General features: G+C 38.2%; 2 protein-coding genes across 6 annotated transcripts in view; both read right to left on the bottom strand.

The window, feature by feature from the left end:
* Positions 1-4,007: 4,007 nt before the first annotated feature.
* CDKL2 (cyclin dependent kinase like 2) lies at positions 4,008-40,617 on the bottom strand. Of its 4 annotated transcripts, none has more exons than XM_059922837.1 (14): positions 40,147-40,617; positions 37,608-37,806; positions 28,957-29,151; positions 25,717-25,895; positions 24,185-24,297; positions 22,857-22,996; positions 20,878-20,966; positions 18,908-19,043; positions 17,600-17,898; positions 16,906-16,999; positions 12,976-13,099; positions 12,640-12,746; positions 7,144-7,230; positions 4,008-6,143 (listed from the first exon to the last, which is right to left on the bottom strand). In XM_059922837.1, exons 2-13 carry the CDS (start codon positions 37,773-37,775, stop codon positions 7,165-7,167), a joined length of 1,710 nt encoding a protein of 569 aa, XP_059778820.1. In that variant the 5' UTR covers positions 37,776-37,806; positions 40,147-40,617; the 3' UTR covers positions 4,008-6,143; positions 7,144-7,164. The 4 variants fall into 4 exon arrangements, with proteins under 4 accessions (XP_059778820.1, XP_059778819.1, XP_059778822.1 ...); XM_059922836.1 differs by lacking the exon at positions 40,147-40,617 and adding an exon at positions 37,885-37,945; XM_059922839.1 differs by lacking the exons at positions 22,857-22,996; positions 40,147-40,617 and adding an exon at positions 37,885-37,951 and having other exon boundaries at positions 24,195-24,297.
* Positions 40,618-56,264: 15,647 nt separating this feature from the next.
* The window catches only part of G3BP2 (G3BP stress granule assembly factor 2), an 18,969-nt gene continuing 16,825 nt past the window's right edge, over positions 56,265-58,408 (bottom strand). For both annotated transcript variants that reach the window (XM_059922833.1, XM_059922834.1), the window contains 3 exons: positions 57,639-57,767; positions 56,959-57,077; positions 56,265-56,621 (listed from right to left, as the gene is read on the bottom strand). In XM_059922833.1, coding sequence (XP_059778816.1) covers positions 56,352-56,621; positions 56,959-57,077; positions 57,639-57,767 — 518 coding nt within the window. In that variant the 3' untranslated portion in view covers positions 56,265-56,351. The remainder of the gene's footprint in view (positions 56,622-56,958; positions 57,078-57,638; positions 57,768-58,408) is intronic.

Genomic DNA, 58,408 nt, shown 5'->3' with positions numbered 1-58,408 from the left:
AGAGAGGCTTATTAGGCATTGTGCTTCCTTATTCATAGTGGGAGATGCAAGTTGTACTAATTTGTCTTTTACTTCAGAGGGCATGTCCTAGCGTGCCCCTGGTCACTGGACCCTCCTCCCCCCAAATTTTACTCATGTGGTAGGCCCCTGAATTTCATCTCACCCTCTAGAGCATATGTACTTTATCAAGGCCTCAAATTTACTAATCACATCTTGCTCATCCCATTTGATTAACATAATCCATCAATATAGTGAACTAAGTGATTTTCTGTAGAATATCTACCTGGATTAGGTCTCTTTCAGTTATAACAGAAGCAGGAGAGTTATAACGTAGGCTGTTAACATCGCTTTTTACTAATTCCATGTGAATGTGAACAGTTTCTGATCTTGTTTTTTTATAGGGATGGGAAAGCATGCACCCAACCGATCACTGATCGCATACCATGTACCCAGAGCCATGTTAATTGACTCTAGCAAGATGTCACATCTGGCACACAGCCGTAGTCAGGGCCACTACTTGGCTGAATTTGCTTTAGTCTGCTGTCATCCTGCAGCATCTATCTAAATTTGCGGGAACCAGAGTGGTGAATTAAATGGAGATATGATGGGGGCCACTGCTCCTACATCCTGTAAGAGCTGTAAAGGTGGCACACCCCCCACACAAATCTGAAGCTGAGGGGTCTGAAAAAAAGGAATTAACATAGCAGGCCTGAGACTGCTGTCCGTAGAAAGACGTGATTGCAAGGTTGGCTCCTGGCTGGCATCTGGGAATTTGGATTTCAGAAGGGTTTCCACCATTCCCTAACTGATAAGAGGGGCTCTCTGTGCCTCAACAGTTTGTAGAAACAATGTGGTTTATGCCAAGCACCTGCTTTCCTTTTGGAAGTCTGGAATTGGGGATTATCTTAGGCAAAGAGTACCTACATGAGCAGCCCCCAGGAAAACTTGGACACTGAATCTTTCATGAGCTTCCCTGGTAGGCAGCATTTCCTATGTGTTGTCACAATTCCATGCTACAGGAATTAAGTACTGCACTAAGAGAGGACTCTTGGAAGCTTACACCTGATTACCTTCAGACTTGGATTCCTCAAACTTCATTTCACCATACTTCTAAGAACTGTCACATCTCCCTTTTGGAGATTTGCTCAGGAGAAACAATGGTACCCATGCTCCCACATCCCTCACCTTCCTCCCAGCTGTACTTCTGGTCATAGAATTATGCCTGATGCAAAGCAGCAGCTGGAAGAGATGGAGTTGGGAGAAGGAAATGTCGGACCAGTACAAGGAAACCTCAGAAGCAGAAGCCAGATACAATCTGTCACCTAAGAACCGCATGGGGGTCCATAGCACCAGGAACAGCAGTTCAAGAGGAAATGCTGAGAACGTAGCACATTCAACAATTTCACAAGTATTTTTCAAGTTTCAGGAACTGTATGTCAGAAAATGTAGGCACTGGAGAACCAATGAAGAAAAGACCAGTTCCTGCCCTCAAGGAAGTTAGAGACTAGTAAAACGTTCCAAAAGTCATAATCCAGGGACATTCATACCGCAACATCTTAAAGTATAAGTGCTTCAGTCTCAGTCTCATTCATTCACTATTTATCTTAGGCACATAAAGAAGTTTATAGACTAGCATATTTAACATCATAACCCATCGAGTGTGCAGCTTTCAAAGCCCCATACACTGTTGCGAGGGAAACACAGATGATTAGATGAAGGAATTCACAGCCTACAGGGACGCACATGTATGTAACACAAACACAGAGAAGTGGGCAACATGGCAGGACCGTGGCAATTAAAGTAGGTGACTATGAAATTAATGGAGCCTCCAAGTTCCAAACTGGAACTTAAGTGTGTCAGTGTGGGCACCTTAAAAGCTTCTGTCCCAGGGCCTGGATTCTGTTAGCACCTTCCTCAGATGTGAGAGTAGGAGACCCAACCACCTGGGGAGAACCAAACAGACCTGGGCTCAATTCTCAAGCCTGTCAGTTTATTACATATGGGACCTGGGCCAAGTTACTGAGCTTCTCTATTTACAAAGTGGGCAGTAATACCTTCCTCACCCTGTGGTAGTGAGAATTATATTTAACTGGTTGTAAAACATAGACGATACAATGAGCTTTCCATACATTATTTTTCTCCCTTTAAATGCCATGGCAGGAGCATGGGAAAAGGAGATAAGAACAGGAAGAAGGGCAAAACACAAGAAGGGAAAATGAACTTGATAGGGAGGTAGGGAATAATAGTAGTACAGGCAACAGTGGCCAATTGAGCTATTTGTGCCTTAAATAAACTTTCCCTCTCTGTGGCAGCTCAAAAGCAGGCAAGGAACATTGTCCCACTGAAAGGGAAAATTTTATTTAATCATATCCTCCCACGTCAACCCTGAAAAGTCATTTAATCTATCTTAGATATGTCTCCATTCATTAATTTATTCATTCGATTTCATAAAGCACTTTAGACACTGCTACTCATCATGTGGTTCAGAGACCAGTGTCCAAGTGAAGGAGCTGGCACCAGAAAGTAAATCAACTACATCACCAAGCCCACTATTTAGTCAACATTTTTTCACAGCAAGATTTCCTCCCTGAATGAAACAACGTGTTGATTTACATTGTAGAACGAGGAGCACCTGATCTCATTCTGGACTAGCTACTTTGAGTAGCACTGTCTCAGAGTACCCAGTCACTTACTAAATAGACAGTCTTTGAACTAACCTTAGCTGAGGAGTCCCCGACAGATTTGTGTCAGATAATAAATTTCCCAAATCCTTGTGGTAGAGCTTGTGCAGTTAAAAAATAACATCACATATGACTCAGAAAATCTGGCCTCATGCTTTTTAAAAGAGAAGTGTTTTATCAAACAAAGATAATGAAGCATACAGGCTGTGCAGAATGCTAATGAGCACCTCGTGGAGATGGGTGTCAGTTGCAGACTTGCCAGCAAAGCGTACTCAGCACAGAATTTAATTAGAAATGAAGGGTACTGGTGCCTATAAAAGAGGTAGACTTTATAATGGTACAAAGTGCTGCCAGGCTATACAGCTGAAGGGAATGACCTCTGAAATCCTGAGGATTTAAAAAAAAATGTTTTGGGGCTTCCCTGGTGGCGCAGTGGTTGAGAATCCGCCTGCTAATGCAGGGGACACGGGTTCAAGCCCTGGTCTGGGAAGATCCCACATGCCGAGGAGCAGCTGGGCCCGTGAGCCACAACTACTGAGCCTGCGCGTCTGGAGCCTGTGCTCCGCAACAAGAGAGGCCGCGTTAGTGAGAGGCCCGCACACCGCGATGAAGAGTGGCCCCTGCTTGCCGCAACTAGAGAAAGCCCTCGCACAGAAACGAAGACCCAACACAGCCATAAATAAATAAATAAATAAAATTTTTAAAAAAGCAATGTGAGAACATAATTTTTCATTCACATAGAGGAGTGTTAAGGACCCATTTCTAATTCTAAAACAACACAAAACAATAGAGAAAAATCCATTTAGTCCAATTCTCTAGGACTAGCCTTAAAACCTTACAAGCAGTGATGCTGGTGTTTCTAATTCCTGCCAGTGGTTCGGTTATATAGAGGAGCATTTAGAAAACAAGTGAAGCACATTTTTCCGTCTAGTCTGACTCATAATTTAGTACAGATCCAGCCTTATATTGTAGCACAACTAAAATAAAGGAACCAATAATGAGAGAGTCACATAAGAAAACACATCTTCTGTGTCCCCATTTCTATAGGAAGTCAGCTATTATAAACAAGCAAGGATTCTCAATCAGGAGAACCAGGTTCTAAGCGTAAGTCTGTCACAACTTTTACCAGGTCATCTTTACAAGACATGCTACTTTAGGACCAGGTTGCTTGTATCACTGGCTGTACAAGAAAATTAACTTGCCACCCCTATACACAAAATTTCAAAAAGAGAATTAACAGATTATTTCAAACTTATTTGTTAAAACTGTACAGTGTTGTATACATTATTCATGGTCTCTTAAATAAATTCAAGTAAAAACCATGTATGGAGCTCAGTAAGATATAATATTTATTAATTTTAAAACATACATACACACAGCAAGCCCACTTCCCCCCACCAGTACATACACATATTTTCTATTAGTAAGTGGCTTAATCATATCCTTGTAGGTGAGACAAAATAAAGTAATCTTAAACTGAAAAAAGGGATTATTTTGGTTCAGTGTCTATGGCCCCAATTTGCAAAATCTTCTTTTTCAAGTTCTGCCAAGGTTCTAACCAGATGTGATCCTCAAGTCTCAGGTTGGACTTATAGTGAAGAACTTTTAGTTCTTTAATTCTGAAGTTCACAAAATGTTTTAACAAACAAAAAATACCAAAAGCAAATGAGAAGGTAATTGATCTTGGACCCTCAGACACTGGGGTGATATTTTCACACTGATCTTTAAATAAAAATAACATTGAAATAAGCTAGAGAAACACTTGGCTTTTAAGTATTATCTGCTTTCCATGCTAGAGTCTGTTGACAATATTTTTCAGAGTAAAAACAAAATAACAATACTTTCATGTGAAGCCTACAAATACTTATACACTAGTTTCGTTCAGCATGTTAGCCACACCAATCTAGTCAAACACCTGGTCAGAGTGTAAAGATAGAGCTTCAAAACCAAGACCAAATTTCAGTTGAACCACCTATAGACTCTACATTGGAGCCCCTTATTTTGCCTCCTCTGGAATGTCCTACTCTTTTGAAAGCCCAAGTGTCTAAGGTCAGAATTTCAATATTAAGCTCCTTAGAGTAATAGAGAAAAGTGCTAGTTAAATGTTTGGGCTAAGTTCTAGCCAATGCCTTTTAGAAAAAACAACATATTGCTCATTGGTTAAGGCAAAAAAAAAAAGTCCACACAAGTTCTGGTCCCCTTAACAACCATCCTCTAAGATAATGAATGCAGAGCACGACTTACAACCCAGAAACCAAAACCTGCAGTCCAATTGGTTTCACTCTCCCATCTAAAAGTTGTGGACCAGTGCATTAGAAAAGACGCGTGGGCTGTAGGTAAATGATTTTGCACCTTGTGAAAAGCTTTGGGGAAGGCCTTGGAGGATCCAAGGAGACAGGAACGTCTCTAGGCTCTGTCTGATATCACCTTCAAACTATCAGTGGGACAAGAGTGAAGTCCTAACAGTGGATATTCCCTCCCCAAAACTTCTCCAGCTGGGGAGTTCCATAGAAACTGGCCCAGAAAAGAGTAATCAGCCCTAGTCAATTGGTAACCCAGCTTCCATCCCCAAATTTTGTATGTCTACCTCTTTTTTTTTAATGAGAAGCACAGTACGCAGCTCCAAGGTAAACGTACAAAATTCTCCTTCACCACTCTTGTTCCAATCACGTTCCTACACACAAGAACATTAGCACCAGAATCTTATAAAACAGAGGACTATCCAACGCCAGAGTCATACTAGGTCATTAGAAATAAAAGGTTTCTTTGCGACATTTGCTTTAGTGTGGTTCTTAGAAGATCAGCAGAGAGGCCAGATTCCCACAACAACACTGATCAAACATCAACAATAATCACCGAAACCAAAGATATACATCTATCCATAGAGAGCAGTTACATTTCTCCTTAAAGCCTAGAAACAAGCAAGATTTTTAAATGTGTTTTATAGTTAAGTTAGGGTAGAGGAAACATTTTCTCCTACTGATCCTAGGTTTTTTTCATTTTCTTCAACTGATCCTAGTTTTTATCACCTACCACCACCAAACCACTCCCAAATAAATGTACACATTTATACAAATAACACACAAGATTCGATGCATAAATAACATGACCTTTTAAATGCTTCTCTCTTTCTCCCTTTTTTTTTTCACTCACTTTAAATACACGATCTACTAATATTAAATACACATTCATGTAACAAGAACCCTGTCACTATTCTTTCATTGGATACATCTTGAAATAGCATCAGTGGACTTGAAAAGTGATGGGATAACAGTTGGGAAGGGACAGTTGTTCAATCTTCCTTTGAAACACATGGATGTCTTTGTCTTTTCTTCTGCTGCAAGGCCTTTCTCAGAAAATGTAGGCAGTTCAGAAGTCAAGGCTCAAAACCACAAATCTCTGCTTCTAGGATATCAGCACTTTTGTTGCACAAGGATGTCATCTCAAGTGCCAGGGCAGCATCTAAAAGCAAACGGGGATATATGCCACCAAATAGTTTACATATATTCTTTCTAGAAATTGATTTCTACCTCACTTGCTTTCTCATATTGTATATATTGACAGTATTGGTAGGTATTACATGGTCTAAGAAAACCTTAGATCATATGTATCAAAAACAAGATTTTAAAGACAGTCTTCAGGATAATTATCCACCAAAACTATCACGTGTAGCACAACATCTCCTTTTGTGTAAATAATGACTAATTTTGACAAAATAGATACAAGTTTTATAGAGCTTGCAGTTTATACAGTACGTATAGCAAAACATTGCAATGACTTCTACTAGGCCCTTGGAAGGGACCTGTAAAAATGAGAAACTAAAACTTAAGATTTGTGCACATCACAGTAAATTCACATTTGATGTCACAGACATTCAAAATGCTTTGTGGAGGTTAACAGGTTAATTCCAGCAACACAGTTATAAGAATGCAGGATTTTATTTTTGAATGACTTGTGTGAACTCACATAGCAAATTATCACCCCAAAAGGTCTGATTTTTTTCTCTTTTTTTTTTTGGTTTTAGTTTTTTAGTACTAAAAAGTTATACTTAAAAGGAAGGCAATCACTTGGTATGGTGCTGATCCCTCTTTATTAGGAAAAAGATTACCAAGCAATCATTTACTCTTTCTTGCTTTACAAACCCAAAGGGCAAATGACTGATACGGGAGATAAGTATATATCCTTCTGGAGCACTTGTCACCCTAAGTTCACATTACTGTATCCAATAAAATACAGGAGATTAGTTTAAAAGCAAGAGATGCAAGCACGATGAAAAGGGATTTCATCCCAGAGACAAAAGCTACTCCTGTTTTTTTAAGTAGTACAACTCTTTGTCTATCAAGAGTTCTCATAGAGTCAATCATTGGAGAATGTTTCAGCTGTAGAATTTGTTGCTTCAGCAAGCTACAAAATATTTCCCATGAAAGGTCACACAGCTTCAAGGGTAAGAAATCAGACCTACCCAGCTCAGAACCAAAATGAGTCAGTGCTGGTGTTCCACTTGAGGCAAATTGGCCTCTGAATCATCTGACAGGGGAGATCCTGATACCTACAAGTTAATAATTGAGCATTATAGAGTCTCAGTAATTGTAAAAGTCCTACTTCCTCAAAATCCCAATTCTTCTTGTTCAAATACCAGATGGATTAGAACTTGAGAACTATTCATAGCTCAAGTTGCTTACACAGAAGAAGATGAAGTAAGGGCTTCATCTTATTCTCTGACCTCTTTGTTGATACATATGTTAAAAGATACTTCTGATGTGCCAGGGCAATGTAAACCCACTACAACCCATGTCTACCTATCACCAAAATAAATGAATAAACAAAACAAAACCCTTTAGAAAAAATAGAAAAACAACTGAGGATTAAGGACAAAAGGCAAAACTTGGAGATGTATCCCTTCACAAGGGGGTAGGTTTCCAATTTTGTTTGTTTTTCACTTCTGTGACTTTGCCCAAAGGGCAAGCCCTAGTCTCAGAGTCATAAAGAAGTGCAAGAAGCTAAAAGTCTGAAAGGAATCCCATCTTTATAGTCAGAGAAACCAGAAAAAGGGGTCCCTGCAGGGCAAATAGTATGGGGGGGGGGGACTCCGGAGGGAAGAGAACTAGAGAAGGGGACCCTCTAATTCTATGTATAAACCCACAGAAGTCTCAGTCCAGTTCCTGAGGTATGCATGCATGGGATAGCTCCAAACAGCATAGCAATTCTCTAAATTCAATTTAGAGAAGTGAATGAGATTTGAATCACTTGTACAAGCCTCCAATTAAGCCCTGAACTACACAAGTGTAGGACAGATGCAAACTAGGATGACAAAGACTTAGAGAACTGAGATTTAAACCACCTTTCACAGAAGGTAAGGCAGAATTTACAGTGTAAACAAAACTTGGGTGACTGCTTACTAAATAAAAATTTCAACATTCTCCTGAAGATTATAACAAGACCCAGAGACTATACAATACAACGTTTACAATATCCGAGATGCAATTCAAAATTACGGGACATAAAAAGATCCTGGAAAGTGTGATTCATTCTCAAGGGAAAAGGCAGTCAAAAGGCAATAATAATAAAGGCAATCCTGAGGTGGCCCAGATGCTGGAAATTTATACATACTTGAAATGAATGAAGGGACAGGAATTCTTAGTAGAGAAATAGAATTTCTAAAAAGGAACTAAGTGGATATTTTAGAACAAACACACATACACAAAAAAATACATTACCTGAAATTTTAAAATTAATAGCAGAATGGAAATGACAAAGTAGTCAAAGAACTTGAGGACAGATAATAGAAATTACTCAGTCTGAAAAATAGAGAGAAAAAAGATTGAAGAAAGTGAACAGTCTCAGGAACCTGTGAGAAAATACCTACCAAAAGGTCTAACATATATGTCATTCATTAGAACTTCAGAAGTTAGAAGAGAAAGAAATTAGGCAGGAAAAAAATGTTTGAAGAAATAGTGACCAAAAACTTCCCAAATTTGGTAATAGAGATAAATTTACAGATTCAAGAAGCTTAGCAAACTCCAAAAGGATCCACTCAGAGAAAACTATGCCTAGACATATCATATTCAAACTAATGAACACAAAAGGTAAAGATTAGATCTTGAAAGCAGCTAGAGAAAAATGAAACATTACTTACAGGGTAACAATTCAAATACCTGAGAATTTCCCACCAGGAACTGTAGAGATCAGAAGACAGAGAAATAATACCTTTATAGTCCTGAGAGAAAAAGAAATTTTTTAAACCTACCAACTCAAATTCTATATCCAGTGAAAATATATTTCAGGAAAGAAGGCAAAATAATGTCATTCCCAAATGAAAGAAAGCTAAAAGAGTTTGTCACCATCAGACCTGCTCTGCAAGAAACACTAAAGGAGGTCCTTCAGACTGAAGGAAAATAATACCAGAAAATAAAGCTGTAATCTTTAAGAACGAAGAACAACAGAAACAGTAAGTAGCTAGGTAAACATAGAAAACTACTTTCTTCTCATAAAATACTTATGACTATTGAAAGCAAAAAGTATAACATAGTATAGTGAGGTTTTCAATGTATGTGAACAAAATACAAATGCAAACTGTAACATAAAGTTCAGGTGGGAGGAACGGAAATACATTTGCAAGGTTTCTACATTTTATAAGTGGTACAATATTTACTCTAAGTAGACTATGAAAGATTAGTTATGTATACTGTAATCCCTAGAGAAGTCACTAAAACATAATGCAAAGAGGTATCTCCAAAAAGCCAATACTAAAAATATTCAAATACAAAAGAAGCCTGGAAAGGGAAAACAGAGGAACAAAAAACAACTAATAAAAAGATAGAGCTAGATCCAAACATATCAATAATCACATTAATGTTAATGGCCTAAATATTTAGCGGTAAGCAGGATTCTAAAGATATTCCACTAAGATTCCTGTCCCTGGCTAGTCAATCAAACTAATTTAGCTGTTGCTGTGAAGGGACTTTGCACACACAATTAATGCTACTAATCAGCTGACCCTAAGATACGGAGATTATCCTGGTGGGCCCAAGAAATCACATGTGCCCTTAAAATGGGAAGAATGTCAGAAAGATGAGGCAGAAGGGGACGTAAGAGAGAGTCAAGGAGTAAGAAAGGTTCAACCACTGTTGCTGGCTTTGAGGATCATGGAATTAGGCCAGGAGCCAAGGAATGTGAGTGGCCTCAAGAAGCTGAGAATGAGAACAACTCCCAGGCGCCAGCCAGCAGGGAAAGAGGGAGCTCAGTCCCACAACCACATGGAACTAGATGCTGACAACAACTTGAATGAGCCTGGAAACGGATACCCGCCCCCCACCCCCACCCCCGAGCCTCCAGAAGGAAATGCAGCCCTGCTGACATCTTGGTTTCAGCCCACGAGGCTCTTAAGGAGAGCAGCTGTGCCTGGACTTCTGACCTATGGAACCTATAATAAATGGAGATTGTTTTAAGTTGGTAGTAATTTGTTAGCAGAAATAGAAAACAAACAGACATTCCAATTAAAAGAATCAGAATTGAGAGAATAGCTACCAAGGGAAGACCCTAATTTATATGCTGTTGGCAAAAGAAAACACTTTAAATATAAACCCAGATAGGTTGAAAGTAAATGAAAGTAGAAAGATATACTATGGAAACAAATAAGTGGAAGTAGGTTGGAGTTACTACTTTAATCTCAGAGAAAATAGACTTCAAGGCACAGAGCACCATGAGAGAAAGAGACATTTCATAATGATAAAAGGGACAATGTATCAGGAAGACAAAGCAAGTATAAATGTGTATGTATCTAATAAGACAGATTTAAAATACACGAAGCAAAAATAGACAGATGTAAGAGAAAAAGAGACAATTCCACAATCATAGTAAAAGATTTTGACGGCACTCTTTCAGGAACTGATGGAACTAAACAAAAAAATCATCAAGGATATAGAATGTCTAAACAACACTATCAACCTTAATTGGATTTCACATTTATAGAATACTATACCCAACAAGTAAAGAATATACATTATTTTCAAGAGAACAAGGTTCATTCACCAAGATAGACCATGTGCTGGGCCATAAAACACATCTCAGTGAATCTAAAAAAATCAAAATCATACAGAGTATATTCTCTGACCATATGGAACTAAATTACAAATTAATAATAAAATATCTAAGGAACACCCAAATATCTAACTATTAAACAACACATTTCTAAATAATTACTGGATTAAAGAAGAAATTACAAGGAAAAATGTTTTAATGTTTGAATGGAATGATAATGAAAATACAACATACCGAAATCTGTGGGATGAAGAAAACAGTGCTTAGAGGAAAACATCTGAAGCTATGTCTGTAAGTACATAAGACGTGTAAGCATGTAGGAGGTGAGGGAGTGGAGACAGATTCCATGGATTAAGTAATATTTTACTTACAAAATCTATCTTACAGATTGTTCCAGAGGTACATAATAGAGTTTTATAAATGTGAAAATGTTTGTGTTAGGTACAGAAACAAAATGTAGTTCAGTGCATAGATGAATACCATAAAGTAAGACTGCAAGGCAGGTCACAGCCTCTGCCAGTGGGCCTTTTGCTTTCAGTCTCCTGTTCTCTTTCCACTCAGATTTTCCACACATAAGCTCGTGTTACGTTGGTGTTAATTTGTGTTTTTCACTACACCTACTTTCTTCTTTATTTTAAATGCAAATGGAAATTTAACAAATAAACTGAGAGTAAAAGCGCAGAACCAGTTTATAAATATAAAAGGATTAGTTCCGAACAAGAAATAAAAATATTGAAGAAGTGGGAAGGCAGCCAAAGCCTTTCTTCCATTGCATGAAACTAGATTGAGCTATGTCAACCCTGAAAAGCGATTTGAATAATAGTGTGCTCACAGAGAGCAAGTGGAAAATTCTGCAGCTTTAAAATCCATATTTAACTTGAGAAGTATACAGGAATTTCCTGAGACTCTGTAGTCCCTAAATGTAAAATCTGTGGCAGTGATTCATCTTCACACAACAGGAATTTGTTTAGCTTTGATGATGTTGACCCCGAAATTGCTGGCAAGAGATAAGGCAAAAGCAGCAGCAGTCTGTAAATGTTGTTTTCAGAATCACTGGGTAACTGCCTCTGCAATTTGTTATCCTCAACAATATCATTCCCCTTGTTTGCAGAGCTCTACAAAATAATTTAAAGAGTAACAGTAGGAAAAAGCATCGGCATAGAGAAGGAGGCTACACACAGGGGCTGTCTATGAAATGGAAATACTTAAACCATGAGAATGGAGAATTCCAAAACAAAAGTTGCCTAGCATCAAGCAAAGGTGAAAATCTGTTTGAAGAAGGAAAGGGAAAGTTCAATGATTCATATCCCAAGTTTGTAGTTAGTTATGGATGGCTCAGGAGATTAAAAAGTTTGCCAGTTTTCTTAGTGATATGACTGTTGTTGACATAAAAATAGCAGAAACATAAATATTCTGAAGAGATAAGAGGAATTATAGCAAAAGACTATATGGAATAGAAAATCTTCAGCATGGATGGAATGGATTGCCCCCGGGGAAAAGTGTCAAATGGAGAATACATTTTAAGAGAATAAAAACTATTCCAGAGTTTCACTCTCTGAAAGGTAATAACTTTGGTATTAATGCAGTGAAATATCATAAACTACCATAAAGCCTATAGTTATATTAAAGCAATAGCTGGGCTACACACACACACACACACACACACACACACACACTCACACAATTTTTTAATCTATAAAAAATTGATCACTGTAAGCTGGGAATTGTTTATGTAAATATATATGTAATAAGGGTACTTAATGCAATGAACCATAAAACAAAATTTAACAAGCAAAATTTTATAGATCCCCCTAATAAACCTGCCCAATTCTTAAGAGCAAACTCTCCATAGGACACTTTAAAAGGAAATATGAGAGAGACCCAAGTTCCATGCGTCCTACAGAGAGTATTTCTATACCTGATGTAATGCAGTATTGAAGGTGTGCAAGTCAATAGCGACCAGAGAAGGAATTCGAGATTCTGAAAGATTTTTGTTCTCCTTCTTTATTAGCCTGGAATTTCGAGCTAGATAAAAATAACCATAAACACAGTGAGAAAATCAGATGTTTTTGTTAGTTCTTCACATTCAGTATCTGTCCCTTGGTATGTACTTATTGTACATAAGTCTGTACATTTTCACATACTTAAATATGTAAAGTTACTATACATTTTTAATATTCTATTAGTTTATTTAACATACATTTTAAATAATGTAAACAAAAGGGCTGAAAAAGTAAAAACGTTACAAACATACCGATGCCTTCCAAGGCTTTTAGTTCAGGCAGATGATTATAGTTTAGTTCAGGCAAACGGACATCTCTCTTTGAGTATTCCCTTCTTTTCTTATTTGCCTGAAGTAGACTCTTTTCACTAGCAACCTAATATCATCAGAACGGTTAACACAAATGAATTAGCTTCCAGGTAAGCTTGCCCCCTTTCATAACTACTATGTTCATATCCTAAAATCTATAGAATTGAAAAGCTGGAATAATACAAAATTTGAAGAACACTAATAACATACAAAACAATTTCATCCAGTTATTTCAAACCTCTTCCTCTTTAAATCTATTAAAATTGCTAACAAGCAGATTGGTTGGTTGCTATGAGTTTCTCCTACTCCCTCCACCAACCTTCAGTGTAAGTCCTGGCAAGCAGTACAAGGTTAAAAGATGGGCATCAGTGTCCTGGTCTTTCAGGCCAGCAAGGTCAGGTCTTATGACACTTGCTGGGCCCTTCAGCATAGTTGCTGTTGCCACGTGAATTTTGAATAGTTCATCTTGTCATGTATATCACATCTCCTAGCACATTTTTCGCTTTCCCAGTAATAGTCCTGTTACTCATTTTTTTACATCTGTCCTTGTCTTGCTCCTTACTGTCAGCAAATATTATTTTCCTAGAAATACAGTTTATTAAGTATAAAATTATAACTTCAATTATATTCCTAATCTTTCTAAGCACTATTACTTCATATTTGATAAAGTCTGGAAAAATAATAAAGAGAAGAACAGCACAGTAGCACTTCAACTCTGCACCTTTATGAATTTGACATTTTCCCGATCTGTTTCATTTGAGAATCACAGAAACTCTACATTCTTTTCCACATTTTCAAAACAGATGATACACAGAGAGATTATATGATTTACTAAAAGGAAAGAAACCACATATAGATAATGAAATCCTATGTATGTCCATGTATATCCACATATATGTATGTATACTGAAATATACACACAAAGAGTATAATGACAGTGTTAAGCCACTGAGATTCCAGATACCTCGAGTTTAATATTCTGTGAATTATACTACTCTGCCTCCCAGAAAGTCTTCAAAAGTCCTGTAGTGAGCTTTTGAGTGTCTTTCTTTTGGCTGTTTCTATTTGCTCCTTTTTTTTTTTTTTTTTAATAAATTTATTTATTTATTTATTTTTGGCTGCATTGGGTCTTCGTTGCTGCACCCGGGCTTTCTTTAGTTGCAGAGAGCGGGGGCTACTCTTCATTGCAGTGCGTGGGCTTCCCATTGCGGTGGCTTCTCTTGTTGCGGAGCACGGGCTCTAGGCACGTGGGCTTCAGCAGTTGTGGCACATGGGCTCAGTAGTTGTGGCTCACGGGCTGTAGAGCACAGGCTCAGTAGTGTGGCACACGTGCTTAGTTACTCCGCGGCATGTGGGATCTTCCCGGACCAGGGTTCGAACCCGTGTCCCCTGCATTGGCAGGCGGATTCTCAACCACTGTGCCACCAGGGAAGCCCCCTCTATTTGCTCTTTTAATAGAATGAGTGCTAAGTTTCAAGGTTCAAATCAGCTGTAAAATAAGATAATTAGTTTAAAAAAACTATCTGTAAGTATAAAACAATAAAATAAAATAATGAGTCCAAACTACTAGATTTATATACTCAAAAAGTAACACATGGACTTCCCTGGTGGTGCAGTTGTTAAGAATCTGGCTGCCAATGCAGGGGACACGGGTTCGAGCCCTGGTCCGGGAAGATCCCACATGCTGCAGAGCAACAAAGCCTGTGCGCCACAGCTACTGATCCTGCGCTCTAGAGCCCGCAAGCCACAACTACTGAGTCCGTGCTCCACAACTACTGAAGCCCGCGCGCCTAGAGCCCGTGCTCTGCAACAAGAGAAGCCACCGCGATGAGAAGCCCACGCACAGCAATGAAGACCCAACGAGGCTAAAAAAAATAAATAAATAAATTTACCAAAAAGAAAAAAAAAAAAGTGACACATAAAATACATAAGAGATGATTATAATAATACATGTATTCACATCTCAGAATCAGGGCATAAAGCATGGGAGAAGGCTATTGATGTTCAACCTAGAAGTTGAAGAACGTTTAGCCTTAGTTCTTCCTCTGTTAATTTTCATTAAGAAAAGACTCCAGTGGGTCTTCTCCCCACTAATCTTTACCTCCTTTCTTGATTGCCTATTCCAAAGAAGGAAAAACAGAAATGAGATCTAAAATGATCAGCCAGCATTGATTATGCAATGCCTGAAAGAAGGCTAATATCAACTCCAGCAAAATGGTATTGAGCCAGCTACTTTAAAAAGCCTTGCCGATCAAAATAATCTTCCAAAGCAGACCAGGAATGTAAAACACAAAAATATCCACAAATAAATGAGTAGGGTATATCAAAAAGGAAAGTATTATGGGTACAGAAATTATAGGCTAAGAATAGTTAAAAGAAAAACAATTGCAATCATGAGAGATGAAAAGAAGGCTATATTTTTCAGCTCTGAGGATAATGGGAGAGGTAGAGAAGGGAAACTTGTGAGAAAAATACTCTTTTGGGAATACATCCATACCTCCCCTTCCCTGGCAGAGAAATCTATTCACCACATTTCTTAAGCAGCTTCAATGCGTTAGACACTGTTCTAGGTGTGGGGCAGAGCAGTGAGGAAAACAAACCAAGCACAAATCCTTCCTTGGAAGTTTACATTCGGGGTGGTGGGCAGGGGGAGGGAGAGACAGACAATATATAAATAAGAGAATAGAGGATGCCGGGTAAGGCAACGGAAAAAAAAAAATTAAGCAAGGGGAGGGGAGAGAATAATAGGAGACAAAATGAGTTAAAATATTTGGGAAGACCTCACAATAAGGTTTCATGTAAGCCAAGGAGGAGAAAAAGCAAATTCTTTGGATTATCTGGGGAAAGAATGTTCTAAAACAGAGGAAATAGCAAGTACAAAAACCCATATGTGGGAGCATGTCTTGCCATGTTCCAGGAAGAACAAGGAAATCAATGTGGTTGGAATGGAGTGATCAAAACTGAGAGTAGCCAGGGGTGGGATAGAGGGATGAGGGAGTGAGTCACTCAGGGACTAATACGCCCTAAAAGCACTTTGGTCTTTACTCAGAGATGAGAAGCCAATGGAGGGTTTTGAGTGGAAGAACGACGAAGATTCAACTTAACTTTAAAAAGAAGTATTCTGGCAGCTGTGTTCAGCATAATAATGCTCCTCTGAACCTTCAGAAGACCTCTGAATCTTGACATGCTTCTACTACTGCAATCTGACACTGTTTTAATTTGTTGATTCTCTACTAAACCATGAGATTCCTGAAGAGAAAGACTGACTTATTCTTCTTCAGTGACTTAAACATAATAGATAATCAATATTTATTAAATGAATAAATAGAATATTTCCACCAGAAAACTGGTGTGGGTGAGACAAGACAACTTATCTTCTCATCTACTCTAAAAAAGAACTGATCACCAAGCATTAGGTTAAGAAACTTTACCATTACTGAAAAAATTAAAACAGATGTCATTTTAATAATAACATCGTTTTTTTATTGAAGTATAGTTGATTTACAATGTTGGGTTAATTTCTGCTGTACAGCAAAGTGATTCAGTTATACATATATATGTATCTTTTTTATATTCTTTTCCATTATCTCAGGATATTGAATATAGTTCCCTGTGCTACACAGTAGGATCTTGTTGTTTATCCATTCTATATAATAATAACATCTTATATTTAAATTTCCAGACTTCTGAAACTTAAACTTGTCTTTCACATTTATGATTTTGACACGCTGGGATGATATATCCATAATTAAGTTTCCACTTTATGATACGTCTCCCAATAAAACTCTCAGTTCTTCACTATTATATTCACTATTAATGAAAGTCTAGAAATGACTAATGTTTGCTCTTCTGCCTCTGAAATAGTTCACTTACCGATGTGGTCACATTAATATTATAAACTCCTGATGGAGAATGTTTATTTGGTTTAACAAATGGAATACAATACTTCTTGGTTTTCTCATCCACTCTGTAACAAAAGCAATAAAAAAATTTGCGTTAGACCCAGCAGTAATTATTTTTTTCAAGCACAAAATCAAAAGACCCAATACCAAGTGACATGCAGTTTAATCAGAATTTAATGCCTATTCTTAAATATACGATGCTCATAGATCTGGTGAAACATTCTGTCCTTTACCACTACCCTCATGCCTCCCACCCAGCCTTCAATGCCAATAAATTACCTTCCTTTCCGCGAAATTCCCAACAGGAGCTTCTTCGTACAATTAAATGCCCACAGCCATGCCATGTGGCAGCAGATGCTCAAAACCAATTATCTCTTTTATAATGACAAACCCCTTTTGTGTTATTAGACTAAATAGCTATAGATTGTCTTCACCTTAAACAATACACCCCTATTTTCTTAGGACTCAGGTAAATTTTTTGATCAAATGCTAATAATTTTTATCACATTGGCCAAGAAGTCTTTTGAAACAGTAACCTGACAAGAATGAAAAGGATTCAGAAACCTGAGAGTAATAATACATGTGGCTGAGTTGATAAATATTTGCAATTTGTAAAGATGTCCTTTCCCTAAACAACATTTTGTTCTTATTTTCCTAATTCATACCTGTAACTCTGAACTCTGGAGATAGTTCCCATTCCAGAATTAATAGTGGGAGCCACTGCAGAAAGGTTGTACGTAAGTGGAGGAATTGCCATGCCTGGATTTCTTGTGTGGCCCATGCTGCCATTGCTGCAATCTCGGAGGCTTGTTGAAGGCACTGTTTTGATGTGGCTCATCCCATTGTCATTGAGACAGCTGGCATTTGAAGCTCGACTGACTTTTTCAACTTTTTCTCCATCCATTTTTGATCCTTTTATTTTAAATGCTTTAGAATCCTTAATTTTGGGATCAGCATTTGTATCCTGTTACAAAAATGTTAATAACATTAATGATCTGAGGAGAATGAAAAATCACCTTTTCCTATAAAGTACTTATCAACGAAAGCAGAATTCCAGAGATATCACCTTTTTTAAAAAAATGTTTTGGCTGCGCCGTGCAGCATGTGGGATCTTAGTTCCCTGACCAGAGATCAAACCAGGGCCCCCTGCATTGGAAGTCTTAACCACTGGACTGCCAGGGAAGTCCGAGATATCATCTTCTTGTGCTCCAGTTTTTCTTATTCTACCTATGGAACTATAATTAAACCTGGGATTCTCAGTCAGACATCTATTTCAAATGAAAATGAGACTCACACTAGCTCTGAGATATATATATATATATATATCAGATTTAATGATATATACACATATCACATTTATATTTCAGTGGAAAACAATGGAAGAGGACTCAAGCATGCTCGCTTTTGTTCTCATATATTTAGAGTCAGGGAACACAGAATTGAGGACTCTTTCTTCTTTGGGTTCACTTGAGAAAATGGGAGTGGGTTGGTGGTAGACTTGAATTATCTTACCAAGAATAGATTCTGGAGAAATTACCAAGAAAAGTAAACTTCAAATAAATTGAGTACCCAAATCTCAATTTTTAAATGCTTTACTTTATATAAAATTCTAAAAATTATATTTTTCTCTCCTATCATTTAAGGCAAAAAAATGGTGTGTGCATGTGTTTGTGTCCATGTGTTTGCATGTGGGTGTGCACACGTGTGTCTAAATGCTCTTGGATGAGGGTGATTTCCTGACAAGCCCTATTGCACAGACTGGCATACAGTAGGCACTCAGTACATGATACGCTAAGATTTTTTTTAAACAGGTAATGTCTACAGAAAAGATACATTTTTACAAATAAGCTAAAAGTTAACTTGTTAGCCACTCAGGAAACTTTTAAGATCTTCATTATTCCCTGCCCCCCACCCCCCAATTTAAGGATATATTAAATTTAAAATTTAATACACATTAAAACATGGAAATTTACCTGTACCACAAGTGTTTTTCTCTCTTCACCCAAGGAATCATCTTTTTCCTTTTCCTTCTTTCTGTTTTGGGGTTTTTTAGATAAAGAAATGTTTCTGGCATCTTTCTGTACTTTTAACTGCAGTTCCTGAGAAAACCTACATAAAAATACAATTGTCAATAAAATAAGATTGTATGAGACAGATAAATCAAGAAAAAAAATGGTTTTCAAGATATTTATTTTTTAAAATTTAGTATTAAACTCAACTCTGTTATTCAAAACAAGAAATGAGGTAGTCTGCAGAACTGGGAATCCCTGAGAACATTTCAGGAGGTTCACGAGGTCAAAGCTCTTATCTTATTACGAAGGTGACTTCTTTTTCACCATGTTGACATTTGCACTGATGGTATAAAAAGCAACGGGGGGTAAAATTGCAGGTGCCTTACCAAGAATTGAAGCAGTGGCACCAAACTTTACTAGCAGTTATTGAATCCTTCCTAGCCACACATTCTCAGGTTAAAAGGTGGGGGGCAGTTTTGTTTAAGAATGTCCCTGATGGAGCAGTAAAAAATATATATATTTATTTAATTAAATCTAACCCCCTGAACATATCTTTTTCCACATTCTGTGTGACAAAATAGGAATACGCATAAAGTACCTCTGCTACAAATCAAAGTGCAATGGTTGTCTGAAGAAAAGCACTTGTGTAACTGGTTGAGATACAAGCTAAACTAGCCACTTTTTTCATGGGACAACATTATTACCTGAAAGACTGACAGAAAAAAAAATTATTATTATTATTCAGACTTGGGGTATTCAGTAGATATTTTCTTTTTAAAACATGAACAAAGGAGATTGTTACTTCAAGGAAAACAACTGATAATATTTGCATCAATGATAAAATTCAAATTTTTATGCAAAATTAGAATCCTGTTCAACTTGTCTCCACTACCATGAACTTAGCAGATTCCTAATACTAAAGACTTCTCTGATGAGAGAGAATACGACTTTTTGATATTGTATAATGAAATGTCAACATTTTAAAGCTCTGCATAACTTAGCAAAACAATATTTTCCAAATGACTAATGCATCATGCTACAGAAGCATGCATGGCTAAAAGGTCAATTCAAAGTGCAAGTTAGATAAGTGGATTTTAATGTAATGGGATAAGAAGTTCATTGATATGGTTTCAGATTCCACAATGCAAGCAACGTTAAAGAAACTACCACTGTCAGTTTTGGTATAGAATCAAAGAAGAATACCCACAGTAATCTAAAAGGGCTATTAAAATACTCTTCCATTTTCCAACTACATATTTGTGTGAGGCCAGAGTTTCTCCATTTATTTCAACCAAAACAACATATCACAACTAATCGAATGCAGAAGCAAATATGAGAACCCAGCTATCTTTTATGCAGCTAGATAGTAAATAGATTTGCAAAAATATAAAGCAATGTCATTGCCACTCATCTCACTACTTTCTGTTTTGTCAGCTGCACTGATGCCAGCAGCTGGAACAGCACAGGAGACCATGCCAGCCACTCTGGCACCTACAGGTTTGGCACATCAAGGTCTCCAGCACATCAGCAGCGTCAGCAGTGTCATAGGACTGGGTGTGGTATGAGTTCAGCAGCAACAGGAGATGGCACCTTTGCAAATGCATCAGCACCCAAGATGATGGCATCACACAGCTGGTAGCAACACAGAAATCAGTGACCTGAGTGGTAGATGTCACCGGGGGAGACAGAAAGAAAGCATGAAGGGACTGCTTCGTGAAAACCAAGAGCCCTAATTTACTGAATGCAGGGGACCACTCTTAGGAATGCATTATTGCTAAGGGTGGATGGAGGTAGGGTGGTAAATATTTGAGCTCCTGTAATAGTAGGTGGGTAGAGTAATAAGAGAAATACTGTTTGTTACTGTTATGTACTGTTATGGGGGCCTTACTTTAACTCTAGGTTGATATGACCTAGAAAACACAGTACTGTACCTCTCAGCAAATCCATCCATATGAAAGAAATCATGGTGCAGGAGCTCAGCACAGAAGGGCCTTTTGTCTGGGTCAATATGTAAGCATTTCTGGGAAACCAAGAAATACATACAGTTCATACCAAAGAAAAACTGCCTACGTTTACATTTCTAAATATAGAAAATTCCTTTTCACAGTCAATGAATTTTAAACATCTATAATAAATGATAAAGAATAAAGCACAAATCTAGACAATGACTACCAATGATTGCTAATATCACAAAAAGAAAGAACACCAGACATTCAGTGTCTCTGGACAGAAATATACAAACCTCTTATGAAGTAGTCTTGCCAAAAAATCAACCTGACTCTGATCAAGCTCTAGCTCTGCTGTGAGTTTATACAAAATACAGGACACAAAGGAACATATTAAACTACACTATGTGGAATATTCTAAGGGACAAACAACCTATTTTCTTTAACAGATAAATGGCAAGGTTTAAACAAAAAACAAAGAGATGAAGAAGAGCTTGTAAATTAAGAATCTTAAAAGACATATCAACCGATTGCGAACTCTAGTCTTCATGTGGATCCTAATTCAAACTATAAAAAGAAATTATGAGAAAATTAATGAAATTTTGAGCACTTATTAGACATTTTATGATATTAAAGAATTTTTGTGAGTGTTTAAAATTTAAAGTACTTACAGAATGGAAGGGAAAGAACCTACTCTGTGCTTATTACTGTGCTAGATACTTGACATAGATGATTTTATCTATGTTCTTTCATTTTATTATAGATTTTATTATATCTTGTTCTGATTCATTGGAACCACTCAGCCAGTAAGAATAGAAGGGACTCAATAAGTAGCTTTAAATGAATAAGAAAATTCTACAAATAATTAAGCCATTTATAAGTGAAATAATATAATATCTGGAATTTGCTTCAAAATACTCCCCCCCAAAAAAAGTTGCTGAGTGTGTGGACAGGATAGACGAAATATTTTCCAAATATTGTTAATTGTTGTAGCTAATGACTAGCTCGTGAGGGTTCATTACACCACTGCTTTTTCTACTTTCTTTTCTACGTTTGAAATTTCCTATAATAAAATGTTTTAAAAGTTATATGATTCTACCATAAGGGACGTGAGTTGGACAATATTGTTTTACCTTTATTCCCTTTAAATCTCTTCACAGACAGATCATAAAGCTTGTCTCAATGAAAAATATTTGTATCTGTTAGACTATGTAGAAAAGTAACAATGTATTATTCTAAGAACTTGTTATAATTAGTTATAAGCTTACTAAGCTTTTTTTTAATGAGTTATTCGAAGAAGTAAAAAAGCAAAAAATATCTTGGGTAAATGTTATGTGACCCTGCTCTTTTAGAGATACTTAGTTTATCAACACTTTAGGACAATCTTAACTAATAAGAAATTTTTGAGCTAATAATTCCAAAAGGTCCACTTTTAGAGACAATTTGATCCAGTGAGAATCTCCCTAATATCTTCCTCAATCAAATACAAGGCAAAGGTGATGATCATTTAAAAATTAGCTTCAGTGAATCTAGTGGTTAAGCAAAAGCCCCTTTTTAACAATACACTACAGGCCATGAGCCTATGCCTTAGACTTTAATATTTTCCTGCTTCTCTACCCTTCTTTTTATTTTCTTACCCTATTTTTCTTCCCTTTTCCACTTACGCAAGGCTTGCATTTTAAATGTTAAACATTAAAAACATCTCATTATGAGAATGTTTTCACACTTAAGACTTGCCAGATAATATGAAATGGTTTCTTAAAACAAGCAAAATTTTCAGGTCTGTATCTCTGAAGTCCCTCCATCCTCACGCCCACCAAATAAAACTCTTAATGGACAAAAATTTAAATCATCGGAGGAAACTGTTGTCCTGAAAGATCAACTGGACAAGCAAAAAAGAAGAAAAAATCAAATCTCCATAATGTAAATTCCCTGTCAGAAAGCGCAAAGAAAAGGTAGATTACCTTTGCTAAATCTATCACAACTTCAGGGAGCCTGGGATAGCGTCTTTCAAGAGGAACCGTTTCTTTGATTTCGGGCAACCTTACTCCAGCAAACACAGGGTTTTTATAAAACAGCTCCTGATGTCTTGGAATGAGATTACCTGGCAGTGAGAATGGCACACATCTCTGTCATTACGCATCATGGGACAGGTGGTGTGGAGTAGAGATGAGGGTAACACAGCTGGTAGAGCGGGGACTCTCTCCGCATGCAAAACCAACGAACACAACAGTGCTCTTATTGTGGTGGCGCCTGGCAGTCTTTAGGTGGCTTTGACATAAGTCAACGCGAAAGAAATTAACATTCTTATCTCAACATACTCATTCAGAAAAGTTCACACGCTACTATACATAGAACTGAAGACGCAAGGGAGCATAGGAAAAGCACAGGTAAAGAACATTGTATAATTTCTTAGATATAAGTACCAGCACTGCATTTCTAACTACAAAGCATAAAGTGCTGACCAAAGATGAAAATATTAATAGTCATATGGTGAGAATCTAATCTAGATAAATAAGTTCCACCCTTTGAGAATTTAATTTTTGCCCAGTGTATCTGTATCTAAGGGCTGATTTGATCACTTTTATCTTTTCTCTCAACTTTAATACCTAACCTAATATAAAATATATATGAAAATTCTGCAATAAGAAACCATTGTATTGTTTACTGAACTTCTAACTTGGAAACTAAAATCTAAGAGTTAAATAACCCTCAAGTAATTACCCATTATTTCCATTTTACAAACTCCATCACCCAACAGAAAGTTGATATTTCAACAAATGTAAGATGACTTTGATAGTCTAGCTTTGAAATTCTGTCCAAAGCACTAGCAACAAAAGTCAGAACTGCAGCAAGATTAAATTACTTTGGAAGTCCCTGTGTCTCTCAGTTTGAAGATGAGAATGAGGGTAATAGTCATATAACACCAAATGCTTGCTGACCCAAAGATAATATGATCATTTGTATTCTCTCTACATGTGATTTATCGAATGCAAAAGTGCAGAGAGAATGTACAATGTTTGCTCTTTTCTTTAGGGGGGGATTTGGCAGGAGGGCAGGTGAAAGCATGATTAGAACCATATGTCAGATAGACAAAAGCCAGACTGAGAATGACTGAATGAGTGAATATATATAAAGAGAGAGATAGATGAGGTTTTCCTACTTGCTCTCTACAACCATTCAAAACACGTGTCATCTTTAATGTACCAACAGCTTGTAAAATAAATATACACCAACAAAAACACGGGGAAAAAAAATCACTAAAATTTAAAATGCAGGTGTATAATCTTACCCAAACACACCATAATATGATATAGCTGATCGATATCAGAATCTCCAGGAAAAAGGGGTTCCCCCATGAGCATTTCAGTTACCAGACAGCCAATGGCCCACACATCAACAGCCCTGAAAGAAAAGCAATGTGGTGTAAAACCTGGCATCCTAATATGTTTACTATGACTGAATCTGTTCTGCATATTACTATTTGGTATTCTTGGTACTGAAAAAAGTAGTAGTAAGCCTTAAATTACTCCACAAAATACATTTCCCTATAAACTTAAAGTACTAACTTCCAATTTTACATAAATCAAATTTCCAGAAACTTCAATCATGTGACATGAGGGAAAAGACCTCCGAAGAGTCAAAACAGTTGTTAAGTATACTTTATTCTGAAAATAAGCCTTTTGGGTTTCCATTCAGTGGCTATTCATTTTTTGTTCACACATGATTTTGACAAGGTTCATCAGTCTATCCCACTATACGCTGAAAACAGCATACCAGAAGGAGATGGATGTTGCGAACACAAACAACATGGAGAACTGAAAGCTAATAGGGAGAAATAGAGAAACTGTCTTAAAAATCGGTCACAAAAACTTAAAGAATATTCCGGCATCATTACCATAGAGACAACTACCTTGAAATTGCTTAAGGCCATAGTGGAATTATAACGTGGTACAAAAGTGACAGTATGGCGGTAAAATGAGAGCTCAGAGTAATTAAGAAAATATTAAATGACGTGTACTCTGAAAACAGAGAAATTGCAAAAAAATATTTTAGAATGATTTCTATCAAAATCAGTAAAACTTCCAATCCCTTCCTCTTTGAAGAATTCATTTATGAAGACGATTTATGTTTTTAAAACTATTCACACAGTTCCGTTTCTACCCTCACCCTTGCCCACGCTACTTTGCCTCACTGCAAGTGTCAGACTTACCCGGTCAATGCTACCTCTATTTACAAGTGATAAATATACCTCTTTCTAACTTACTATTAAAAACAGACCACTTACCTTGATTTCCCTACCTTTAAAATAATTATACTCACGCCAACTTGTTTCACAAGCATGTTTAAAGGGGAAGCACCAAAAATGTTTACAAATAACTTTATAAAGTTCTCTAAACTGAAAACTTCCATTCAGTGTTAGAGGGATCTTTCATCATACTAAAAACATGTTCATGTGGAACCTAGAAACATGGTACAGATGAACCGGTTTGCAGGGCAGAAGTTGAGACACAGATGTAGAGAACAAACGTATGGACACCAAGGGGGGGAAACCGCGGTGGGGTGGGGATGGTGGTGTGCTGAATTGGGCGATTGGGATTGACAGGTATACACTGATGTGTATAAAATTGATGACTGATTAAAAAAAAAAAAAAGAAATGGGTAATGGAGTTGAATAGACATTTCTCCAAACAAAATGTACAAATGGCCAATAAACACATGAAAACATGTTCAACTTCAAAAAAAAAAAAAAACATGTTCCATTTTATCAAGAAAAGAGAGTTAAATCTGCCCTCCCCACCGCCCACCTTGCTGATGTCTTACTTGCCATACTTGACATCACCAACCAATAGTTCTGGAGCTCTGTACCATCGGGTTGCCACATAATCAGTATAAACCTCCCCAGGAGCTGCCAGTGTCCGTGCAAATCCAAAATCACATAACTTGACAACACCAGACTGGGAGATTAATATATTCTCTGGCTTTATATCTCTGTGTATGATCTAAGACAAAAAGCAGAGTATGACATATATTGGCACATCAAGTTAAGCAAACTAATTACTTTTGAGCACCTGTCATATGCAGGGCACTGTTTTTGTCCCTATAGTAAGTACAAATAAAAGTCTATAAAACTGTTCCTGGCTTTAAAGAACCTGGGACCTAGTTGGCAAAAAAAGAACATTTATGCTTAAAATTTTATTTAAACGATCAAAGATATTGGATGAAATATATATTATTAATTACCAAATCAATTGCTCTGATAAGGACTGCTCTCAAGACTAAGAGAGTAAAGCTGTCATTGAAGACGGGGCTGGTCAGGGAAAATTTTTGTGGAAAAGGGTGGGCTCTAAGACAGGTCTTTAACACTAGTGTGACCTGGATAAATGTAGAAATGAAAGGGCAACCCAAGTGAGGGTAACAAAAAGAGCAAAAGAGTGAAGATGGGAATAGATCAGGAGATGCTGGGGAAATGTTTTTTCTGGAGTAGAGGTTATGTACTAGGTTATGCCTCAACTGCCACCATGGGAGGTCTGAGCTTCTGTGAGGGCCATGGGTACCCATGGAAGTGACATGACCAACAGGGTGTTTAAAGAAGATGTTGGCCATGAACAAGGTAAAGCAGAGAGGGGGACCAGAAGTGGGGAGAACAGCAGTGGGACAACTAGGAGGTGATAAGGGCCTAAACTAGTCTGGGGCTCAAAGGAATGGAAAGGAAGAGGTACAGTGTAGAAATATTTTAAATCAAGAATCAACAACTCTGCTACTACCTACACTGCACATCTAAAAGAACTGAAAGCAGGGATTTGAACAAATATTTGTACACCAATGATCATAGCAGCATGATTCACAATAGCTACAAGGTGGAAACAACCCAAGTGTCAATCAACCGATGAATAACAAAATATGGTATATACACACAATGGCATTTATTAAGCCAAAGAAGGAATGGCATTTTGTTACATGCTATAACATGGATGAACCTTGAAAACATTATGTTAGTAAAATAAGCCAGACATAGAAGGACAAATATTGTATATTCCACTTACACAAGGTACCTAGAATAGGCAAATTCATAGAGACAGAAAATAGAATAGAGGTTACTAAGGGCTGGTGGGAGGGAAAATGGGGTTGTTACTGTTTGATGGTTACAGAGTTTTTGTTGAGGATGATGAAAAAGTTTTGGTTATAGACAGTGGTGATGGTTACACAACACTGTGACTGTATTTAATGCCACTGAACTGCATATTTATAAATGGTTAAAATAAATATTATTTATGTATATTTTACCACAATAAAAAAAAACAGGAATAAAAAAAAAAAAAGAATCAACAGAATTTAGGAAGTAATCTCAGATATTTTACTTAAACCTGGGAATCTAAAAGAACAGTGGGTCCATTACCAAAAATACAAAAGTCTGGAAAAAGTTAGGTTTGATTAAGAATAATTAGTAGTTTAGTTTTAGCCATATAGGCTTTTAAGTGGATTTCTGAGTACCCAAGTGGAGGCACTCATCAAGCAATTATAAATGTAAAGGGGCTAAAACAAGGTCAGTTGGTTATGATTTCTAAAAGAGAGACTATGGAAGGAGAAAACAGGACACTGGGAGACAATGTTAAAAATTCTAGAGCTGGGCAAAACAAATTATTAGGCCTAGTTCTCTAATATAAGTAAACTGCATTTTGAAATTTTAAAAAATATATTTATTGTAAATTCAGAGGACCAGCATCCTAATTGGCATTGCTGAGCATTTTGCATAAGCTACCAATTTCTATTACATCCTAGACATCCATGGTAAAGGTCACAGGGCCAGCCCCACATCTACCATCAGCATTTGTTACTTTTATAATCACACAAAAAATGTCACTTAAAACATTTTGTAAAACTGGCAGAATCAATGTGTTAGTTATTCATTTTATACTTTGTGTCATTTTACCTAGAACTGCTTTTCTTTTTTTTTAATTAATTAATTTAGTTAGTTGCTTTTGGCTGCGTTGGGTCTTCGTTGCTGCGCACGGGCTTTCTCTAGTTGCGGCGAGCGGGGGCTACTCTTCGTTGTGGTGCGCGGGTTTCTCATTGCGGTGGCTTCACTTGTTGCGGAGCACGGGCTCTAGAGCGCAGGCTTCAGTAGCTGTGGCTCGCGGGCTCTAGAGCGCAGGCTCAGTAGTTGTGGCGCACGGGCTTAGTTGCTTCCCAGCATGTGGGATCTTCCCGGACCAGGGCTCGAACCTGTGTCCCCTGCATTGGCAGGTGGATTCTTAACCACTGCGTCACCAGGGAAGTTCCCTAGAATTTCTTTTATATGATTCTCAAAGGATATAAAATTGTTGTGATAGACAACAGAGTAATAGCAGGGATTTTCATATTTCACAACTAGGCAAGAGAATCTGAACTAACAAACAAATGGATTCTTAGGTGTATGTATCTGCCAAAACTCATTACTTAAAGTTTGTGCATTTCACTCAGTAAATGTTACCTCAAAAAAAAAAAAAATCTGCAAACTCTAGTTAATGACATGCAGAGCTGAAGTATTTAGAGTTGAAGTCCACAACTTACTTTAAAAAATGCATAAATAAGGGTTTCCCTGGTGGCGCAGTGTTTGAGCGTCTGCCTGCCGATGCAGGGGACATGGGTTCGAGCCCTGGTCCGGGAAGATCCCACATGCCGCAGAGCAACTAAGCCCGTGGGCCACAACTACTGAGCCTGCACGTCTGGAGCCTGTGCTCCGCAATGAGAGGCCGCAACAGTGAGGCCCGCGCACCGCGATGAAGAGTGGCCCCCGCTCGCCACAACTGGAGAAAGCCCTTGCACAGAAACAAAGAACCAACACAGTCAAAAATAAATAAATTTATTAAAAAAATAAATAAATTTAAAAAATAAAGGCTTAAAAAATGCATAAATAAGACAGATTAATAAGTAGATAAATAGATGAACAGATATATAACTACGTCATAAAACAAATATAGCAAAGTGTTCACAAGTATAGAATTCAGCGGTAGGTATATGGGTGTCCATTGTACACTCTTCTAACTTTTCAACTTTTTAAATAATTGTTTAAACACTTACACTGTGACTGTGACAAAATCCAATGCCACTGATAATCTGAAACAAATACTTTTGAGCTAGCTGGTAGTCTAGTCCATTTGGAAAGAGCTCCAAGTCATCAAGAACTGTATGGTCAACAAATTCAAAGACTAGGTACCATCGCTTTTTTTTCTTACACACTTCCAACAGATTCACGAGATTTTCATGCCTCAGTTGCTGTTATAAAAAGAAAAATACAGAATAGTTTTTACAAGATCAAATTACTAGTAATTAGTCACAGTCTAAAAGAGATCTTAGCATGAGTAAAACATGTAAATAAAATGCATAAACGGTATAAATTGTGAAACTATATTTTGGTTTTTAAATTAGAGTCAAAAGGGCTTCCCTGGTGGCGCAGTGGTTGAGAATCTGCCTGCCAATGCAGGGGACACGGGTTTGAGCCCTGGTCTGGGAAGATCCCACATGCCGTGGAGCAACTGGGCCCGTGAGCCACAACTACTGAGCCTGAGCGTCTGGAGCCTCTGCTCTGCAACAAGAGAGGCCGCGATAGTGAGAGGCCCGCACACCGCGATGAAGAGTGGCCCCCACTCGCCACAACTGGAGAAAGCCCTCGCACAGAAACGAAGACCCAACACAGCCAAAAATAAAAATAATAAATAAATAAATTAGAGTCAAAAGACCATACTGCTCTATTCTCCTCTCAGAGAACACAATAAAGCCAATGAGAAAAAGGAATGTAGGTCCATCTTTGATGAAACTAAGAAGGATTTATGACCCCTACCCACAGCAAACGAGGTGGCACTGTCAAGGTCAAACAGGAGTCTAGGAAGATACCAAGAGATCATCTGTGGCTACAAAGCTGGCAGAGCAGAGTTTTCCAAAGTTGGTGACATAACCTGAAAAGAAAAACAACAACAACAAAAAACCTTCTTTGGTATAATGAGAACAGGGCTCATAGACTGTCAGTGAAACCATCCCTAGAACTGAATGGCACCAGGGAACAGGAGGGGAGGGGCTCTGAATAATCACATAGGAACTCATTTGCTGGAAACAATCTGTCAGTGAAGCCAAGTGGAAGGCAAAACAATTCATTATGAACAAACCTGCAACTACAAGTTTCAGAGAAATTAAGGATAACGTAAGTCAATCCCACACTCAGCCTTGTGTTGTAAGGAACATTGTTGTGAACCATGGTGGATTCCTGCTAACCTGGAACAAGACCACAGGTTTTCCTGAAAATGAACCTCCTACAGATAGCTGGTCCAGGAGGGGCTCACTTTGTTACAAGATAAGAAACGATCAAAAAGGAACCGATCCAGTCTCTATTCAAAGATACTATAAGAAAAGAGAAGGAAACACAAATGGCAGATGAACACTCACCAGAAAATGTTGCCTCTTTTTTTTTTTTTTTTTTTTTTTTTTTGGCCACACCATGCAGCTTGTGGGATCTTAGTTACCCGAGCAGGGATCGAACCCAAGCCCTCGGCAGTGAAACCACAGTGTCCTAACCACCGGATCGCCAGGAAATTCGCTGTTGCCTCTTTTTTAAAGAGGAGGAAACTACTAGAATACAGTCCTCAAAATCCTCAAGGAAAGAAGGAAAATTTATACCCAAAAAGATTGTCATTCAAGAAAAAGACAGCAGACGGCTTCCCTGGTGGCGCAGTGGTTAGGAATCCGCCTGCCAATGCAGGGGACACAGGTTCGTGTCCCGGTCCGGGAGGATCCCACATGCCGCGGAGCGGCTAGGCCGTGAGCCACAACTACTGAGCCTGCGCGTCTGGAGCCTGTGCTCCGCAACGGGAGAGGCCGCAACAGTGAGAGGCCCGCGCACCGCGATGAAGAGTGGCCCCCACTCGCCGCAACTGGAGAAAGCCCTTGCACAGAAACTAAGACCCAACACATCCAAAAATAAATAAATAAATAAATTTATAAAAAAAAAAAAAAAAAAGAAAAAGACAGCAGAGAAAATTTTCTGAACATGAGCAGTAAATCCATTAGTGTAGGACTAAGTGTTATACAAATGTGGGTATCACAGTTACAAAATAGAAAGTGAATATTTAAAACCTAACAATGTACAAATGATACTAGTAACAAACTTAGGAGAAAGAAGAGAAGATGCAAACAAAATAAGAGAGTATGAAAAAAAAAAAAATAAGAGAGTATGTATGTGGATTTCCTTGTCAATGGGACAGAATTATATTTTTGACCTGAAATTTTTAATTATAAGGTCTAATTATTTTTACACGTTTAATGGTAAGCACTAAGATAAAGAAGACAGCTTCTAAAATCAGATGGTGGATGAATGGGAGAGAGGAGGAAACAGAAATATAATAATTACTTTACAAAGGATTAACTATATTATATAACTCTATAGTTATAAAGGTAACAAAAAGTACAAAATAAAGCCTTTCCAACAAAGTATAATTTATAATTGTTATTTAATATTTTATGTAAAAGTTAATCTTCTGAAGACTCAGGGAAATCATTGTAGATTAAAATAAGAAATAAAGATTTGCATTTATAAGAAAAAAAAAGCCTTTCCAAATTACCAAAGGAAACACATCCAATGTTTAAAAAGTAATTGGGGACTTCCCTGGTGGCAGAGTGGTTAAGAATCCACCTGCCAGTGCAGCGGACACAGGTTCAAGCCCTGGTCCAGGAAGATCCCACATGCCACGGAACAACTAAGCCTGTGCGCCACAACTACTGAGCCTGCGCTCTAGAGCCCGCAAACCACAACTACTGACCCCTTGTGTCACAGCTACTGAAGCCCGCGTACCTAGAGCCCATGCTCCACAACAAGAGAAGCCACTGCAATGAGAAGCCCGTGCACCGCAACGAAGAGTAGCCTCCGCTCGCCACAACTAGAAAAAGCCTGCGCTCAGCAACAAAGAACCAACACAGCCAAAAATAAATTTTTTTTTTAAAAAGTAGACTATAGGGCTTCCCTGGTGGCGCAGTGGTTGAGAATCTGCCTGCCAATGAAGGAGACACGGGTTCGAGCCCTGGTCTGGGAAGATCCCACATGCCGCGGAGCAACTAGGCCCGTGAGCCACAATTACTGAGCCTGCGCGTCTGGAGCCTGTGCTCCGCAACAAGAGAGGCCGCGATAATGAGAGGCCCGCGCAGCGCGATGAAGAGTGGCCTCCACTTGCCACAACTAGAGAAAAGCCCTCGCACAGAAACGAAGACCCAAAACAGCCATAAATAAATAAATAAATAAAAAGTAGACTATATAGAAAAATATTTTTAAAGTAGTAATAAAATACATAATATTATAAATAATAATAACTAACCCCTACATAATGCTTACTATGTTCCATTACCTTAAGGACAAAAACCCTATAAAATAGTTGCAATTATTATCCTGTTTTACAGATGAGGAAACTAAAGCACATAGAGGTTAAGTAACTTGTTCAAGGTCACACAGCAATAACTGGTAGAGGAGAATTAGAACCCAGGAATTGTAGCCTCTGTGTTTTCCTGAAAACATTTCAGTTTTGTTTAGTTCCTCCTTCATGTACAGAACATCTGCCTTATAAACACACCCAGACCTGCAGCTGACTTGTATACAAAATATTTAGATTTCTTCTTCTTTTTTTTTTTTTTTTAGATTTCTTATTCTTAACCACTAAGCCATTCTGACTCTAGAGGGGAAAAAAAGGAAAACTAAGACCAAACTTATGTTACATCATAACTATAAATGGGCTAAACTTAGCTATTAAAACAAAAGATTCCAGGTTGGATCACAAAGCACTTTCCAAATATATTAAGTGAATTAACGCATATCCATACAATGAAATAAAATGCAGCAGTTAAAAAGAACAAGGCAGTTTTATGTCCACGGGTATGCAATAATCACTAAGCTACATTAAGTGGAAAAAAGGCAAGATGCAGGTCAGTGTGTAGAATATGCTGCCATTTGATATATGTACACACACCAGAATTCCTCTGATGGATACAGTTGCTTATGGAAGGTATAACTAAATAGCTGGTACACAAAGGTGGCAGGGAAATGCATTTTAATTTTATAGCATATTCATATGTTACCTTTTCAAAAATTAAAATAAGTAGATAAATAAAATTTGTATCAGTGTGTTAAAAGATAAACATGCTAATATTGACAAGAGTTTATTTGAGCAAACATTGATTTAAACTGGGCAGCACGATACTGAAAGAGGTTAGGAACATTCTACTGGTAGAAGCTAAGGGAAAGGGTTTCCCTGGTGGTACAGTGGTTAAGAATCCGCCTGCCAATGCAGGGGACACAGGTTCGAGCCCTGGTCCAGGAAGATCCCACAGGCCGCAGAGCAACTAAGCCCCTGTGCCACCACTACTGAGCCTGCACTCTAGAGCCTGCAAGCCACAACTACTGAGCCCTCGCGCTGCAACAACTGAAGCCTGCGTACCCAGAGCCCATGCTCCACAACAAGAGAAGCCACGGCAATGAGAAGCCTGCCTGCCACAACGAAGAGTAGCCCCCGCTCGCCACAACGAAGAGTAGCCCCTGCTCGCCACAACTAGAGAAAGCCTGTGCGCAGCAATGAAGACCCAACACAGCCAAAAATAAATAAATAAATAAATTTATTTTAAAAAGAAAAAAAAGAAGCTAAGGGAAAGGCTTTTACAGAGCAGACATGGAAGCAAAGCAAGTAAATTATTTGATTGGTTCCAGTTTAAGTGGTTGCTTTACTTGGGAAAGCCTAGTTGACTGTTTGTGACTGGTTGTGCTTAACTTACAATGTCTTAACCTTGAGCATTTACAGGAATTGGGTCTAGCTTAGGTTTCCTTTGATTTGTTTACATAGGGTGCCAAGGCATTAGAGCCACCTTAGTCTAATGGCCTATTGTTTCACTTGGTTTTTTACTATAAGTACACACACACACACACAAACTTCTAGTAAACTTAAATTTTAATAGGTATGTAGAGAATTCCCTGGCAGTCCAGTGGTTAGGACTCCACACTTTCACTGCTGAGGGCCCAGGTTCAATCCCTGGTCGAGGAACTAAGATTCTGCAAGCCTCGCAGCCAAAAAATTAAAACATAATAAAATAATAAAAGGTATGTAGACTTCCGGTTTTCTGTTCTACATGTAAGGAGCTTGGAAGTCTCCACTCCACCCTAACAAGTAAAAAACTGAGTAGACTAAAAAATCAACAACTCTTTTTTGGATTCATAAGAGATGAGAGGACGTAGGGCAAACCACCGGCTCCAAGACTGGAGAGACAAACCAGCAAACACAGGGAGTCTCTGCTTACTGGAACAGAGACTCACGAGGGCACAGCTCTGTGGGAACCAATGCCAAGGTAGGAAAACCTGAACTGCAAAGGATAAGTTATCGGAAGCTCAATGCGGCCAAGCCCGAGAGTTAAAAACTTCAGGGAAATCCACACAACACTGTAAGATGTTATTTCTAGGAGCTCAGCCAAGTTCCGATGGTAAATTTCGGAGAAGAATCTCCTTCAGCTTTCACAGGGAGAGGAAAAAAGGAACCATTTGGAAATACGCCACAGCACTCTGTCCTTAACAAGGCCTGCCCTTGGGGGGAACTAGTTAAGCAGAGCCTAACCAGCTGAGGAAGGGAGATAGCCAACTCCAGCCTACTGTAGCCATCTTATCCCACCTAAGGAGGGGAGAAAAAGCCTGAAGAACACTTGTAAAGTTCACAGGCTAGCGGCATAGGCTCACTGAAAGACTGAGACCTAATCATGGCACTACAGAACATTTCCCTTCCGCCAACCTCACCACCACATTACTAAAAGCCTATTTACAGCACTTCCTTTTACCTGGTACATCATGCCCAGCTCTGAAGAAAAAAATTACAAGGCGTACCAAAAGACAAAAACCACGATTTGAAGACACGGAAAAATCATCAGAAGCAGACGTGGCAGGGATGTAGGAATTATCAGACCAAGAATGTAAAATAACTATGATTAATTTGCTTAGGGTTCTAATGGGTAAAGTAGACAGCATGCAAGAACAGATGGGCGATGTAAGCAGAGAGATGGAAATCCTAATAAATAATCAAAAGAAATGCTGGAGATTAAAAAAACAAAAAACAGGGACTTCCCTAGCAGTCCAGTGGTTAAGACTCTGCACTCCCAATGCAGGCGGCCCGGGTTCGATCTCTGGTCAGGGAACTAGATCCTGCATGCCGCAACTAAGGAGCCCGCATGCGGCAACTAAGAGCTCTCGTGCCTCAACTAAGACCCGGTGCAGCCAAATAAATAAATAAAAATTAAAAAATAAAAAAAATTTAAAAAACAAAAGCACTGTAACAAAATAAGAATGCCTTTGATTGGCTTATTGGTAGACTGGATACAGCTGATGAAAGAATCTCTGAGCTAGAGGATATCTGAGTAGAATGCTCAAAAACCAAAAAGGGAAGAGAACAAGGACTGAAAATCTTCTCAAGCATATAGAAATAGACCTAAGAAGATAGCGAGGAAGAACTGGGTCAAACTCAGTAACAGGAGAACAAAGAGAATTAATCTCAGGAGTCAAAGCTGATTTTGCTATGAAGTAACAGATATGGAAATGAGGTTAGATTTTTGTGTCCTCTTGGGACTAAGAGGGAAGGAAGAGTCAAGTCTAAATGTCTTGCAAAGGCGGGGTCTTTCAGAAACCACCTCCAGTTTAAGCTGGGACCCTAAGGACTACACCTTCCCCAGTGAAAATGAACGGAAATGAACCAGTCCAGGCTTCACATCACCTGTACCTTGAACTTGGATTAACATACTAGACTGGGAGCATCCCCACGCAACTGGCAGAAGCAAATGAATATCCTCTCTGGAAGAAGATAACTTTTATCTATCTTAGCCTCAAAACATTTCTACAAATAAATTTCCAAAAACAATATCCAATATAAATAATAATGAAGAACACAGAAAACAAGACACTCTAAGCAAGTACTTTGAATTTACTGAGGAGGCACTGGGCTGGTAGTGTGCCTGTACCAGGACAGGGAAAATTTAATGTAGATCAGTGTTAACTAGTAAAGGTAGTTAATCCCTAAGAGGGGTAAGAGGAATCCAAGGGATATGTAAAAATATAGCAGGGGCTTCCCTGGTGGCGCAGTGGTTAAGAATCCACCTACCAATGCAGTGGACACGGGTTCAAGCCCTGGTCCGGGAAGATCCCACATGCCGTGGAGCATCTAAGCCAGTGCGCCACAACTACTGAGCCTGCGCTCTAGAGCCCGCAAGCCACAACTACTGAAGCCCGTGGGCCTAGAGTCCATGCTCTGCAACAAGAGAAGCGACCGCAATGAGGAGCCCGTGCACTGCAAGGAAGAGTAGCCCCTGCTCGCCGCAACTAGAGAAAAGCCTGCGCGCAGCAACGAAAACCCAACGCAGCCAAAAATAAATAAATAAATAAATTTTTTTTTAAAAAAAAGAAAGAAACTCAGGAATAATTGATAAATAGTGGAAAGGATAAATATTAGGTATTTATTCGAAGGAATAAAATCTTACATAGCATATACTCAGATCACAGGGCAACTGGGTCAAAAGTAAATAACCAAGGAGAAAAACCTAGAAATTTTCCACATGTTTGGCAATTAAGGAAAATGAGAAAATATTTTGAACTGCTAATCAAAATTTCTAGGATACATACCAAGCTGTTCTTAGAAGGAAAGTTATAACCTTAAATGCATATATGAGAAAAAAAACCTAGAAATTAAAGAAGTAAGCATATAACTCAGAAGTTTAGGAAAAAGAACTGTAAAATAAACCCAAAATAAGTAGAAGGTATGAAATACTAAAGAACAAAAATTAATGAAATAGAAAAGAAATACACAACAGGGAAGATCAAGAAAGCCAAACATTGGTTCTTTCTAAAGATAAATAAAATTGATAAACTTCAGGTTAGACTGATGGGGGGTTGGTGGTGGGAGGGAGTTAACATAGCAAGTCTGAGACTTTTATCCCTAGAAAGTTGGCTTGCAAAGTGAGCCCTTGTTTGCTACCTGGGTACTTGGATTTCAGAAGTGTTCCTTCATTTCCAGAACTGATAAAGTGGCTCACTGTGCAAACAATATGGTTTATGCTGAATTCCTGCATTTCTTCTGAGAGTCTGGGATGTTGTCATGCACCAGGCAGGGGGTTCCTCTGTGACAAGGCCCCAGGAAAATTCTGGGCACTGAGTCTCTAATGAATTTCCTTGGTGGACAATATTTCACACGTGTTGTCATAACTGATTGCTGGAGGAAATAAGTGCATCCTGTGTTAATCCACTGGAAGAAAAGTGACAGTTTCCTCTGGAATTCACCCCATGTGCCTTTTCCCTTTGCTGATTTTCCTTTATATCTTTTCTCTGTAATAAATCATAGCCAAGAGTACAACTGTTTGCTGAGTGCTGTGAGCCCTCCTAGTGAATCATCAAACCTTGGGGTGGTCTTAGAGACCCCCAACACAGTTGTTGGTAGATAGATAGATAGATAGGCAGATAAGAGAGAAGCAACAAATAATATTAAAATCATGTTTATATTCATGAGATAAATGAATATGTATATGTAATCTTGTTGTTTACTGCCAAAAAAGAAGAAATTTATACTTTAAACCAAGTTATGGAAATAAAACAAATATAAAAACAGCATTTTTTAAAAACAATTACTGTCACTCAAGAAACAACTCATTTTTTTTTCAATTCAATATATGTGATAACTTACCTTTAGTAACTTGATTTCTCGCATAGCAATTTTTTTAACCATTTTGTCATCATCACTTTCTAAGAACTTCTTAATGGCCACAATTCTTCCACTATCTTTATTCCTACACTTCATCACCATTCCATAGCTCCCTTCTCCAACCAATCCTAGGTTCTCATATTTTTCCATTTTAATTAAAAACCAGTAGGAATTTTTCTTGCTGTGGAAACCAAAACATAGAGTTAATTATGTTGAGTATATTAATTTCCTTCACCCTCCCAAATTAATTCTTCCACACCTGTTTTCCATATTAGAGCAGACACTGCATCGATGACTGTCCTGTGTAATGTTTCTGCATCTAAGTTATGTTTTCAAAATATTCACATACAGTTCCTAATAGACAAGGCAAATGGAATTGAAGCCATTAACTTCAAATTTAAATTACTAAATGTCATGTTAATGAAATTTCAATATATTTTTAATTAAGACAAAGCAATACTTGAACTATTATACAAAACAATAACAGTTTACTTTAGAAAAACACAATTCCTTTTCACTTTAAGGTGAAAAAGGCACAAGTGAATTTGGTTACAGTGAAGATAAAATTTATTTTTTTACATCAGGTTTAAAAGATCAAAGTTGAGGATCTTTATGTGCTTTCTAGTCTATTGGGAAAAATATTACCAAGTTAACACTAACAACTTCTGATCAACTATTTTTCTTTACTTTTATTACCATAGTAATTAAATTCCTATATTGAACATACAAAATAACAGCAATGACATCACAGTATGTAAGCAGATTTTTAATAATTAAATGTTAGTGTACCAAATACAGTATTTCAAAAATCCTTCTAATGATTAATCACTATAAGTATGATTATTTGAATTTTGTGTTTAGAATTCTTTTACATCCCATTATATGACATTTTCTGGATGAAGGCAATCCTAACAAAATTTTTCTTACTTTACTAATAATTGGTGAAGGACCAGCAATCATTCCACTACATATTTTGGTATAGCAAAAAACTTTTCAGCCGAAATACGGTTAGATTTTAATTCATAAGTTTTTATCGCCATGAAATATAAAAGCTAATAAACTACAACTTCAAAGTTAAATTTATTTTTACAATCTGATTGTGAAATTAAATTCCAGAAGCAAAGAATAAAAAATGTTTCTGTTAATCCCAACATGGTTCTAAAAGTTTTGGGAGGAAAAAAATAGGCTATTGGTAACTATATATTCAAATGATGATTCATAGTTGAATTTTTTTTTAACCTGACAATATAAAAACACTCATTCAAAAAACTTGGAAAGAAAAAAAATTCTTACCTATAACATTAGTAGTGTACCTACGGCAACCTAAAATTAATTTACCCAGATTGTGAATTGTGATGTTTTCCTTGCTTCCCTATTGGTACACTGATGACAAAGACAAAACAAATATCCTCTTTGTTCTAGCAAACTGTGATAATCCAATGTATACAATACATTTTCAGCAGTTTACATTTGACAATTTAGGGGATATATATATATATAATTATTATATATATATAATAATATAGTGTATATATATATAGTTATATATATATAGTATATATACATGGAAAGTCAGAAGACTGATCTTCGGGAGGGAAAAAATAAATAAATCCCAGTCAACACCAACCCAATTATTTCATTATTTTACTACCAGCTTTGATAGTAGGTTCTACTATAAACTGTTTACAGAACAGTGTCTCTGACACTAACTTTCTATACATTTGACATTTTAACTTCCATTTAACCTCTATTAACTTTTTTTTTTTTAAACATCTTTATTGGAGTATAATTGCTTTACAATGGTGTGTTAGTTTCTGCTTTATAACAAAGTGAATCAGTTATACTATTAACTATTTTTAAATAAAATGTCAGTGTTTGAAAAAAATTTCTCAATGTAATTCTCTCTCTCCTTTCTTTAATTTTTTTTTCCTTCCACTAAAACAGCATATTTTATTAAGGACTAGACTTTAGGCTTATCATACCAAGGACAAAAATAGCTGGAATCTATAACCTGGATCATTTTAAAACATTTGCAATTAGTGTCCTCAATATTTGGAAATGCAAAGTGAACACAGTTAAAATTACCTTAAGCATGTCTAAGAGGTTCTGAAGCATGTCACAAGCTAACATTCTGCAAGTTGACTACTCCAAGTGTATTCTCCAACCAACTGCACATTTGGTCACAGCACACTGAACACACCTGCTTTTTCAAGTGGCACTTCCCACAAATACTTTAAAAGTATCAAGGCTTAAAAAGCCTCTTGTTTCCTGAAACAGTTACTCATAAACCATAACTTCTCATGCCTTCTACTTGGGAATGTTAAGGGTTATACAAACTAAAAGGAAACCTGGCCAATTGGCAATGTGGTAGTTCTGGACATGTGCCATGGAAGCATATGGTTCTCATACTAATAATTTAGATAATAAAAAAATGCTATTTTTTATTTTGTTAAAGACAGGTTGAAATCTCTTATAGATAAAAGAACGAGATAATAGAAGCTTTCAAAAGTATTATACTTACTGTTTCTTTTAAATCCTTTGGCGTGGAAATACCCAAAGGTTTTCAACTTGGAAACAAAATTGAGGTGAAATGCATCTCGTTCGCAGGTCTAAAAGATGCTGACTAGCAAACTAGCAATTCTACTGCTGTCGCGATTTCTTCCGCAGACACAGTCAGGGGTCCCAGGTGAAGCAGGCAAGGAGGCCGACTGGCCTCAACCCACCGCAAGTTCACACTCAGGAGGACCGCGGGTCGCATGCTGTCGTCGTCAAGGCAACGACCTCACTCTGTCCCCAACCATAGGCACAGAGTCTCCAGAGAGAAAAGGCCGGGGTCTAAATGCGTCCACGGCAGGCACCAATACCTGTTAAGGCCAAGGCCTGTAGGGAAGTTAGCTGGGGTGCTCGGGCACCGCCTCCCAGCTCCTAAGGCGCCCGGTCCCTGGAGTCTGTGAACCTGCTCGGCTCTAGCTAGCCCTGGGCCAAGGCTTGGCCACCAAGCTGCAAGGGGCGGATCCTCACCCGCCCGGGCCCGCCCCCGAGTGCGCCAAGCCTCCCGTGTTCTGATTGGCTGGGTTCTGTCGTCGAGATCTCTGATTGGCTTAGCGCCAACCACCCATCCAGTTCACCTGGGGCTTGGCTCAGGTGCTGATCACTGATGCGCAGACGCCAGCATCAGCACACACCTACCTTCTCAAGTAAGGAAGCACCTTTCTGCCTTCACCGGGAGACCGCTCTTCGCGACTGAGGACAACAGGCGATTCTGGTGCTCACGGAGAGGCTAAAAGTGGTGGTGGTTTTGTAGGATTGGGTGAAAATGGAAGGGGATGACCGTGCAAAGAGCGCCATGAAGCGTTCTTCAAGCTCCTCGTCTGGGCCGGGGAGTGGGCTCTGAAGCCCCTCAACCGGGAAGGTTCGGGCTTGACGGCGATTCGACGCTTCCTTTCCGGTCTGGGCAGTGGGGTCAGTCTGCCAGGTAGGAGATGAGGGTGACAGTCTAGGAGGTGATAAGTAGGCGAGGCAAGGTGAAAGTAGGTAAATGATGACAGAACTGGCGTTAGAAGGGACCCTGGGGAGGACAGCCTGGGCAATGAAAGTGAGGGAAATACTTGGAGATAACGGAAGGGGAAGAGAGGACATGAATGAAATAAGAGGAAAAGGGCTAAGACGGTTGGGGAACTAAAAGACATGAGCAATACTGGCGTATGACACACAGCCACATAGGGTGCAGCTGGGGATGCGATGTTTAAGGCACAGACCAACTCAATCCATGATTAGGCAAGACGGGTAGGTCAGAATCATGCACATGCTGAAGTCACACAAGAAACAGGGCTTTCCTCATTTTCAAGGAATTTGGGGTTTAAGCCATACCTCTGCAGTGAGGAAGCCTTAAGCACTCAGTTATTTTCATGTTAAATCATAAAAACTAACCATTTTATAATTCTATTTGGTTTCCATAATACCATAATCCAGTTAGGAGAGTGTCCTGGATAGCAGGTATTTATACCCATAGTCAATATTAAGGTATTAATTCCTTCTTGTATACAAAGAAATAAACATTCTGGTTTATAAATAAGCTTTTGTGAGTTTGCTTAGGATGAATTAATCTTCCAGTGCCGGATCACCTTGATCAAACTGCTTAAAATCCAGTTCCTGAAACTGTAATAATGAGGACCAGACCTGGGACCTGGGTATGGAAAGAATATAATTCTTTAGTCAATGCAAGATGTAATTAGCTCTATCCTTAGGTGTGACCACGTTGGAGGGAGCCATGCCCCATTTAGTTATCTCTAGAGGCTATAATAGAATGTGATGAACTTCTTTTATATGAGAAGCAGATTCCCTTTTATAAAGTGGCGAATCTGGGTTTGTTAGGCCTGAAGCTTGAGAAGAAGAATGTAAAAATATGTTACTTTTGTAACTTTACAAAAATATTCAACAACATAAACATTTTAAAGGTACCTCTAAGCAAAAGGCCCTGAAGTTTAAAATAACCTGTTTATATCCCACAAGCAACCAAAAGGATAAAGACTAAAAAACTGGATTTGGTGACTAGACAATGCTTGAGAAAACAATTTCAAAAAGAATTGAGTTTGAAAGCCAACTGTAAAGGAGGCATAGGGTATTCAAGAATTACACATCCCCGGTGGCCCAGTCCTGCCCCTCAGCCCAGGCCCCCCCCCGGGAACCAGGTTGTACCATGTAGGGAAGCGGGGATCTATTCACATACCTCAGGTAACGGAGGTGTGCAGATGGGGGAAGGGACTGCGCAGATCAAAGGCCGGGGGGGGGGGGTCATGGGGATCTCAAAAGGCTTGAGGATGGGGCTGCTTGGGGGGATGGGGAGGAGGCAACCTGGCAGGGGACAAGTGGGGGACCCAGCCGGGTTGAGCCCCTGGGCCCCAGGTCTGTACAATACGGTTTGCTATAAAACTCAAATCTTCTGGGGGGCGGGGGTGGGGGGGCAGAGAATTACACATCCTGGGTAAAGTCATCTATTGATACATGTTTGGTGAAGAGGAGGTAGTATTAGGTAGAAGCGGGATTGGGTTATTGTTTATTTTAAAAAGAAATTTTAAACAAGAAAATCTTTGTAGGGAAAAGGAACGGAGAGAGAGGGACTTTAAAGAGGCAAGAAAAGGAATAATTAATGAAAAACCAAGGACAGGTAGTGAAGAGAAGGTAATAAAGTATGAAAAGGACTTAGCCTTGAAGAAGTTTCTAGAAAAGAGGGAAAACAGAAAAGTGTAGGACAGACACATTAGCTGGCTTAGATCTTCTCTGTAAAAAAAATTTCTGCAGAAAAAAAGATAATGGTGAGATTGAGGCTCAAGGATATGTGAGCAGAAATTCCTTGAAATAGGTAGTTATGAAAGAAGACATTTTGATATGAAAGGAATACGAAATAGTAAAATGTGCCCACTTGAGCATGGACACCATGAATTTACAGTGAAACCAACTGACTCTGTTTCATAGGACTTGGCATCCTCAGGTTCAAGAATGGAGAAAATAGACCGTACGTAAGCTACTTAGAGAAGTGGTAGTGCAAGGAGATTAAACAAAAAAGTTAAGAAATCAGGGATGATGGAGAAAGCACAATTGAAATGGTTTGCCGTGGTTCCAGCTAGATCAGAAGACAAATTATGACAAGTTAACTAATAAGCTGAAAATACAGGGGCACTGAGAAAATGGAGCTCATCATAGGCATGAAGAGTAAGTTTAATGGGAGTGAAATAGGAGAAAAAGTTACTGTCAAAGAAAGCAAGTTGTGAATTTAAGATTTTGGAAATGGCACAAGATGATGATGATGAGTTCTAAAGAGTGGAATGTTTGGCCATTCCTTTGGGTAGCTGAAGTTTATTGAAAAATGTCATTGGAACTGAATTCAAAGAAACTTGAGGTCGCAGTATGAAAAGTCATAACCTTTTCCTAAAAAATCGTAACATGAACAAGTGGGACAATATAGAAAGAGGTTGAAATGCACATTTTAATCACTAAAGAAAGTGAAATGTTCTAAAAATCTAAAGAAAACACTGTGGGAGTGTATGAGATTGGCAACAAGAAGAAAGCCTGAGAGATGGCAAAGAAACAAAGGTTAAAAAGAGACTAAGGACCATATGACCCAGCAATTCCATTCCTAGGTATAGACCCAAGAAAAATGAAAACACATGTTCATACAAAAACTTGTACATGAATGTTCACAGCAGTACTGATATTCATATGAATTGATTTCATAGTAGCCAAAAAGGTAAACTCAAATGTCCATCAATTGATGAATGGATAAACTATGCTATATCCATACAATGGAATATTATTCCCCCTTAAAAAGGAATAAAGTACTCATAGATGCTACAACATGGATGAATGTTAAAAACAGTATGCTGGGATTTCCCTGGTGGTCCAGTGGTTAAGACTCCACGCTCCCAGTACAGGGAGCCCAGGTTTGATCCCTGGTCAGGGAACTAGATCCTTCATGCTGCAACTAAGAGCCGGCATGTCGCAACTAAAGGAGCCCACATGCTGCAACTAAAGGAGCCCACATGCTGCAACTAAAGGAGCCCACATGCTGCAACTAAAGATCCCACATGCCGCAACTAAGACCTGGCACAGCCAAATAAATAAATATATATATATATATATATTTTTTTTTAAAGTATGCTAAGCGAAAGATGCCAGACACAAAAGATCACATATTATGTGATTCCACTTATATGAAGTGTTCAGCATAGACAAATTCATACAAACAGAAAGTAGATTAGTAGTTACCAGGGACTGAGGGGGAGATGGGAATGAGGAGTGACTACTAATGGGTATGGGGTTTCTTTTTTTGGCACACTGCATGGCTTGCAGGATCTTAGTTCCCTGACCAGGGATTGAACCTGACCCCAGCAGTGAAAGTGCCAAGTCCTAACCACTGGACTGCCAGGGAATTCCCTGGGGTTTCTTTTTAGGCTAATGAAAATGTTCTGGAATTAAACAGTGAATATAGGAAGATAAGAAGTACATAGCCTGCCTAGAAATCTTTTTTCAGTGAATTTATACATTTTAGCTTAGAGTAGCCCAATTCTCTTTCTCACCTTAGCAATCATCTCTGTTAAGTAACTCTTGGCAACAATCATTCTTTACATATCTGGACATCCCCCCAAAAATGTGCTTCAGTCAGTGTCTTGCCAAAAAAACAAAAAAAAAAAAAAAAAAAAACACCACTTAGGTCTCATGAGATACTGATTGATCATGGGTTTTTGGCACACTTCAGTTGAGTTACCAAGTGAAAGGAAGGGCCATAAAATCTTCAGACTACAAAAAGTAAGGTTCTTTATTTTCAGTATATTATTGAGCATACAGCTATGAATACATTCTGACATTCTGTTAAAAAAATGGACTGACTCATTTTGAAGTTCTTGTTCTTTGATGGAAGGACATTTGCCTTAGAAGAGAGAATTCTGTTCTCAATCTAGTAATTGATTCATTGACCTCATTACTACATTTAAAAGTGATTAAGACAATCAGATTTGGGGTGTGAAGAAAAAAGAACCCTCCTACACTGTTGGTGGGGATGTAAATTCGTACAGCCACTATGGAGAACAGTATGGAGGTTCCTTAAAAAACTAAAAATAGGGACTTCCTTGGTGGCGCAGTGGTTAAGAATCTGCCTGCAAATGCAGGGGACACAGGTTCAATCCCTGATCCAGGAAGATCCCACATGCCGCAGAGCAAGTAAGCCCATGTGCCACAACTACTCTGCCTGCACTCTAGAGCCCACGTACCACAACTACTGAGCCTGTGTGCCACAACTACTGAAGCCCGTGTGCCTAGAGCCTGTGCTCCACAAGAGAGGCCCCCGCTCGCCGCAACTAGAGAAAGCCCGCACGCAGCAACGAAGACCCAACGCAGCCAAAAAAAAAAAAAAAGCTAAAAATAGACCTACCATATGACCCTGCAATCCCACTCCTGGGCTATCCAGAGAAAACCATAATTTGAAACAATACATGCACCCCAGTGTTCAGTGCAGCACAATTTACAATAGCCTGGACAAGGAAGCAACCTAAATGTCCACTGACAGAGGAATGGATAAAAACGTTGTGGTACATATATACAATGGAATGTTACTCAGCCATAAAAAAGAATGAAATAGGGCTTCCCTGGTGGCACAGTGGTTAAGAATCTGCCTACCAATGCAGGGGACATGGGTTTGAGCCCTGGTCCGGGATGATCCCATATGCCGCGGAGCAACTAAGCCCGTGCGTCACAACTACTGAGCCTGTGTGCTGTAGCTACTGAGCCCGTGCACCTTAGAGTCCGTGCTCTGCAACAAGAGAATCCACCCCAGTGAGCAGCTGGCGCACTACAACATAGAGTAGCCCCTGCCCGCCGCAACTAGAGAAAGCCTGTGCACAGCAACAAAGACCCAACACAGCCAAAAATAAATAAATTGATTTTTTAAAAAAATGAAATAATGCCATTTGCAGCAACATGGATGGACCTAGAGATTGTCACACTGAGTGAAGTAAGTCACAGACAAATATCATATGCTATTGCTTATATGTGGAACCTTTAAAAAATGGTACAAATGAACTTATTTACAAACAGAAATAGAGTCACAGATATAGAAAACAAACTCATGGTTACCAGAGGGGAAAGCGGGCAGGGGGGGAGGGATAAACTGGGAGACTGGGATTGACAAATACACACTATCTATAAAATAGATAACTAATAAGGACCTACTGTATAGCACAGGGAACTCTTCTCAATACTCTGTAATGGCCTATATGGGAAAAGAATCTAAAAAAGAGTGGATATATGTATATGTATTACTGGTACACTTTGCTGTACAGCAGAAGCTAACACAACATTGTAAATCAACTATACTCTAGTAAAATTTTTTTTAAAAAACATGGAATACTATGCACCTGTAAAAAAGAATGAGCAGGCACTTTGTTTACTGATATGTAATGACCTCCATGATATATGGTGAAATAATAAAAGTAATGTGCGTTTGTACAGGGGGCCACCACTTATGCCTAAAAAGAAAAATATGTATATTTGTATTCTCTTGGATATAGAAAGATCTCTGGGAAGGGTGTACAAAAAAATTAGATAAAAAATGGTTGCCTCTAGGTAGAATTTTGTGGTGGTGGATGGAGGAAGAAGGCCTTTCACTTACAAAACTGTACCTTTTGAAGTGTATTCCATGTGAGTTTTCCCCATTAAAAAAAAAGTAAAATTTTAATGAAAAAAAAAAAAGACAATTAGATTTGGAAACCTAAAGTACAATACACCACTTATTTGGTCAAGTTCAGCATACACCATATTTTATCTGTCAGTCACCAACACAGCTATATCATGTAACAATATAAACCTGGGAATCCATTCCTCAAATGTTAAAAATAGTATACATTTTGTCTGCACTGATAACAAGCCTCTTATAAACTCTCTCTTGATGTTCCCTCTTCCTCTAGCCTCTGCTGCATTCCTGTTCGTATTCATAGCAAAACTACAGAAAAAAAGTCTGTTCATTTCCTACATCCTGTTCTCTCTTGGGCTTTCATCCTTATCACTTCACTGGAATAGCTCTTCCCAGAAGTCACTGAGACCTACACAAAGCCATCTGTGGCAGAGATTACTAGCTACTCACAGTAAACTGGTTCCTTTTTTCTCTATGTATAGCTTGCTTATTTTCTGAAATCTCCACTGCAGTTAGGGGTGATCATGCGACTGAATTCAAGCCAATGGAACATGAGATGTGTACCGTTCCCAGACCTGGCCCATGAAAATCTCCGTTCAAGATCCTCCATGTTGGGGCTTCCCTGGTGGCGCAGTGGTTGAGTCCACCTGTCAATGCAGGGGACAAGGAGCTCTGGTCCAGGAGGATCACACGTGCTGCAGAGCAGCTAGGCCCATGCGCCACAACTGCTGAAGCCCGCGTGCCTAGAGCCCGTGCTCCGCAATGGGAGAGGCCGCCGAGGTGAGAGGCCCACGCACTGTGGTGAGGAGTGGCCCCCACTCGCCGCAGCTAGAGAGGGCCTGTGTGCAGCAACGAAGACCCAGCACAGCCAAAAATACATAAATAAAATTTAAAAAAAAAAAAGATCCTCCATGTTCCTTTTCCCTCCCAGCTAGCTGTAATGGAGATGAGTATAATGTGATCTTGAAGCCACACTGTGAAGTTAGTAGAGCCTTCCTTCATCTGGGTCCCTAAATGATTAAGTGAGGGGGAGCCAGACTACTGACCTCTTCATGACCACTCCCCCTTTTGTTATATGAGGGGGGAAACTACTGTGTTTGAGCCATTAGACATTTTGGGGTCTATTTATTTTAGCAGTTAGTCCACCCTAATTAATTCACCACCTTCTTTGACCTCTCAGCAGCGTGACACAACTTTCTATACTTTCCAAGACAAATTCTTGAAACTTAGCTTTCCATGACCCCAATATTTGCCATATTTTGTCTGTTTTCTTTGCATGGTTCTCCTGTTCTAGAACCCTACATGTTGGGAGTGTCGGAGGGCTCAGTCCTCAGCCTCCTCTCTTCTGTACACTCTCTGTCTAGATGATCTCCTCTAACTCAATAGCTGCAAAGACCTCTGCTGACCAATCACAGCACAGAGCTCTCCTCAGAATTCCAAAATCATACCATACTGCCTGACATTTCTTCTTGGATATTCAATTGGCATATGAAACTTAACATGGATATAAGAGAACTGTTGATCTTCCCTCCACATTTCATTCCTGCTCCTTCTCTATCTCAGTAAGAGTACTGCCCTCCACACCAAGTTGCATAAAAATCCTAGGAGTCATCCTTGAAAATTATCTTTCCCTCACATTCAAAATCCAATTCGTAATAAAGTGTTGTAGGTTGTATCCCAAATTATCTTATTAACTGACCATTTATCACCATCTTCACTGCTCCAACCCTAATCCAAGCGACCATCGACATCACCCAACAGCCCTTCCTGACTGGTTCCCTACTAATTCAGATCACATCATTTCCTTGCTCAGATTCCTACAATCCCAGTTCGAGAGTAAAATCCAAGTACAAGGCCATCCTCGATTTAGCTGTTACCTATCTCTTGATATCTATCAGCTGCTTACTATTGTGGCCACACTGGCGTTAATGCCCTTGAACACTCCAAGCTCCTTCCAAATACAGGGCCTCTGCATTTGTTCTATTTGGAACGCTCTTCCTCCTCAAAGCTGCCTTCTCTTCATTTCAGATCTCACATGTACCTCTTGAGGCCTTTCATTACCACCCCTGGTAGTGATTAAGGAACAGCCCCATCTCTAGTTACTATTACATTCCCTACTAGTTCTATCCCCCACTAGCCAGGTGCTACTGGAAAAGTAACTAACCCCATTGTGCCTGAATGTATCCTTCTGTAAAATAAATAGTACTCCTCACGGGATTGCTGTTGGAACTAAATGAGTTGTATTATGCCCAGGACTAATCAGGACTGAAATTACTTGTTTGTTGCTTCCCTCCCTCGAAAACTACAAGCTTCCTGAGGGTAGGCTGTATTTGCTGTATTGCCAACCAGCACCTAGGGAGGTTTCTGGCACATATTAGATGCTAATATTCACTGACTGCTATACAAGTCTTTCTCACTTCCTGTACACACACTGGTTACTTTAGTGCTGTCTTTGAAACATCACTACTCCTTTCTGGTAAGTCATCATCCAACTGAAATGTCTCACATCTGTTTCTATTCCAAGTCACTATCCTCGTCACCATACGCCAGGCAGAGCTTTGTTTTTACCTCTCCAAGCTTTAGTTCACCTCTTCAAAAACACACAATAAATAGATGAACTTAATAGGGTTATCAGATTAAGATATAACATATGTGAAATGACAAGCCCTCAAAAATTATTCCTTTTTCTCAGCTCAGACTCACAGTATTTAACAGCTATTTGATTTCTGTTCCAAGTCTGCACTCTGCCTCATTGCTTAACGCTGTTATTTCCTGAATGTAGTAGTTCCTGAATTAATTTTAGGCCTGCTAATGCTGGAGGCTGTGATTTTCCAATTTTCTGAAATAAAGCCAGGATAAAAATACGTTGCAAAGATTAAACTTTTAGTGCTTAAAACCCATTTTTCCTAAAATCACGCATCTTTTAAAGTAGATCAACTCTTATAGCTAATCCAGTATTTCAAATCATTTCGTACTAGTGTAACCATAATAAACTTTCTGAGCCTGTCTCCCTGACTGTAAAATAGATAACTACACCTTAGTTTGCCTAAATATGAAATCAGATGTAAAGCTACCAGCAGTATGATTCACAGTATATCCTCAAATATTGGAGGAAAATCATTTGAGAGATAAAAATGGGTGTAAAGATAACTATTTTACTGGTTACACTATTTTAAAGTGGAAATATCTGATTTTCATTGATTTGTACATTTATGTTAACTCTTCAGAACTTGAATCATTCTCAGTTCCTTTCAGACACCTAAATTCAGCTGCCAAAAAATAACCTAAATCTATTTCCCTCCCTCAGATATAGTAGTCTTGAACTACCACAACAGGTTCGTTTCCATTCTTATCCTCCTACCATCTAGCCTCTACATGGCATATCATTCCTATGCTTAATTCTCTTTAATGGCTTCATACTGCAATTAGAAAGAAATCCAAATAAACTGCTTATGCGGGTTAATTACATGATCTAGTCTAGTTCACCTGTTAGCATTTTGCCCCCCCCCTTGACCCAAATCCACCTATCCCAGCTTCTTCTCATTACCCTCTAAGTTTTTCCAATTTTATAAGCTTTACATGTTATCTAGTCCCTCTGAGTGGAGAGCTCCTATGTTTCATGTCAACTCTAGGCATCTAAAGTTGCCACTCAGTTGCTTTGTTTTATCTTACTTTACAGTGCATTTACAACTACTCTTCTCCATTGTAAAGTACATAAGCTCAGACAGAGGGAGACCAATGGACTTGTCTTGCTCATGTATCCTCAACATCAAGAACAGTGCCTGGCACAGAGGTGCTCAATAAACGCTTGATAAACACCATTAAGTGGTCTGTCTTCATTAAAGCAATGTTTAGTAGTATAAAGGAACACACACACACACACACACACACACACACCCCAAGGTATTTATAGGGATCATCTACAGGCTGAATTGTGGATGTTCATTCTTTTGGATTCTCTTTACTTTCTATGATGTGCATACCATGCTCTTGTGTTGTTGTAAAATAAAATATACATAAAACTTGCCTCTCTATATACTGTTTTTGAAATTAAAAGGCACAAGTCACAATTACATACCATCCTATACAGCTTCCTCTTTTCAGGTCCATTTCACACCAAAAGCCAAGAGGTTCCAATAGCACTCCTGCCTCCCCATCATGAAACCTGGTTTTTTATCAGTAATTTGTTCCACATATCACTTTATTTTTCCAATTATGCAAGTGAACAACTTCAGATTCTTAGATACCACCTTTTTCCTCACCAAGACCTGGCTGTTTTACCACCTAAGTCTTTCAAATTCTTTAGGTTTCTAACATCACCACTCTAGTCCAAGCTACTACAACCATTCTACTTTCATAGCTCTTGACTGAACTCCTACAGCATCCTTTCACCTCATTTACTCATTGCTTACCTCCTTCAATTAACCCAGAGACCCAACTTATTGAACTCCAGAGATTTCAAAGTAGAATTACCTTCCCGCCACTCAACAAAACCTTCAACTTCCTATTGCTCTTGGGATAAGGACCAACCTCCTTATGGTCTGCCCCCCAGCTACCTTCTTAAATATGCAAACACTCACTTTTAGACCTTTTTAACCTGAGAGCGGGGAACCTTGTTCATTTCATCATTTATCAACAGTACCTAGAACAGCACCTGGCACTCAGAATCTCAATAGTTAATGAATTAAATGAGCCAGTGAAAGTTAATCAGAAGAGCATGAACAGATCTTCCTGCAGCCTGAAAAATGGATAGAAGGGAGACAAACAGAAAATATTAAGTAGAACAGATGAGACTCCAAACATTTCCAGGTTAAACAGGTCAGAAAAATAGAGATGTTCATTATCAGCGAACCAGGTATGCATGTCACTTAGAAAGAGAAAACACATTGTTTTGGACTTTCGAATTTTGAATTACTGAAGGACTTCAAAAGGGGACAAGGCAAAAAAGGATTAAAAAAAGAAGTGTTTGAAACACAGAATAGGGAGGCAGTAGAAATTCAACTGAGTGAAAAACAGTATCAGGTAACACTTGCTGAGTGCTCAATACATTGTTTTAGGTGCTTTATGTATTAACTCGCTCAACCCTCACTCACAATCATCCACCTCATTTTACAAATGAGTTAAACAGGAGCTCAGAAAATGTAACCGTTGCGTGGTGGAGTTGCCATTCAAGGCCAGGCTGTCTCCAAAGCCCTTCTCTTGACCATCACACTATATGGAATCTACTGAATGGACAATAATACTGAAGCTAAGGTACTTCCTGGCCTAAATGAAACCATTCAGAGAAAATCTGTGGGGAAAGAGACTGAGGACAGATGTGTGTGTGTGTGTGTGTGTTGGGGGGGATAATGGTGGTTATGGGGTGATAAAGAGTACAGAAAACAGGAGCAGTTAAAAGAATATTATTAATGTCACAAAACAAAGCATTCCAAGTAGGCAATCAGCTTTATCAAAACTCTGAGATCAAGGACAGGAGTAGTAATCTTTTCTGTGAATGTTTAATCCTAAACCCACATTTATAGTATTTTGTCCAGTATTTGGTAATACTAAAAACAGACTTCATTTCCTATTATTCTGAAGTATAAGGTGTTTATATACTACATAAATAGACTGGAAGATTTCAGTCTTTGTCAAAAATACCCAGAAACTTCATTACTTAGGAATGCTGACTTAATTATGCAAAATTTTTTTAAAACAATTACTCTCTATATGAACCCACTGAAATCCATCACGAAGGGAAATCTCTTTCAGGACATAATAAATAATTCATTTATCCAGTAATTTAAAATAATTTAGAATTCTGGCATTAAATTGATCAAGACTTAATAATTAGAAAGTCTTATGAACACAGAATGAAAAAAAATCAAGTCTTCATCTGTAGTTAAATATAAATGATGAGCAAGCTGTCTTAATTTAAAGGAAAAATATGAACATATATCCACTAAATTTTCATTCACTTTATACAAAGACTATATCATATAACAGTTAAATGTAGCACCTTGTATGGGTAAAACTTTCAAATATTTTGTTCCATATAAATTTCCTGGACCAAATGATATTTTGCTCCTTCAGATCTGGTTCTGCTTGCAATATTAGTGTCGCATATACATTTTACCCCTTCTAAAAATTTTTTCCACAGCCATAAAATTAGATGTTATTATACATTATAATTAACATTGAAAGGAATTTAATATACATTTATACAAATCTGAAGTCTTACTGCCCAGGAGTATTTAAATAATGGTTGTTCTGGCTTTTCTTCAGTACAAACCTGTGAAGACCGATTTAAGGAATCTTCATAAACAGTGTTATAAATATATCAGGAAAAATTCACTTTCATCACCCCTTTTAACAAAGTTCTGAAATTACATATGCCTTATGACTTCATTACTCATTTAAAGTATATATTCATAACTATGACTCTTCTTTCCTTTATAATATTCCTTTAGAGCTTGACAAATCTGTTCTAATTGCTGAATTGGGTCATGTCCTTAACTTCAGATAACCTCAGTCTTCCCATCCCATTTCTCTTTTCCTTCTGAGATGAGGTAGCAATCCTTTGGAAAACCCAAGATTTTTATAAAAAATAAATGTTTAGTCGTCTGCTTTACATCATTCTCACCTTCCTTACCACTTATTATTCTGTTCTAACATTCTTTTATCTTGTATACCAGCTATCTAACTGAACTGAGATAGGTCTCTAACAATGTTCAAGTCTTACTTAAATGATTTATTTTATATATCAAATTTCACAAATAATAGTTGGTTTTAGAATAATTCCTTATTTTTACTTAGGTTGTGTGAAATGCAATTGGGAGAAAATATTCTGGAACACAAACCTACAGATTAAATTAGGGACATAGATAAATGCTGCAGACATCAGTAGTTTATTGTTTGTTTAGTCCAAACACATTCAAAATGGAAACTCAAAGAATACTTTCCACCTGAAACAATTAAACTAGATACTACTAGCATATAATGCTTAACACATTACAGCAATAAAGATGGTAATCCATTGTCTTCTATACCTACTAAAGCCAAGATGGTAAAGCCAATTTGGTTGCAATAGTGTCATAAGGATAGAATAGAATATTACCATCCAGAAAGAAAAAAAACAAAGAACAAAAAAACAAAACAAAACAAAAAACAGCAAATAACAGTAATGGTAGATGAATACTTTTACTCTGGTTCACTGAAAGGGGACAAAATGTTAAAAGTCCACAGTACTGCAGGTGAACAATCACCATGTAAACTTCTCCATGTGATGTTTTAATGTTTTACTCATGGTATGTAAAGACTGAAGCTGAATGGCTCTTTGCTTTAATTTTCCATTACACTTAACATTTGTCATTACTTTTGGTGCCAGAAGTTTTCATGGGTGGCAGGGCAATATCTTGGATTGGAAATTATATATATATATATAAAATGGGAAGGAGAAAGAAATGAAAGAGGGAAAATATGCTACAAAAAACAAAACACTGACAAGAAACCACTCATTTAAAAGCAGTTTGAATAAAGGCTTCAAAACTCAAAAGTAATTTTCTGGTAAGAACTTCAAGTACTATACATCAGAAAGTGTAAAAATATTTCAAACAGGAAAAAAATCCTTAACCCCCCAAAATGGAAACTGAGAAATCTGTGTCCCCAAAATATACGCAATAGTGCAAGACTTTTCCTCGAACATGGAAGACCTCATTCAAGGGGGAAAAAAAGGGACAGATTTAATTTTACTTATATCGCCCAGTACATGAAAAACAAAATATGTGCATCATTTGCTAGTTTACTAAACAGCAAACAGTTCCATAATTCAGAACCAGTTTGCTATTATGTCAAGTGCATTTTTTGTTTGTTTTTACTAAGATAGACTGGAGAAGTCTTCCATGTTAACAAGCAGCTTTAAGTGGTCACACTTATTTACCCCACTCCTAGCCTGAAACATCCAGAAACTAGTAGGTACTAAATGCTCCAAGCATAAAATTGAATATCCTTTGTCATACTTGCGGTTTACTGGAACTTGCTATAAAGACAGACAATAATCCAGCAGCTACAAACTTTGCTCACAGAATTGTTTAGAGATTCATGTAAAAATAAAAGATGTCGTCCCAGACTTAAATTCAGAGCCACTCGGGTGCTGACATCAGTTCAAGAATTGTGCAAAATGAATGACAGTTCCCTGCCCCCCAAATAGAAAATGCAAACACTTAAGAGCTGCTGTTCTTTTCTCCGAAAATTGCAGTATCCTCACTCCAGGTTTACTTGCCATTTATGGAATCTGACTGCTTTTAAAATGTCACTAAAAATGTACATCAAGTTGATTGACTTTTCCAGCACCTCTCAAGTGATACGCTTCAACGTTCACATTCAGGCTACCAGAAAAGTCAACAAGAGACTTACTCAAATAACTGACTTCCTCCTTCCCCCTCCCTCCCAAACACACAAGACTCCCTCCCACAGAGAACACAAAGTTGTTAACTGAAGAACAAGGTAAATAATATGCTAGTCAATTTTACTGATTTTAAAGATACTGCAATTTTTATACACTTCAATGATTTTTCAACATTTTGTAGCTGTTTGGCTTTGCAGCACAGCAATTCATACACTATACTGTACAAAATTACCAGCAAGACTGGAATGATGTATTAATAGAAGGCACCATCATGCTTATTACATTACCAGAGAACGAAATACAGTAAAGACGATTTTCACTGTACACAGCTTACAGAAAGGAAAAGGGGGAGGAGCAGTGTTTTGAGCAGCCAGCCATCCCTGTGCTGAAGAGGGGCAGGTAGAAAAATCTTAGATATGGAGCTACGAAATCTGGTCTAATATTCAAGACCATAGCATTTGAAGTTCTGATTTTTGTTACTTAGTTCATAACTAAACGATTTCCTTCTGGAATATACTTGTAGTCTTGTTAAGGTTTATGTGTACACACGCTGGTCACAGCAAGCAGGTAAAAATGCCCTCATCATTTCACAACTATGCGCTACTGGAAAAAAAGATGAAAAGGTTTTTTCCCCTGTTGCCTCCTTTGCAGATGTCAATGTTAATGAGTTCAGAGTACCCATTAGTGCATTTTGATGAGTGCATAACAAGTTTCTGTTGGTTTGTATTTTTGGGGGGAGCCAAGGAAAAAGGCAAGATTCTCCAATTGCACAAATTGCACTATTTGTGTTTCCAACATTAATAGGCAGAAACAGTAACACTTAAACAAAATGTGCAGCAGAGGATTTTTTTTGACTCAAAGGACCTGAATTCAGTTGGGCATGTCCTTTTAAGTTCATTTTGTTGCAGACAGTTTAAGATATGGTCATTTCTCAGTCCTTAATTCTCCAAGTCTAGATTTATAAATTAACAATGCGAATCCTGTTGTAAAACTGGGGAAATAATGTCCACCTCAATTTAACTGATAACTAAAAGATGCTTTTCACATCAAAGAAATGATCAAAAAGGCTGTGTCACATTCCAAAGCCAAAAAAAATTAACAAGAATGCAAACACGATGAATAATGTACCACTGCCAAGACTTTGCCCAGTGGAGCCTCAGCGACGCTGTCCTGTGAAGCGGCCTTCCATCTGCCCGGTTCCTCTCCCGGAGCCAAGTTTCTGTGCCATGCCACCTCTTGGAGGGGGTCCTCTTCCATCCCGGTCCCGCATCATTCCACCGCCCACTATTCCACGGGGACCACCAGGACCTCGATCATTGCGCCTAATATCCCTGCGATCATCACCACCTCGAGTTTCTCGCTCTCTGGCAGCTCTTGTCTTTTTCTCTTCCACATTTAAACGTACTTCCCCTCGAAACATAATTGGCTTTACAAGGGAAGAAAAAATTTTACGTGGGCAGGTTAGACAATAATAGTAATGTAGTATCATACATAAGTAAGAAAATCCAGGGAGACAAAAAAACTTTTCATAAAATTCTCAATTTGCAATCTATTCCAACCTTCATTACCAGAACAAATAATGAAATAAATTTAAAACAATCCATACTTCAGACTTTAAAACTACTAACAAATTTTTATTCTTTGCATAAATACCATTTCATAGTAAACTATTTTTAACTTTACCATTTAAAAAAGACTTTCTAAGTAATACTAAATACAACAGGAATAATAAAGTATTGAATTATGCCCTTTAAGTCACTTACTTTTGCAATTAAGATTCTCTGAACTGGTTCAGAGTCATCAAAAACCACAAAACCAAAATTTGGAAGCTTTCCCCCAACACCCTTGGTATTGATGCGAAGTTCCACAACGTTTCCAAAACCTGTGAAAATATACATTACACCAAGGGTTAAATATTTTAACAGAATATTTTGTGACTTTAATTGTTCAGGATGAAATACCTTCATCTCCTTGATCCACTTCAAAACAAAAGTTGCAAGCTGCTATACCCAGTGACAGTTAAGGTACATTCACTCTTACAGGTCATTCACTTAAGATGCCAACAAAAACTAGCCTGTTTTGTTACCCTTCTGCATCTTTATTACTCCTTTCAAAAGGGAAGTTACGCACACAGTTTCAGAGAGACAATGATATTTTCTATTTCTGACTTGAATTTGCCAAATGAATCCCATTTCCAAATCTAAGACTGATTCATCCAGCTCTTTCTTCTAACCTCTACAGAACCAGGCCAGTCAACACTCAGTACAGTCACTGAGAAACATCTGGTATAACCTTCTACTCCCTTCTGATCAAGGTGATTAGTACCTAGAGGTATACATAGTACAGAGAGGTAAATGTTTTTTTAAAAATCCTCAATACATTATGAAAAGAGTTCTCTTCTCCTCCTGCTTCATTTTACAATAAAGCAAAATAAACTACTTACTCATGAAGAACTCTTTCAGTTCATTTTCATCAATATCATGTGGCAAGTTACCAACAAAGAGTTGATGACTATCTGGATAGCGAATTATTCTACGGTTATCAGCTTCATTCTGTTCAATATCTCCTCTGCCTGAGAAAAGGAATAGAGCAGATATTAAAGTTTACAATGTCATACAAAAACTAGCTCAAAGCAATGAATGTAAAAAAAAAAAAAACAACCTGATATTCCTGTTTTAGTTTATTTAATAAGATAGTGAGCTCCTTGAACAGAGGTGGAAGTGCCTATTATTAGTAGGTTAGTTAGAAGAAAACATGGCACTGACTAGATTGCTGAAGTCCCTTCTTCTAGGTCTACTGATCTGATTATATGAAAGCCAAATATTAGCAGTACAAGTATTCCTCCTTAACCAAACTCCTGCCATCACCCAGAAACCAAATAGATTTCAGATAGTGAGGTATACTTGTACTAAATAACTGTTTAGTATTTTGACATTCACAAATTAATCTTTGGTTGTATGAAATTATAGCCAAATCCATAAATTTAATAGCAATAACATCTTATTTATATAGCCTTTTATACATGTAAGAAAGAGTGCTCTTATATGTATATATATAAAATCTTATTTGATCTTCCCAATGACACAAGGAACACAATGAGGCATATAAAGAAAGGCATCACACAGGAAAAATTTGTGTAGTAACTGAATGGTGCAAGAGAAGCTCATGATTTAAGGGTCTCACCCAAGATCATAAACTCAATCAGTGACAAAG

This window comes from Balaenoptera ricei, chromosome 5 (assembly GCF_028023285.1).
Source record: "Balaenoptera ricei isolate mBalRic1 chromosome 5, mBalRic1.hap2, whole genome shotgun sequence".
Lineage (NCBI taxonomy): Eukaryota > Metazoa > Chordata > Mammalia > Artiodactyla > Balaenopteridae > Balaenoptera > Balaenoptera ricei.
The sequence above is the reverse complement of the archived record's forward strand: the minus strand, read 5'-3'. Positions and strand labels throughout refer to the sequence as shown.

Bases quoted from the DNA above. Each gene is read 5' to 3' on its own strand.
- CDKL2 (XM_059922836.1), bottom strand. The intron at 24,298-25,716 runs GTAAGACATCAG...CTTTTCTTTCAG, and splicing joins GGTGATGTCAAGTATGGCAA to GGCTGTTGATGTGTGGGCCA. The intron at 22,997-24,184 runs GTAAGATTATAC...TCTCACTGCCAG, and splicing joins TCATATTATGGTGTGTTTGG to GTAATCTCATTCCAAGACAT.